Source organism: Dichotomopilus funicola (assembly GCF_033296635.1).
Source record: "Dichotomopilus funicola strain CBS 141.50 unplaced genomic scaffold C8A04scaffold_16, whole genome shotgun sequence".
NCBI classification, from domain to species: Eukaryota; Fungi; Ascomycota; class Sordariomycetes; order Sordariales; family Chaetomiaceae; genus Dichotomopilus; species Dichotomopilus funicola.
In genome coordinates, this window is record NW_026944037.1 from 1 (window position 1) to 68,258 (window position 68,258).

Below are 68,258 nucleotides of genomic sequence, written 5' to 3' on the forward strand. Positions count from 1 at the left end.
TTAGGGTTACAGTCAGTCAGCGGCTGATTGCGAGCCAGTCAGGGTTCTGATACCAAGCAGTAAATTTAGTCCACATGTCCAAGCCAAGTCATTCTGACTTGAACTGAATGAGAAAGAAGGTTGAGAATCACTTCAGTTGAGTTTACCCGCGGCCCGCCAGCCGCCCCCGCTTGACACGATTTGCATTCGTCCGATCGCCACAAACACACGGAGTAACACCCGGGCAGACACCGCTTCCAGCCAGGTCTGTTTCCGCCATGTACCTTCGCTGTTAACTCATACTGTTGTTCACAGATCCGTAGTTATACCACGTCCTCTGTTATACAAAGCTGATGAAGCACGACTTCCAGAATAAATGGACGAAAGGCCAGCCGCATTTCCGCTCCGAAGCAATCCTGCCTCGCATGCTCATGACATCCCGCTTAACCGACTCCCCGTCCCGAGGTCCTCAAGTGATCGAAGCTGTTGGCCAACCAAACGGGCTTCCCGCAACGCTTCTGGCAGTTACACAGCAAAGTGTGGGGGTCCTTGTGAAAGGTATCGGGCTCGGCCAAACTAGTAATTATGCTACGGCTGTATCACGGTCAGAGCCTACCAAACCTCCGAATGGACCGAGCCACTGCATCCATTACCGAATGCGGAGCGACACTGTTGTTCATGTCCTACTCCGGTGGTTACCTCCTAGCTTTGCGTGTCCGGTGTTGGGCGTGTGATCGGATGAGCTCGCCCCCCAATGCATATTCGGGAATACGGATCAAGTAGTTCTCGTCGAAGTATCAACTCGGATTCCCCAAGAGAACCCGGTCCCGTTTGTATCATTCAGTCACTTGTTCTGCGCCCCTTGCTCCACACCTCCCATCTCAATATCGCCCCCCGATGATTCCTTGCTCCCTTCGGTCCGCACGGCTCTCCTTTCCTCCTTCCAACTCTTCCTTTCCGCAAATTTGAACGGGATTCCTCGAGCTTCATGCTCCGCCGCAATGGCGTCAAAGGTTTTGCCTTCAGCAGCTGCAGCTTTCCGAATTTTCCGAGTTCGCGCCAGCCATACGAGGTGGGAGGAGAAGATGCCAATTTCGAGAATGCAGCTGCAATCAACGTATGAGTAGGGCGTTCTAAGATCACGGTGGGTCTGTACGACTGACCAGATAATATAAAGAACACCGCCAAGGACGTCAAATCTGTTTTGGGCAACTATAACACATACATTTGTTAGCACTGCCCGTGTAAGTGGTCAAGAGTTTCGGTTACCAAGGGCCATGAGGGAGAAGAATGCGCCGAGCCAATCCATAGAGAGAAAGACCTGGGGAAACGGTTAGTAGATATTTCGAAGCAGAAAAAGAAACGAATCCCTTCTTGGGCATCTTTACCCAATTTATCCCGATGACTCTTCCCCTTCTCTTCCACAGCTCTCCATATGGCGGGAGTAAGCCGGCGGCGAGTAAAACTGCGGCAATGATTCCGACAACAATCATAGGAGTCTCGCTGCCATCTTCGTATATCGGCTGATACGGTCAGTCCAACTCTCTCATTACATATTGCAGATGACCCGAACCCTTAACGTCAGAATAAGAGCGGCCTCTAGGCCCGCAAAGAGAGCTGCAATTGCGAGAGCTAATCCAGATGCTTTCCATGCTGGCCAACGGCTGTTCCCAAATAAACTTGTTAGAAATGCCAGAAATATGAGAGTAAGACAGCAGTGTCATGCGTACTTATGGTACCGTAGTATTTGTGCCCACGACACTAAGCAGAGGGCCATGAAGACCTGCGGCTGCACCTGGAGAGGAATGTTGAAGTTCTGAGAAATAGCATAAACCCCAAAGGGGAGACCACCTGCGGATGTCTAGTCAACGCCGGCTCATGGTAAGGTTTTGTTAGTGAGGAGCCAAGGACTGACATAATGCCCAAAGAAACATCATCAGGGCAGGGAGGCCTTCAGTCTTTTTTGTCCTCCAGTTCGTCCATATTTGTGGAATGAGCTGGGTCTCATAGTTAGTATCACGAATGTGCTCAAGTAGGAGCTGTGAGACGCACCTGAACACACCAAAATCTGGGATTTGGAACAGAACGGGCACGTTAGAAGCAAAGAGATTGCTGTATCAAACGGAGCGGGTTGGGTTGAGTGAGACCTCACACTGTAAATGTTAGATCATCATTACACGCATCAGCCAAGCTAACGACGGGGGCCGATGGCATGTCCTGGCAATCCTCACAGACTCACCTGTTCCTATCGTCTGTAAAGCGAGTGGTAGTCAGCGATCCGAGGGAAAGAGATGAGAGTGTTGAACTTGATGATTTCTCACTCCTAGGACATTAGCAGCCTGTCAATGGTAACATTAGCGTGCGAACATAGCCATTGGGGTGATAGTGGATGCCGTTCGTTCATACCACCGGGATCTCGGTTTGAGGGGCCATGGAATTGGAAGACCATCTGGAACTAAGGAAGCACTTCACTTAACCTCGTCAATCGTGAGGAATATATTCGGGAAAAGAGTGAGAGGTAAGCAATCCAGTACTCTGCAAAACAAGATGCAGTACGGAAATGATGAAAATCCAAAGAGGCATGTTGGATTCAAGTTAACATACAAGGAACCCGGCTTCTCAAAATACAACTCTCGCCCCCGCACCTACCATTAGTCAAGTCTGGGAGATCAAGCATCCGACAGGGCTTAATTTCTTGAAAGAAAACATTAACCCAGCCGACATCCTCATTTCTACCAACGGCAGACAGGAATATTCCCTTTCACGCAGAATGATAAACTCGCTCGGAGCAACCAAGGTGAGAGACATGATGTTGACTTGAAGCCCCCAACAATGTTGAATTCAGGAGAGAATAACTCCTCGCACGGTGACACTGCTGTCAAAGTGATGGAGCTGGGTCGCTATGGAGGCCATGTCAGTGGGCAACGAATTTTATCAGTGCAGATAAATACAGTGTGTATCCCATAAAAGTTCAATCAGCACTGTATCTGGTTGCACCAAATTTTCTGGCGAATAAAACTTTCGACATCCATTTCATTTTCAGTTGAAGCAACCCTCACACCGAAGAATCTCGATAAAACTGTACCAGACACCGACGCTTGCATTCATCGTATGAGAACAAACAGTTAACTTGAAGCATCACCAAACCCAAAACGTTTCTCATTTTTTGGTCACTTTTCCCACACCCAGGATGGCAGCCATAACCGAAAACAGCAGCAAGAGAAAGCTGCAAGACGACGACGAACCCCGGAAGAAGGCGAAGAAGCAGCGGAAGCAGAAGAAATTGAGGGAGGATGAAGAAGATCTTGATGTTGAAGCCGGCCTGAACAGAGCGTTTGAGCGGATGGACGGTCAGCTTGTTGCGGACCACATCGCGCAGAAGACACGCCGCTTCGGAACCGATTTGAGCCCGGTCGAGCTGACCGATCTATACATATCTGGTAAACCCCCAACTCACCTTCCCCTCGAGTATTTTGACCCAGGCTGTAAGAGTGCTAACCATTGGCTCGAAGCGAACTCAATTCTGGACACCACCTCATGGCAGAAGCCGCGGTCTCTTGAGAACTTGCCAGGGTTCCTAGAGGCGTTTACCACAGAGCCGGCGAAGCTTTCCCAAGCATCGAAGGCGACCGGATCGCCACATACCCTCGTCGTGGCCGGGGCTGGCCTTCGCGCGGCAGAGCTCGTGAGAGCCGTGAGGAAGTTCCAAAAGAAGGACGCCTCCGTGGCGAAGCTGGTGAGTAGAAGATGGGACACTTGTTTCTGAGACACCGCAAGTTACTGACAATGGCTCCCAGTTTGCAAAACATTTCAAGGTCGAAGAACAGGTTTCCTTCCTCAAGAAGAGCCGCACCGGGATCGCTGTTGGCACACCCCAACGGCTGATTGATCTGATTGAGAACGGTACGGGATCACTCTCTTTCCGGCGTTAATACGGAGGGACTTCACACTAACAGTACCCTAGATGCCCTATCTCTTGAAAATTTGAACCGGATCGTTGTAGATGCTTCGCATATCGACCAAAAAAAGCGAGGAATCGTGGACATGAGAGAAACAATGATGCCTCTTGCGAAGCTGTTGTGTAGGGCAGCTTTGAAGACGAGGTATGAAGATGGTGTAGAGAACCATATCGACTTAATGTTTTACTGAGGATCGGGGATGGGGTTACTGGCGTTTGTAATTTATTCCCTTAGATACCACGGACTTTAAAGCGGCTTTTGTGTCTGTAGGTCTGATAACGTTGATTCTGGTGCGTGATGCGACCAGTGAGTAGGGTATTTGCGGCGGTTTGAGACGACGATGCACATACAGTACAACAAGCAGCCACACCAACTCGGCACACAGTTATCGGGAAGCAACACAAGAAGCGAGCAAGTAATTATGCGGAAATGTGTATTCATCTATCTGAATGTAACTGTTGAGCTTGCTTCGTGCGAGTAACAAAACTCCTACGCTACGCATCTCCTGGCCCCACCAAGAGGACGCGACGAGTGCTTAGCACCGATCCCGCTGGTTCAAAATCCTACTGATGACCCGAGTTAGAGATGGTCTCTTAACAAACAGTATAATCAATTGCAAGAGAGCGAGGTCATCGTGGTTGTTCAGAATATGTAAGAAAAACTATCATATGTCCGGAGGATATAGTCGCCCCGGCGAAAGGGGACCACCCAGCCGGTATCAATCGCAAATTACTCTCATCATAACGACGGTGGAAGGGTCGGGGGCGTAATAGAAAAACGGGAGGAGAACTCGACATACCCTTTGCTAATGGATGGCGTAGTTAACCCGCGCGTCGTGAGAAGCGCCCGCCAGTGGAAAACGGCAGCGACTCCGAGACGAACCGGGAACTTACCGGGCCGACACCGCGCTAGAATTGGGCCAGCGAGAAGAACAAGGTTGGATACACGTCCCTGAGATAATATTGTGCCATACGAGGAGCTCTATCGGACTGCGGCGAGGTAACGAATAAGGCTAATGGCGCGTGTTTTGAGAATTGAGATGTTCTGCGGAAGAGGAAAATTTTGGTGTGGACCATTTTATGGTCGTCGAAGTGCTTGATTTCGCTTATCTAATCAGCCGTATGAGTGGGGCTACATCAGCGCTCACAGTGGCCTCAGACGCATCCACATCCAACCCCAAGTCTAGACACGAAGTTACGAGACAACTTAAGTTGACAAAACGATTGTGCTTAGGAAATAACAACATGCTTGATTATATCTCCTACGCCATCAATTGTGCCCCCCCTAAAAAGCCAAAACATGCCACTAGCCGCTCCAATTATCGCTCGCAACCTAATGTGCGAACGGCCGCACCAACATATATTGTGCATCATGCGAGCTGCTGCCCTGTGATCAAACAACGTCTTGAGTTTCCCCGCCATCTCCCCAGATCGCACAAAGCCAGCTATCTGGCCGGGAACGTAACACATTCATTGTTCAAAACTGCCGCCAGCAGAGTCAATCCTCGACAAGATATCGGCTCACCTCAGCCCCGGAAATTCTCCTCCATTTTTCGCAGAACAAGAAAAGCAAGATACCCGCTCCCCGCTCTTGTATCTCTAAGCGATTACAATCATGGCATCGCAACGACCCGAGAGCCCTGAACTCGGGACACTCGAGCGGCCATTTGTGAAATGGTGCGACTGGTGCGACGCCATGCGCCGCTACAAAGAAAACGGTGGAATGACCCGCTACCCACGGCACTCAATTCCGCGCATACGGAAATTTCTCGTAACGAAAATCGCGCAGGACATCGAGTCCCAACATCCGCAGCACCAGCCAGCGCAGCAGCAAGACGACGACGGGAACGGGAACGACTCGGGAGGTGACGCGGGCGACCTCGTGGACGCGTCGTTGCCATGTGTAAGCGTGTGGCACCAGTACACCCGTGACTTGGAAGGGCAGCCCCCTGAGAAGTTTGGTGAAGGCGATAGGACACACGAGTCGCCGTGAATTACATTTCAGATCTATGTGCCGTGGCGCGAGGAGGCGGGCCTGGATGAGCTTGTTAGCGTGGCGGGAGCGCTAGAGGTGAAGACGTTTGATATTCACCATGGTGACGAAACGGCCGCCCGGGACCGGCTGGATGTTTACGGGGTAAGAGAAGAATTCATGGCGGCTATTAGCGGTGGAAGGGCTGGCGGGGCAGGGGAGGATGATGGTACTGCTTTGGATCGAATGGCGAGGCGAGTCGCGGAGGATACCAGATTAATGCGAACGGGGGAGTGGCTCGACTTGCCACCGTCGGAAAGGCGGTATCCCCCTGAAATAAGGGCCGACAAGGCCCGCCTTGCACGCACTGATATGATAACCCGGGCGGTTGCTCATCAACGGGCAAAGATGGCTGCAGCGCGGGCCGCTGGCCGCAAAGAGTTTCAGTGGGGGGACTCCTACCGTAGCAACATGAAATTCTACAGGCAGATGGTAATCGTACTCGGGCAGGTGCCGAAGGATGAAGATGAACAGGCTTGGGAAACGGTGGTGTTTTATTTCGTGTGGTTTGATCTAAGGCCGAATGGGGGGCTTGAAGACGATGATGAGATTCTGGAAGTCACGGTTGACCCGATTATTGGCGTGACGAGCGCTGCAGAAGAGATGCATTATACCCGAGGGATGGATTCTAATATCCCGCTAGAGCTATGCTATCCTTTCCACGGGGATCGTGGTGAGCCTTGGTCCCTTGATGATTAACTCCTTTGGAGTTGAGGGCAAGATCAAGTTGAAGGATATGAAGAAGGTAACGTGATTACCCTGAATATGGTTACCTAGTTCATATGTAGACAAGTAATTATTGAGGCATAGGTATAAAGACATATCTTGAATCTCATTTGTGAGGTGATTACACTGTGTTGCCTGGACTCGAAGTATTCTTCAGCTGAGAAAAGAGGAAGATGAAGGTGATGACTAGTAGCCGTGCCAGGTGCTATCTAAGGCACCTAGCTAATTACATTAACCGATGACATTATCCAGAGAGATATCAGCTGATCGCTGCGGGGAGGCCGATGAAAATGGACTACCCTGCTCCATCCATCAAGAATCTCGTATTGGCCGTTACTCCATACTTCCCATATCCCCAGAAACTCGGGGAAACTGGAGACCGCCCTGAGTGGCAGTGGCCCAGCCAGTTGAGCCAAAGCTGCAATATACCAATTTTGATCGGCATGGCTATTGGAAGGGTTATGCTTGACTTTATAAGAATCTCCTCCCACTCTCAGTCCCCACGCCTTTGCATTTGCTTCGATGGTATCCATATACTTCTCTAGAGAGTAGGCCTACAAGCTGCGCAGAGACGGAGTGCTGAGCTCAAGCTCGTCTGGCCTCATGCCTTCGCAAAGAGTGCACGTCGACATGTTGCCGGAAGACGATTCCGGCTTTGAATGTGCTGGACGGGGCAGGTTCAGTCCATGAGGGCCACGGGTTTGGGTGAATAAATATTCAGTGTACTTCCACTGGGAAAACCCCATGTCTGGAATGCGGGTGGCAGCACCACTTGAGCATACAGCGATGCCCCCGAGTTGGCACCATAGCAGACAGAATAAGAGCCAGAGTCATCCACCGACCCATCCGCGTCGAACTGCACCCAGCCGTCGGCCACGAGGTCGACAACTATCGTACTCAGGAAACAGGAAATTGCTTGATTGTATCTTCTAGGCCATAACTTGTGGCCGTAAAGAAAAAAACGAAAGCATGTCGCCGGCCGCTCCAATTGTCACGCTCCCAAACGCATTGGATATACCAGACCAGCATCAAGAAACCAAACCCCGCCAGACCAACCAAGCAAGACAAATTATCCCCAAACCCGAAACTTGTTTGTCGCTGTCCTGTTTCGCCAATCAAACAAAGGAACCCACTTATGCAATATGTAACCCAAATACGGCGTGAACCGATCGCCTCCCATGTGTTGTCGGAGAAAACCCGCCATAGCCAAGTAAATAGAGACCCGTAAATGCCCAAGAGGTGACGCAGAAATACAAAGATCCTAATAATAAAAAATGTGTAAAAATGAAATATAGTTGAAAAACGATTGTCCAGCTGACAAATGAAATAGAAACGAAAAGAAGAGGAGAAAGCGAGCGCCATTTGGGGGAGCGATGGGGATTCAACGGTTAATCCCTCAAGGTCTTCGCAATTTTGACGAGCAATTTCCCCTCGCAGGGCCGACGGGTCACTGGGTGGAAGAGGTCGAGGCACCGATAGCCTTTCCGGAGGCGGTCCAGCCGGACACAAGCCCAAGCTACGACCCCGCCCCCGAAGTTGCTGGAGCAGTCTTCGACTTTGAATCTATTTTCCATGCGAGCCTGTGTCAGCCACAGTTCCGTCATAACAAGAGGGAGAATGAAGGAGATGAGTTTGGGACTCAGTGTTCGCTTACCTTACGAAACTCAACTCTTCCATGACATTCCGCACGCCCAAGAAGTCGATGCTTGGGGGGTTCTTACCCCAGTCTGGGTGCTCCGTCCGCCCGGGCTCCGTCTCCCCTGAGAAGTCCATGGACTTGTTCGGCTTCTCAATATGCAACTCAATCTTGACCTTGGGTTTGAACTTCCAATCGCTCGAAAGACCGAACCCGTGGCTTTTCTTCCGGTCCTCGGGCAGAGGCAGGAACTGACCCGCCAGGACAGTGATCTGGAGGTCCAGGGTTTTAGTTGCTGTGCTGGCCATAGTGAGCATCTCAGCGGTGTCGACATTGGTCGCGCCGCGTAGGGAGCTGGGTTTGAGAATCCAGCCATTGGTGCCGGCAAACATGGCGTCGTTAAGTAGCATGCCCTCGTCGGATTTCTGCCAGTTCATGGCCACCATCTGTGCGCCCCTGCGCCAATGGAAGCTCGGATCTGGGTTACTGCTGTCTACCCGGATCCCCTTGGGGTAAATTCGCATAAAGAAGTCGCGGTTATGCCGGAGTAGCTTGTCGAGCTTGGACTCGTCTGCGGTTAGCGAGAGGAAGGCGTCTTCGCTCACGCTAAATATATGGCTGGGGGTGCTGCTGTTAAGGGAGGTCTCGTCGACGTAGTGCTCGCTGTGAGTGTATATTGCTAGTTTTCCCAGGGCTTTGCAAATCGGCGGTTTCGCGTTCATAATCGAGTTGCTTCGTCCTCTCTCCACTTCTCCATCTACTCGGTTGCTATCCGGTCGTTTCGTTTTGATGAGGATTTTGTTCAGCAAGTCTTCTAACCGCGGTTGCTGTTTCGTGGGGTCGCAGAAATCGAACCGTTCATCTAGCAGTAAGCCAGCCCATTCCTCCTTCATAATCTCCACCATGACCTCCTGCTGCTCCTTGTCTGCGCCGACCTCGAGGCTAACGATGATGGGAAGAGGGTTGTTCTCGAAGGCGCTTTCACGGACGGTCTGGCACACCTCGCGGAAGCCGACAGTCGAGGTCATGGTGTTGTGGTGGTGTACTACGGGCTCTGCTCTCTGATTTGACCGGGAGGAGTCCCTCGACTTGCTCAGTTGTTCGGTGAGGTCTTTTGGGTCGAGTGTGGTGCCGCTTTCTCGTGGATCTGGCGATGGAAACGCTGCCTGTACGGCGCTCGGGCTGCGGCTGTGGTTCCTGCTCAATCTTGTGCTAACAAATGCGTCGATCGTTTCTCCGGCAAATCGTGGGAGGGAGCCGGACGAAAAATGTCGTTTATGAGCCTGCTTGGGGGACTTGGAGGGCGCTCTAGGAGGAGATCCATTCCACACATCAATTTCAATACAACGACATCCATTGAGCAAAACCTGCAGAATAGTTAGCTAATTGTAGTGTATGGTATGAGGGTTGACAAGGAGTACAGACGGCGCGGTAAGCATCCGTAGAGCTTTTGGACGAAAGCTGGTTGCCTTCGAGGTAGGTATTGTGGCTACTGCTGATGAAGTAGTTGCTGATTGGAAGCGATGTGTCCAGTTCTTCCAGTTCTTTATCTCCTGTCGCTCGCCAGGCCGCCTCGTTTTGGCTCCAAAGCCAAAAGAATTCGTCAAACTTGTATTCCTCGAACTTGATCGCGCTGTTGTCCTTGGGCCCGAGGAAGAGATTTTCGACACCCTGCGCTTCCCGCATAAATGTATCAAGCTCCTCGCGTGAGAGCAAATGCCTCTTCCTCAAGTCGTCGTAGACGTGCCGGACGTGTCTCTTGAAACACTCGTGGAAACTCGCGCTTATGTCGACACCGATGAGGGCCTTGATATTGCAGGCCAGAGCCGCAATGATAACTTCTCTCATAACATGTCTCCCGTGGACGGGCGAGCCGAACCCGACGGTGGTCATCCGACGGAAGAAGCTCGACTTCTCCTTCTTCCGGAACTAACGAGGAGAAAAGTGATGTCAGTCCTATCCAACTAGCCAACCAAAGCCACCTTAAACCCCCAATGAAGAATTAGCAAGTCTAAAAAAAAAACACACATTGAGGCACCCCATTTTAGCGGTTGGGTGCAGTGCTCCCTTGGACAGATGTCGAATTCCTCTCCAGCCGAGCTTGGTGCTGAGACCCCAGCCTTGCGGTTGGCGTCGGGGAAACGTGCCTATGAAGACATTGGGTCTTGGGGGATTGGGTCCCAAATTCGGAAGATTCGATCGATGAAGCTAGATTATGGTAAAATTGACGTGTATTTGGAACGAGTAAGGGTGCGTGAGAGGAGGAAATGGGAAACGGGACAAGACAGAAGAGGTCAACAGGAGGAGAGTTCTCGACGTGGGCGTTCGTTCTCAAATGTTCCTCAGGTGGTAGCAGGCTGGACAGGGATTGTCAGCAAGACCCGAAGACGGGCCAGGAACTAATGTGGGGTCATCTAGTAGCAGAAATCGCTTGTTGGCCAATCAATCTGATGAAGCGATTCTTGGGAGACTCCAAGGCTGTGGTTCCCGTCCAAACTTCAGTTACACCCGGGCGATGAATGACCTGATCGAGCAGACCACAGCCACCGGCGGACAGGCCGCAACCTGAGCGATGTTCGGAAATGCCAATTAACCCTGCGTACAATTGCATCCAAAATCAAAACCAGAGCACACACACACATCGGTCTCAGTTAGGGGAGCCTGGAGAGAACAACATCTCATCTCATTACCCCATGCCGTCTCCATGAGAGAAAAGGACAGAGATGGAGATGGGACGAACTTAGAAGGGATCCCTAAACGACTGCCTGCAAGTCTAGGCCTTCCAGGTTGCGGGCTTGCTTTGTCTGGGCTGTGCATGCACCGAAGTGGGTCCCGCCCAGTTTGAGCCGCCCGAGAGCCCACCACCTCCAACGGCGGGGGTGGACCAGAGCTGCAGTGTCCTCAGCCCTACCGCGTGCTTGCATGGAGTTTCAATGATCTGGCAGGCTGTGCACACCGATGCATTTGCGGACGCGGGTATGATGTTGGCACAGGACCTAGGGTGTCAGGCTGCGTTTGGGCTCGCCCCATGAAAGCTGATGAGCCGCATCTGGCACCGAGACGGAGCAGCCCAAAAGGTGAGGGCGCATTGCTGGCTCCCGTAGGTCCTTTGAGAATGCCCGCTAGGCTCTGTCAAATGGAGGGGCTCAGGGTTCGACACCCCACAAATTCACCAACCCAATCCAGTCGACCACCACTCCGTAACTACCTACTCTGATGCGAAAGGTTACATACCAGCCTTGTCAGCCCACAACGTCGTGACCGAGTATACAGACAGGGCGGAACCCCTCCGTGAACTTGTACAGCCACACCGCCGGCTAAGCCCGCTCTGCCGCTCATACATCTATCCAACGACAACCCTTCAACTAGGTAATCATCTTGTTTCCCCAGACTGTGCAGCCGACAACCGACCGCGCCACTCGTCAGCATTTTACACTACCTTCCCGTCGGCAGGGACTCAATCACACCGGGGCTGTGTGGGGGGGTATGTGATTTCGTCGTGTCATCTCTTGACCTTCCGACCAAAGCCTTGTTCAAGATGCACCCGTGAGATCTTCAAATTCACCAGCCCAATGGTATACCTACATATTGAGGACATCTACGGGCGGACTAGGGGAATGAGGTATCCCTCCGCATCCACTAGTCCTCCCATCGATCTCCACGACCTCATTGCCCGTATTCGCCCCGCCTCGCTCTTACTCGCCGAGGCTCTTACTGTGGACTTGTTGAGCATCCCGCCCGCCCATGAGCCCTCGTTTGAGAGGTGCCAGGTAAACTCGTCTGCATATGTATGTACCCCTCGTCTGGCCACTAGTGCGGTCAACCCGCAGGAGATCACCCTTTCCAACACATCAATCACCATATGAAAACCTATCAAGTCCACCCAGCAGCACTACATCAAGCACCACAATGTCACAGCTCATAAACGCCACATCAAACAACTGATCATATCCCTTCATGTATTTGTACAATCCTTTGCAGTTTTCTAATGATACACAACAACCAAAAACCACCACCCGCCTTCCCCTGGGTATAATTTATTTCTAGCAAATAGCCTGTCCTACCATGGACGTATCGTTGATGCCCTAGCGTGAATGTTCCCTCTCCCACGTAACCCTTGACAAAAGAAAAAAACAGAGAGAAAACAAACCACGGAAGTCCGTGTAAAACTGACATAAAAAAGGTAGAAACGGATATTCAAAAACGTGAATAACGAACAAATCTGGTAATACATCCCCAACCTGAGGCCGCGCTCACTAGCAGCGGTGAAATGCATGTATGTTGAAGAGAAGAACGTGGATACCTAAGAAAAAAGTAGGGGGGTAGAAGGTATAGTGAGCTGACAGATGGCAAGGAAAATGGTCGCGGATAGCGTGCAAGTCTCGAAGGACCTCAATGAGTAAAGGGTCGGAGGTCTGTAGGCAGAAAAGATGCCGCCTCAAGAAGAATTGTAAATACTATGAATGGCTGTGAGAAAATAGATGGTAAGGCAAGAAAATTTTGTCCACAAGCAACCTGCCGGTGTCACATCCGGGCGCCGAGCATCCTCTCATCAACCCCAGATCGGCGCATGCCGGTACGCAGGCGAATTATAGCTATGCAGCACGCGATACGGCGGATTCGGCCCCGACTCGCCTCGCGTCCCACCCATACTGCGGTTACGGTAGTGGCCGCGGGGAACATACACCGGGTGTGGTTGGTAGTACTGGCCCGCTGCGGCATCGGCTTGGCTTCGACTCCAGGTGGCAGCCGGGTTGAGGTACGACCTACCGCCGGCGCTGGAAGACATCTGAGTAGGCGCGGTGTAACCGTTAGACATGGATGGGGGATACCCGGTAGATCGGTACTGGTAACTGTAACCGTCGTAGCTGGCCCGATGTCGCAGAGATTGCTGTCGCTGTTGTTGCTGTTGCGTCGTGCGGAATTGCCACCCCTGAGTGTTGATTGAGTAAAATGCGCCGTCGCTCTGGACTGAGGTAATGGAGTTGCGGCGGCTCCCGCCAGGGCTGAAAGTTTGAGAGTGCCGGTGAGGGAGCGTGTTTGTTTGGGCTTCCCGCGTGGGAGAGTATGGCGGGGATTGGGGACTGTACTTCCGGAAAGATTGAAGCCGCCGAGGATCCATGAAGATCATGCTGTGAGGCCTTGGGTATGAGGGTTCGCTGCCTGCTCCGGGCCGGCTCGAAGCGTAGCTGCCGACACTTTCCATACTGGCTTTGCTCGCAAGTGTTTGCCCAGCTGGATAACTCTGTAGGCTCTCGCGACTGTTTTTGCGGCTGAGACTTGGTGGAATCCGGAGCGATGCCGGCCTTCTCGCTGGGTAGGCTGTTTCCGACGTGTTGCTGTTTCGCTCAGCCGCCAATGCCTTGGCAACTGGGCTGGGGAGCGGAGGGGATGGGAGGTCGGCCGTCGAACTAGGCAAGTTCATGCCGGACGCTCGGTATCCCGCCTGCAGCACGTGTTCACCCAGAGATGTGAGACTCATGGTTCGCCTGCTCGACTTTTCCGGTACTGGGGGAACCTCGGCACTTGTGACACCGAGAACGCTGTGTCTCAAACTGCTTCCAGCTTTCCGCTGCGTCTCCGATGCGGAGCCCAACCGGACAGGAACGGGTTTTCGGGTTATAGGTTTCCTTGGAATAAGATGCGCGGTAGCAGAATTCAGAGGCTGTTTCCAAGCACCAGACCCCCGGATATCAGAGGGGTATAACGTTGGTGTCTGCGTCGGGTTGGCACTTTCAAGCTGAGTTTCGAAGCTCCCCACACTGAAAATTGTTTTAAGGGTGTCTAAACTTGGGCGTGACTTCAAGACTAGCCTTCTCGCTGTTGCAGGAAGCCGGGCGGCTCGGTCTATCAAGCTTTGTTCCGTCTCCTGTACTGCCGGCGCCGATGTCGCTGATTGTGGCGCGAGGACGGGTTGGGTTGTTGACGAATTAGCGGTTGGCCGGCGAGCAGAGCTCAGAAGTCGGTGCAGCCGGCTGGTCTTCGGGGTTCCGCGGCCGGCACTGCGTGGAGATCCCGGTTTCTCAGTCGAAGGGGACTTGACGCTCGCCGGGCTGCGGGGGTCGGAATTGGAAGAAACCGACCCTATTCCGTCGGTCAAAGAAAGGGTGACGAGAGGATGAGGCATATGCGGCATGGTCTTGCTCCTGCCGGCCTCTGGGCCTCCTCGCGGGCTATGAGGTGGAATACTGCTTCCCGGGGTGTTCTTAGCGCTCAACCTAGAGCCTGAGGAATACCGCGCGGCATCCTTTGGGGGGACAGGCGGGGGCAGATCCTCTTCAACACCTGCAGGAGATGAAACCTCTACCCCCGGCAAAGGCTTCCGCTTCTCCAAAGTAACCGGCTCTTTCTGTGTCCTCAGACCGCGGGTCGACGTCTTCTCGGGCACGGCAGGACGGGCGTTCTCGCTGCCTTTAGATTTGCCGCGCAGAGAACGAAGAGATACGTTGGAACTGTAACCAGAATCCGCCTTGGACAGTGCCTTGTACGAAGTCTCAGACCCTGGGCTCGTCGTCGACACAAATCCACTATCTGTTCTTGTTACGCTCGTTGTTGCGTCGGACTCCGGCTGCGCATGTGGTGCTTTGGCGCTTGGGTCCAGGCGGACATCCAAGATCTCGACCGAAGAATACTCCAGTTGCGGTTCGTCGTCAAACAGTCGATCAGCTTCGGCAGCTACTTTGGACGTTGTTTGGAGGACAGGCGACGGGGTCAGACTCTTGTGAACTGGAGAGAGAAGGCCGGGGGATCGCGCCGAATGCGGCGCTTTGATATTGGCGGCACCAGACGCTGGCAGTGGTGTCCCAGCAAAGTAGCCATCTCGAGCAGCGGCCTGACCGGCACCCCATTTCCCGTTCGCATCAGAATTATCGAGTTCTGGCGTGAGTGGGCTAGGGGTACCATTGGTGATGCGGAGGGAACCCAGTTTGAACGCGCCAATGGACAAGTACTTGTCTTCGCATGGAGTTACCGCTCGGAGGGTAGACTCGGGGTCGGCAATCAAGGCGGGCATGGACACGATACCGCTCCGGTACGATTCCACCGACTGCTTCCGGGACAAGCTGGGCGTTGGCGGAAGGCTGTGGCGGACGCTCACGCGCGGCCGAGGCGAGAGCTCACGATTCGTGCTAGCCGAGCGGGTGGCAACACCAGGTGTTCGGATCGTGGACCTTCTTCGAACAGGCATGTAGAGCGATACGTCCGAATCGGTGCGGGCGATTGGCGCGTTAGAGCTGCTTGATATTGGGTTTGAGCTCTTCCATGTGTTTTCTGTGACCGCCGTCGTTCTGTTCTCCGACATGGCTGTGGTCTGGTCATGCGGCTCCTCGTCAAGATTTAGCAGCCGCTTCGCCTCGTAGGAAGTTAAATTGTAGTTCCACGAAGCGCGGGAGTCGGACCGCGTGATTTGGCTGTTGTGTCGACAAATGTTGTCAGCAACGATACCTTCGTCACACATAAATAAGATTTCACACATACGGCTCGCTTTCGACACGGCCATAATACGCAACCGCAGACTCATATGTCATGGAACTCGCTCTGCTCATCCTCTCCACCATCCGCGAACCCGGGCCGTCGCCGAAGCCCGCTAAGGGCGGGGACTGAACAACCCGGGTCGAACGGGAGCGGAACAAGCTCCTTCGTTTCGATCCTTTCTGCGAGCCTGGACCCGATTGAAGGGACGTGAGACTGTCGAGACGTCGGTCGGGGCCAGCGGGGACTTCGACGACCGACAGAGTTGTTGGCGTCGAAGCAACTGTCGAAGATGGAGCGGGCGGGTTCGGTAACTGGGCCTGGGAAAAGCGGCGGGAGCTATTTGAGAAAACACCAGGGCTCAACAGGCCGGCTGTCGCATGATTGCCCGTTCTCGGCTTCGACAGTCGCTGGGATGCCCTCCGGGGCTCCTCGGTAGACTGTGCATTGCCCATGGTGGGCGGGCGACAGTGGGGGGGTGTCGACTATGCGGTTATTGCTCGTCCATGCCGCGAGCCCAGGAATCCCGCGCGTGGTCAGCGGCGAACAACACACGGCTTCATGTATTGAGGGGGGAAGGGGTGCAGCCGTGGAGGATGAGGGTAATAAAGTCAAGACACGCCGTGGGTGTCCGTGTGAGGAGAAGCTGGAACCGTGGAACGGGACGGTCTCGGCGAGTTGCAGGGGGGCCAGGAAAAAAAGGTGGTAATGATGATGGTCGGGGCCCGGGGACATCAATCAAAAAAACAACAAAAGAAAGAAAATGCAGCACATCCCGGGCTTGCAGGGCCCAATTGCTGTTTCTCGATGTTTCACTCGGTCAGGACCTCCACGAACTCATGAGCTGTGCGAAGAGAGAGGAGAACCGATGAGATGAGACGAAGTGAGATCAGAATCCCCTTCCACAACTCCACGACGCAAGGGGGCCGGAAACAAGTCGCTTGTCGATTTCTAAGTCTTGGATGTTACATCAACTGCATGCGTCTTGTCCGTCGAGCAGGGTTGTTCCAGGCAAGCACGGAATGTGCATGTGGGACCCGCTGCAACGCTGCAGGACCCGATCCGGAGGTGGAGCCCACCAGAGGACATCACGTTATCCCGAAGCGACTTAGCGCGGCTGCGAAATGAAAGAGTGGAGTTCTCGATCTCCGATCTATCGATTGTCTGGGATTTTCGCTAACTCTGGCTCGAGAGGGTTACTCGAGTCTGACTTCTTTTCAAAGGCAAACCTCATCGCTTCCGCAAAGGAGCAAAGCTGCCAAATTCGGACGTCAATAAGCACCGGTACTCGTTTAACAACAATGGTACGGCCACAGCGTTTCCTCCGACGCCGTCCCGAATCCTACGGGGCGTTCAATTACGACATCCCGTCCTGGTGATTTCGGCTCCGGCCGGGATTGGGACAAGGCGACACGCAAGGAAGCCCGGCCAAGCTAGCAAAAACAAGACTGGCTTTTCCCACTTTTCGCGCACTTCGGGATTTCCGGTGATGACGGTCGACAACGAACTGGAAGTCGCTTTTGGAAACCGGCTTGGCTGGGCACCGCGGTCCTTCAACATGGCGTAATCCGCCTTCACGCCCGCAAGATGTCTTCGAAACGGTCGAGTTTTTCAGACACCGGGCTAGTGTGCTCAATATGCACTTTGTGATCTTGTCTCAGCTCTACATGCTGTAGTGTAGCCAAACCGCGTGAGCGTACGAACGCTACTCTATAGTGTAGTCGGTTCTCGGCTCGCCGCCATGGGTTTTGGGTATGGATGCGTACACGGAGCAGACACACACCAGACACGGTCACCGGAAGGGCACAATAATCGGACATGCCGAGAGTTCGTGAGGCCCAGGTTGACAATGGACAGACCTGAGGGGCCGTCAAAATCCACCTCTCCCGGCCATCAACCAATTCAAATGGATATGTGACAGGAACCCATCAGCATTCCCTCTCCGATGACCCCGCAAATGCAGCACGGACATTCAAAAATGCAGCTCGACCAGGGTTGGCTCGAAAAAGAGAGTTGATAAACCTCCAATGCGGGGATCAGAAACAACACAATGCTAAAACTCCAATACACGTAAGTGTGCTTCCATTTCCGAAAGACAAGGATTGGGCCACACTTTTTGCAACGGGACCTTTCACACGCTCCGGCAATCGCCATGAGGACTTACCTGGATCTGAACCTACACATGCACATGGGGACCCGTCAGAATCCTCACCGGTTGAGAACGAAGGGAATAACCCTCTCTTGATGGGAACCCAGCGATCCTCTCGGAAGACGAGTTGGTGGTGGGGTCCCAAGGTAAACGTTGCCGTCGAGTGTCAGTACCAGCCAGGCGGCTTGCTCGGATCGGGTATGACCAGCGCCTCACAGACAACAGCACAGAAACATCACAGCCGCCGGGCCGGGCGGATCGACAGGTGCCGGCGGCGACCACTGAAACACAACGGAGAGCGCAACAGGCAACGCTTGTGGTATTTCTGGCATGTTCCTTTACCTAAAGGGGCAAGGGAGTATTTATCTTGACGAGTGATAGGTTCTTTGATTTTGGGGAGTGTCACGAAGACGCTCTCACTCAGACTAACGTTAGTTATGGTCTTGCCATGCATCGACTTGGAGTGATCGCCAAGTTTAAACCTGCATGAATGACATCCACGAAAGCCCCACAGATTCCATCCGTTCATCCTGCGTGCCTGCGAGACAACAGCAGTTCCACCATTTAACATTTCACGCTAGCGTTCATGGAACGTGGCTTGCGTGGGAAGCTCGGCGCCGCCCGGCAAATCCGCAGTCGCTCTCCACACCGGACTAGGGTTCCGGCCAACGAACAACCAGCCCACGATGCCCGCCTCACCTCGGTCAGTGTGTTGACATCATTGGTGTTGATCAACAATCCAGGATCGCAAGGCCGCCAAGACCCACGACTCAAGACCGCGGCGAAAGGCTCTCCATTCTGCTCCTGAAATCAAACTCAACCGTATTCTGGGAGCGGGGTGCTCATCTTACCCTGCTTGATTGGCGGCTTGAGACGCGGCTGCATAAATGACGAAACCGTCAAAAAATGGCGGCAAAATGCCTTTGACATGATGTGAGGCCAACCGGACTCCGAAGCCGCCGCCGCATTTGGTCCGGTCAAATAGGACAGTGTCCCCCCCCCCCCCGGTCTTTAATAGTCCAGTCTTATGGGAAACGGCTGTTACGGTACAAAATGTTACGTTAAACCCGTGCTTGATCCTCGAGGCGTATACCAGCCACAGATATATCCCTCGCATAACGAAGCGAGCAGCTCGCAGCGGGTGGAAATAGTGTGGGTTACGTTTCCACGACCCGGCCCGAAACGATGCGCCAGCGCCTTTCGACACTACCGGTCAACGAACCATTGATTCGACTTAATTTTTGTCTGCTTCGACTTCACTGACAGCTAACCCGCAGTGGCTTCTAAAGAGATAAAAAGGAACCCTCATCTTCCACGCGAATCATTAAAAAGATCGCGCGTCTCGGATGAAACGCTGACCGTTCCTCCCCCGCATCCCCACGGGGTTGCAACAGGTCGAAACAAAGGAGGTCAAATCCTTGAAACTTCTTTTCCTTCGATCCATTCACTCGTTTCCTATCACCCCCTCGCTGAGTTCCCAGCCTCCCCGATACGGAACTCTCCGCGCCTACTGTGGCAGGTAGCAATCAAGTAACATCGGAAGCGGCAGCTCGGCTCCTTGCAAACACAACCCTTGAACTACCGAGTGGTTTCTGTTGAGATGGAAACAAGCTTGGACCGGGGGGTACTTGTTATGTGTCGTTCCCGGCTTCGTTCCGGCGCTTGACATAACTCCCTTGCCTTTCCATTAAGTCGCCGCGTACTCAGTCGTTGTAGAACCGTATGTGGGCTGCTTATGCTTTGTTTGTAGGATGTATAGATCCCTGAGAAAAAAAGCACCATGTTGCAGGGCAACAGGCCAGAAAACCAGATGTCGATGGCGGAGTGGCCGTCCACTTCACTTCTACACTCGCAAACTTAGAGTAATCGAGCTCGAAAGAAATATTCAGATGTGGTCTAGGAGGCTGCGGTAATATACCAGCCTCCCACCCATCTCGCCTCACATCTCCCCCAGACGTAGGTACCGTACATACTCATTCCCCAATAACATACGTACACCCCTCGCCCCCCATCCACACCTCGTGCACCCTGCCAGCATCCACATCAACCCTGTCGCCAACCTCATACGTAGTCCTCACCTTCCGCTGTTCAGCATCGCCGTCTTCCGGGTAGGCGATAGTGAGCTGCCCGCGAAGGATGACGTGGGTGGTGAGGCTGGAATGGGAGTGAGGTGGGTAGTCTTGGGTGAGAATGTAAGTAAGAATGGGAATGAACCTGTGTGGCAGATCTGGAATTGGGGGGTTGGGATAGGTAGATGGGTCTTGGCTTACAGGCGCTGGCGCTGTCGGTCCAGGTGAAGACGTGGGAGAATCCCCAGGATCGGACTTGGGCTTCGACTTCGACTTCGACTTCGACTTCGGTCTTCATTGTCTTTGGGGAGATAGTTGTTGTTTATAAAATAGGACGGGATGTGTGGGTTCTCTGGGGGAGAGAAAGAGCTATTGATGAGTGATACTGTTGGGAAGAGTACAAAAGAATGTAATGGGCGAGATCCGAAAGTTGAGATTATGACGGAACGGGAACCCGGTGCGGGGCATCGGTCCGGCCCGGAACTCGAGCGCCCGAACCGACAAACGTGGAACACAAAGGTACGAAGCATGTTTCGCGTATCGCCACTTCTACAAACAACAGCATCCGAGTTGATATTTTCTCGATGCATTTATGATTCGAAATAAGGCAGTCATCAATATAGTACAGCCAACCCACGTCGAGCCCGTTGGCATGGGATATTTCGAGAAAGAGAAGAGAGGTAATGTACATTGGAAGCTCTAGATGGCTCTATCCCGTCTTGCACCCGTTTTAGTAACCCATATCCTCCGTATTGTACGTCCTTGAACGCCCTCCATAGACCACCAGCCTACTTCATGCAGCGGGCCATACCAGACAACGCCCACCATCATATCATCATCATCGGCCCGGGAAACATCTCCCCCAGCCCAGGAACACCCTCCCTATTTCCCTTCCTCCAAACCCCCCTTCCCACTACCCCCATCACCACCCCCATTCTCCCCCTCCCCGTCTCCGCTTTCTTCCCCCTTCTTCCTCTCCTCAATCCCAAAAGTCCTCGCCACCCACTCCGCCACCTCCCTCTCCGCCTCCTCATCCCTCTCTCCCTCCCCCACCTGCACCACCGTCCTCCTCGCATACCTCCTCAAATCCTCCAAATCCGCAATATCCAACCCCCACGACACCCCGCCCGCCGCCATCACCGCAAACGCCATGGTATTCAGCGTCGCCAGATTCAGCGCCTCAAACGCCACGAGGGGATCCTTCTTGAGCGGGGGGGGCTCTTTCCCCAGGGCGGCGAGACTGTGAAAGGTGGATTGGTGGTTGGGTTCGTAGAATTTGAGGCGGGCTGCAAGTTTGTGTCGGGCGACGGCGCGCCGGGAGATGAGGACGGAGAGGTAGAAGAAGGTGGTGCCGGCGGCGAAGAGGGTGAATTGGCGGAGGGAGCGGCGGGAGAGGTAGTGGTCTCGGAGGTTGAGGGTTTGCGAGGGGGGTGGGGGGTCTTGTTGGGTGCCTCCTGGTGGCCCTGATGATGGTGATGTGGATGTTGGTGTGATCGATGGTGAAGTCGGCCCTCCTATTGGGGTGGATGATGCCTGTGTGGGGGCTGTTGTTGTCTTGGTGTCTCTTGGGTTCACGCCGGCCAGCGAGCCTAACAAATATGAAAGAATTGGCATGGTTGCGGGCGTTTAAGGGGAAAATACGTGCGACCGCATAAGAAATGAAACGATCGTAAGAGCTTCTAAGTCTACTAGAAAAATGGTCGGGGGATGTAAGAGTCTAGAACACAGATTTGAGTTTGTTGTTTTGAGGTTGCTGCAAGAGAAAAAAATACTGACGAGGCTTAATGTGACCACCCATTGTGAAGGACTACCGTTCCAGCGCGGGAGTGTGGGCCTGGCCCCAAGGTGAGGGGTCTTGGCGAGCAGGGATTTATCTCCAGGAACGGCAGTCAACCTCATGCTCACGGACATCGACTCTCCAAAAAGCCACGACAGTTTAGGCCCAAAAGAGATTATTAAGGTTCAGAAGATAGCTTTTTGTAATTATGAAGGAGAGGTATAAGATAGTATGATATCCGGTTGTTGTTTGTGATTCCAGGTTGTGTGGAGTTCAAAAGTCCAAAATATAGGTACGATACCTGTAATTTACAGCACCCAATGCGGCGCTGAGTTGAGAAAGTTACAGGGCCTATCATGTCCCCTGCCCTGAACAGTGAACCACCCACATCAACTTCATGCCACCAACTCAACGACAACCCCGTTCCATTCTCACAAACCACACCAAGACCACCCGCCCTCCAAACCCCAAATATGGCCAAAACCAAACAGTCCAAAGCCCCCGCCCAACCGCCATCAACAGCCCCAGCAGCTCCAGCCACCCCAACGGCGACCCCCTCCTGGCCGGCGTTCAAACCCCCTCTACCCGTGGTAGACCTCACGCTCGAGTCTCTAGTGAAGGACAAAGTGGTCGTTTTCCGATCCTTTTTCCCACGTTCCCTATGCAGGGACTACGTAACTTTTCTCCGGGGCCTGCCCCTCACCACAACCCCCGGCAAGCCCAAGCGCGGCGAGGCCGTGAGGGTGAACGACCGCTTTCAGATCGACGATCCCAAGTTTGCGCACAGGTTATGGACCGAGACGGGGTTGAAGGAGGCGCTTTTGAGTGAAGAGTTTAAGCGGTTGTGGTATGCAGTTCTCATACACACACTTTCTCAGACCAAGCATCGAAACAGAACTGACGAAATAACTCCCAAAAGGAACGGGGAGGTCCTCGGCCTCAACCCCAACATCCGCATCTACCGCTACACTCCCGGCCAGTTCTTTGACGCTCACTGTATGTATCTCCTACCCCCTACCCCGTCACCCCCGACACGGGATCTTAACTTAGCCCTCCTCACCCCTTAGACGACGACTCCAACAACGTCTCCCTCAAACCCGAAACCGGCACCTCCCCCATCCCAGCCCGCACAACCTGGACTCTCCTCCTGTACCTAACCTCTGCCGCCGACGGCTGGTAAGCAGCACCCAACAACGACAACCAACACCAACACCGAAGACCCCAGCAACCAATTCCCACAACCCTAACCCACTCCCTGCTACCTACCCCCCCCCCTCTTGATATCAATATTACCCTCCCCCCCAGTCCACTAACCGACCTCGACAGCACCGGTGGCGAAACAGTCTTCTACCCCCACGACCGACGCACCGCCAAAGAAGAAATTGCCGTCACCCTCGAGACAGGCATGTTATTGCTGCATAAGCATGGGCACGATTGTATGCTGGTAAGTTACAAACAATACATACAATACCTTTTCGACTTGTTGAGTTCGGTACATACCACCCCGTCATCATCCCGCTTACGTCTATGTTGTAGCATGAGGGAAGGGAGGTTACGGGTGGGGAGAAGTGGGTTATTAGGACGGATTTGTGTGTTAAGAGGTAGGGGGGTGTTCTCACGCGAACGGGTGGCTAAGTGGGAAAGGGTTTAGTCAAATCCGAGTTCATGTATGGAGATGAAGCACTTAACGGCCCTTTCTAGATGTTATGGAGTTCGTGTAGCGGAAAAACCATCGATTTGAAGCTAGCTTGGAAACTATCGCACACTTTTATCTAGCCCCTTCTAGGCAACTCTTTGCCGAAGTGAAGCAACCCCAACGGGGATACTGTCCCTCAGCCCCCCCGAAGTCAACAGCCCCCAGACCTCGCCCAGCCAGAGCGCGTCTAGATAAATTACAAAACACGCAACGCTCACATCTCATGCGTACATCACTTCCAACGTATTCCCGCTTCCCGTCCGTAGGGTTAAGCAAACCGCGCGGCCTTCTCCAGCATAGTCTCAGCGGCGATCTCGATGATGTCTTCCTCGTAAACAATCTCCCCATCCGAGTCGGATTCTTCCTTGCTGTCTCCCGCTTTCTGCTCTCCCGTCTGCCCACCATTCCCAAGGATGTCATTGGGAGAGGTAAAGGGGTTGTTAAGCCCGTTCAAATGGCTGTTTTTGTCTTGTCGCGGGGCTCGACCGTCCTTCTCCTCCTGAGGCACTTTCTTAGCGCCATTTAGATGGCTTTCGACACCACCCATCACCTGATTCGTACCACCGTTGCTGCTCAAATCTCCGTTGGGATACGAGTTATCATGTCCCCATAACTCAGCAGCGGTGAGCCTCGCACCGTTGAAGCCCGGGCCCAAGCCCCAGCCTGCAGAGCCATGAGCAGGCATTGGGATGTACTCAATGGACGACGACTCCATGTCTTCGAACGAGAGGAGACTAGTATCAGCGGTGGGGCTACTTCCAGCGGAATTCTGGATGATGGAACCTGGTTTGGACGGTTCGGTCACCTTTTCTTGCACAAGCTTGGGGGACAACACCGCCCCAAAAGGAGAGACTTCCGGGGATGCAATGTGCTTAGGAGACAACACCTCCCCGAAAGGAGGGGATATTGTAGGTGTAATGGGCTTGAAATCAATGAACGGCGTAAAATCCAAATCCAGGAGGTCTGGAAATCCGTCGTCTCCCTTTGGGGTCTCTTGGGGACTCTCCGGCATCGCCTCGGAATCGTTAAGCTCTGGTGGAGTAAGGTCGGGTTCATCGTCCTCGAAGAAGAACTCTTGGTCATCGCCATCGTCCTGATGACGGAACAAATGAAGGACTTCGCCACGGTGGATGAACCGGCCATCGCTCGTCTTGGTGTACTCCATGCCCTCGATGCCGAATTCCCTCTCCGCCTTTGCAATATCCGCTCCGCTGACCTTCGAACCCGCCGAGGGGAGGCTAACCCCCAGATCCTTCAAATCCGGCAACTTCTCTGTGTTCAGGGCAATTTTCCCCAGGTCATCAGGGAACAACCATGGAAAGCTAAGTAGTGGCATGGACCGTGCCGTGATCCGGCGTCGGCCGATGGTGCCGTCGGGGAGCACATGGGGCTGGCGAGCTTCGTGGAGGGCGATGCGCGTTTCCTCCCACGTAACCGTGTACATGGCGGCAACAAACTCCAGCTTGTTGAACCCATGTTCCTCAACCGCTTTCAGGCAGGTACCGCGAAATTGCGCCTTCAGACCCGCCGCCTCACGGCCAACTTTCTCCTGGACCTTATAGTCCGACCCAATACGAGGTTTGGTAAGGACAAATGTAGTCCAAACTTCAAACTCGGTCCGGATCTCGAGCTGACCCATGATCCTGCGAATGGAGATGTCGTATTGCGTTTTAATCTTCCTGGCAGCTTTGAGGAGGGCATTGCTCAGGTGATATCGTTTGAGAATACGGTCGTCGAATCGCAGCTTGTAGTTGTCCCTGTTGTCAAAGACATCCTTGTCGATCATGTCGTAGAGCTTCCCAAGAACGCCCATTGAATGGTATGACATGTTTTTGTGTTTCTCCATGAAATGGGGATATTTCCGGGGGGCAAGCTTCTTGTTCCACTCGGCTGGAATCCCAGTCTTGACGTAGTCAACGGCCGTTGAGTGCAGGTTGGCAAGTTCCAAACCTGTGCAGACAACACGATTAGCCCCGTTCCGCACGAAACAAGTTCTGTTACTTACATTTTGGATGCTTCGCTCCTTCAGGTTCAAAATCGGCCGTGGCAAGATGGGCATGTGCAATCAGCGGCAGCCTATCGTTCTTCATGAACAGGACGAAAAAGAAGGCTAAGCTCTTAGCAATTGACGTTTTCGATTCCGTGAGCGGCTCCGGCGCGCTGTAGTTCATGGGAGGATGGCCCCACTCGCGCGGCAGCAGTTTGGGATCCCATATCACGAAGAAGTCATCTCCGTCAAGATCACCACCTGAGCACATACTTGGAACGTCCCTGTCCCCTTTCAATGGGAAGACCACTACATCCCGAAGATGACGCAGGTGAGGGACGTCGACTGCTTCAACCACTCGAATATCGCCCGGGTGCAGTGATGGGTTCCGTCCGACTATGCAGATGCCGGTGATAACTTTGTATGTACCTCGATCTTCAGGGTCAGGGACTTGGATGAATATCTGAGGCAAACAATTCCTAGGGACGTTCCCTCGGCCCTCGATTGCCCGTGAATGTCCTCTCAATGCCCCGGTCTCATCCGCACAGCCTAGCACAAAGGCTCCCTGCTCGACATGCAGCTTTGCCTTTTCCTTGAGGCCTTTGATGGACCAAGACCTCCACAGCTGAAGTAGCGTTTTGACAAAAGGCTCTTCGGTGTCCATGAACCCGTTCAAGACCATCGTCGCAATTGTCGTAGTCGTCATATTCTCATCCACATGAGTACTGAGTAACTCCACGGCTTTGCTCATGTCCGTCCTGGCAATGTCGTAGTCAGCGATTTGGGCCGCCATCATGTCGGTAAAAACTTCATCAGGGACTCCCAAGCAAGAAAGGATCAGGATTATTTGCCGATTCAAGGTCGGGCAAGTAAACTGAGAACACCGGATGATCTCCAAGCCATTATACACGGCGGAGAACTTCTCCTGGGACGGACGAACGTGAACTTCGAGGCCCTTGGCATCTGGCCAATCCACGAGCACGCCCTTGCAACCCCCCATTCGAAATTGGAACGCTGAAGGAGGTCGGTCGAGTTTCCATGCCTCAGATATGAGGCCCGCCAGGGGAGGGGAAATCTTCCCCACTCCATCTGTGAAACAAAATCCGTCATCGGTTTCGATATCACTGATTTTGACAATCATCGGCGACGAGATGCTGCGCAAAAGGCGAGTTGTGGAAAAGCATTGCCCCAGCCGAGCAGCAAGCTTTGCCACTGATGAAATGTGGTCGAAATTTCCCATCCACTGACGTATCGAGCCGCAAGTTATGAGGCGATCCTCCGGCTCGCAAAAGAAAAAGGCACCGGACTCCCTGATTTGCGAGTTTCCAAAGGCAAGGAACTTCCAGTGCCACTTGCCCATCCTGATACCCTGCGTCATGACCCGGCAAACCCGAGCGTATAACTCATCGTCCCGGTCGGCATCCGAGGCCCTGATTCTTCCATCCATCACCTCATCGATGAACTGCACGCGGATGAAGTAGTCACGAACCCGGTGGTATTGCCGCACTACACGGTTGGTTGTCTCCACGGTGGGAGTGCTGAAAATAATCCGGGTCGGCGTGATCGTCACTTTGCGAATCAGCGCGCAGTAGTCCGGAATATGCAGCGTTGTTGGGCAGTAAGTCAAAGCATCCCGATCTGTCAAAAGCTTCAGAGGGTCGTAAATGGGCTTTCCTTCGTCTGCGGCATACTCGAGAAGTAGTCGGGCCCGGTTGAGGCCCAGCCCATCTGGGGTTGATAGTTCCGCTAGTTTCTCAAGAAACTCGCGGCCTATGGCATACTCGCTGATGATACCACGAGAAACGCAAACCTCTAACTGATACCGAACCTCGTAAGGCAGTGAAACGTTTGTCGCAGTTGAAAGTAGAGCGAGGTGGCTGTCCCACGGAGACTGAGCATTGAGGGTGGTGTAGTCGGGGTCAGCCAGCAGGCCCCAAAGTTCCGGGTCGCGCGCTTCAATACGCTTAACTTTGGTACCAGCCTCTGTGTTGACGTTCCAATCCCTGAGATGTGTCTTGATAGTGGTCCACGCATCCTCACTGGATTTGGTAAACTCCATCCAATAAGTTGTCCAATGACCCAGATCGATGACTTTGGGCTTTTCATCAAGGGACACTGGCTCCGCCAAGGGGCGCTGAGAATCGGGCTTGATTTCGACTGCACGATACCACAACTCCTCTTCATCCCAGACCGACCGGCCGTCCCAGGCATCCTTATTCGAATTCCTTTGTTTCTTCCATACCACAGGGGGGTCAGCAAGGGACAGAACAACAGCTAATGTCCCTTGCCTCGTGGCCGCTTCATAGATGCCCCGGATGATACCAAATTTGATATCGAAGCGGTAGTATTGCTGCTGGTTATTAACGAAGAGTGGGAAGTGAATGAAGAGTTTCATTCTCCGAAAATCCGCAGTTAATTTCATCTCCAAGCTCCCTTTCAGATTGATTAAGTCTTTTTTGGGCATGAAGTTCGTCGGGTTGGTCAAGATGCCGAATGTGAGCTTCTCAGGTTTGAGATCTAGGGAGACGGGGCAAACGTTTCCGGACACTGTAGTCCAAGTAGGTTGCTGGAGAGAGTTCTTGGTGAATTCGACTGCCACCCACGTTACCGATCCATTGATGTAGAGCCTACATTTGCCTTGGTGAAAGAAACTGAGATCTGTTGGCGGTGGCTCGAACCGAATTTTCGCAGCTCTATGAGGGTTTGTTGCGGTGCTGCTAACTTCAACAAAAGCCACATTTCCGAATCTGCTAAAGAACTGTTGGATATCCCAAGGGGTCGCGTTCTCTGGGATCGGTCTGATGACCATAGTGGCACTCTTGCTTGAAGCCCACCCCTGGGGAAATACCGTAGCAGGCTGCATGGCTTGGGGTGAGCGTTGCCTAGATTGGGGTCTAGTTGGGGGCAGAAGGCTTCTCAACACTTGAGCAGTTGGCCTTGGAGATCGCCCGGGTCCTCGGCCTAGAGAGGCTGGCTCATTCTGTCGCCAGTGAGGAGTATCATTCCTTGGAAAGGGTGTAGCAGCTCCACGGCGGTGTTGTGCCTGTACACGCCCGTTCTGTGCGCCCTTCACCAAAAGGTGTTGGAAACTACCGTTTGTGGGGTTTTCCATTGGATCTGAGTGCCTGGTCGAATACGAAAAAACGGAGAGAAAGACCTAAAGACACCACAAGGTTTCTCGATGGGAGTCTTCTGGGGCGAAGTCTTCTTCCTACTTTGAGGGTAGAAAATATTAGCAAGGCGCAAACTCGGGGAAACACCGAGCAGTTCGATGAAGAAAAAAACCAATTTCAAGCTCAGGAAAGGCCAGCACCAGCCAGTAAAGTGCTTCGCTTTGACGGAAGGAGAGAGAATTGGCGGCGAAATACTAATGACAGGAGGGTAAACACATACCTTATTCCCCACAGCAAGATGTTATAGGTCGAAATATCGTTGGGGCGGTGAGGGGATGGAGAGAGGGGGGATGAACTGCTAGAAGCCAGAGCGAAAGATGACGGGCGAGTTGAAAATATAAAACACAGGCAGTGAACGGGCCAGTGACGGACTAATCGCCTCAGCCGAAGGCAATTGGTAGCGGAGGACCGGGCCAACCCGTGAGCCTTGTTGAGAGGTGCCTTCGAGACAGTTCGGCGAATGAGTGATCCCATCCGGCGTTCACTGTAATGTTAAGCAAGCGGGAACAGAAGTTAAAACCATGCCGAGTCGTTGAAAGCCGGGCCAAGTAGAGTCAGGAAGGCTAAAAGGTTCAAGGCACAGTGGTTAGTGCCCACGGAAAACAAAAGAGTATGAGCGAAAATTGCAAAACACAGGATTGGGTACCTCGAGTGCCGACTTGTTTGGCCCAATGCAACCGCAAGCCAAACCGTATGGTATTTAGCTGACTATCGTGAAATGTCCGACGGGACGCTGCATGCATATCTGTCGGATGTTTGCCTGGTTCCAGATGAAATCCGGTCGGGAGACAGCGAGCTGCTGTTCCGTCCCTTGATCGGGTAAAGTTTGTGGATTAGATTTCAGGCTCGGTGCTTTATCTTAGAAACCTCAGGTACCTTAGGCAGAGAACAAAGGCAGGAGGAAAAGCAATTGGAGGGGCAAAAAGGCTCGTTCCTTCCAATATGGGATCTCAACATACCACTGAAAGGATGGCGTTGGGCACGGACCCTATCCTATCCAATGCCCTTCTGCATAATCACTCCTCGAAGTTAACTGACGGGTAACTACCTGTGTAGAAAAGCAGGTGAATCTAAATGAGTGGCGTGTGCTGAACACTGGCTGATCCCGACAACAGGTTCTTGGGACATGTGTTGTGTAGCGGAGGTGCCGAGTCTCTGCGATAAACCTGAGCGCCAGGCTCGATGGTGGGCGGCTCCGGTCTCTTCAGAGATTGTATGAGCAGTTGGTGAATAAAGGGATGTGAGGAGCAAGTATACTATCAATTGAACTCGTTCTGCCCACTTGTTAGTTACTTGCAAGTTATGGCCCACAGCAGGAAAAGGGGCAGGGGCACACCTCTTGTTTTGACTAGCTAGGTAAATATCCAAACACTGCTAGCTAGCCAATTCTGACTTCTGAGAAATGCAGTTACATGAAAGCAGCAAATGCCCGCCCAAAATTGGAGAAATAAATGGAATAGCTCAAATTGGACAGAGCTGTGCGCCTTTTAACCCTCGTAACCTCACTAAAATGCTCAAGTTTGCTTGTTTTTTTTTGGTCAAGCACACCAATGCAATGCAATTCCTTTTGTTTTCCGCTTTTTCCACAACCGTGCTCCGCTCTTCGATGCTACTTTCCAAGATGTGGTTGCCCAATGCTGTGTAGGTGTATCCAAGATGCAGGGGTACTGTTGTGTCGGCCCTTCAGAGCCACCCCCCTTTATTTTACTTCCGGTGTCTATCAAAAATTTTGCCGGGATTCCTAGATGTTTCGTTAGTAGATTGTCAAATTAGATATGAAAGAGGGGACTAACATGATCCAATTGGGATCCAGAGCCGCCTTGATGGCTTTCTGTGAAAAATGTCAGCATAACACCCAGTCCACCGCAGGGCTCAAAACTAACCATAACCCCAAGAGTGTCGTGTCCAACTTCCCAGACAAGGGACTCTTTCTTGCCCCAGCCAATAGAGTGCTCGCCTGTGCAAGTGCCCTCCATATCTAAGGCCCTCTTTACCATATTTTTGACGCAGACTTCGACCTTCTCCCTTTCCTTTGGGTCTTGCCGGTTGTAGATGATGCTCTCATGGAAATTGCCGTCTCCAATATGGCCGAGGATGCTGGCAAAAAGACCGAGATCGTCCATTTCCTTCTTGCTGACTTCGATGATGTCGGCAAGTCTGCTGAATGGCACAGCTACATCCGTGCTCCCTAGAAAAAAAGAAAAACAGTCAGCCCCTATTGTCGGAAATGACATGCCCAGTCGATACTTACAAACTTCCTCACCCTCCTTGCGCAGGGAGAGCATGGACCACAAAGATTCCTTCCGGGCAGACCAAAGAAGCTTCTGCTCCCTCGCGTCCTTCGCAAACTCAAAGTTGCTGCCCTTGTTGGCTTTAGTAATCTTCTGGACCATGTTAATGTTCTCCTTGACGCCCGCCTTTGTACCAGCGAATTTGAAGAACAGGGTGGGCATCTCCTTCCAGACCCTCGGCGCGGTCGCCTTGCCCATGTTGACAACCTTCATCTGGACCTCGTCCATGATCTCCATAGCAGCCACGGGAATACCTTGCTGCATCACCCCAGCGGCGGCGGACGCAGCGTCCCGAATAGAGGGGAAGGTGACAACAGCGACGGAGAATTCCTCCGGGATCACAGCAAGCTTGAGCGTCGCTTCGGTGACGAGACCAAGGGTACCTTCGGAGCCGACGAAGAGACCGTTGAGGTTGTAACCGGCTGAGGACTTCCGCGGGCGCCGTCTCGTCTTGACTACGGTCCCATCGGCCAGGACGACTGTTAGGTTGATGACCCAGTCCTTCATCGTCCCATACTTGACGGCATTGGTACCAGAACAGTTGGTGCCAATCATCCCTCCGATTTTGGCGCTCGGGCCTAGCTAAGGTGTCAGTCACGATCATGCTGCAAGCGAAAAAGAAAAACATTTAGCAAAAGGAGAAGCTTGGCTCGTACCAGGATCAATAGGGAAGAAGAGCCCGCTATTCATCTTGGCGAGCTGTTCGTTCAAGTCCTGCCATCCGATGCTCGGCTGGACCACAACGTCCATATCATTCTTATTGAACTGGACGATCTGGTCCATGTACGCAAAATCTACGCTGATACCGCCAAACGGGGCGGAAAAGTTGCCCTCGAGACTGGAGCCTCCTGAATAGGGGATGATAGGCACACAGTACTTGTGGCAAATCCTTGCGATAGTCGATACTTGCTCCGTTGACCGCGGATACGCAACGGCCACCGGTAGACCCTCCGGGTTGACCGTCGACCACTCGGAGTAGCCATGGGCGTGCAAATCCTCGGGTTCAATGGAAATGATGTCCTCACTGATTTCTTGGCGAATCTCTTCTAGCGCCTAGACAAATCCCAATTATCAGCATCGGGAAGCACATCAACCGAGAAGTTCGGCACGGCAACGTACTTGTTCCATCCCCCGCAAGCTAGCGTACCGGGGCCCTGGGAACTGGCCGTCTAAGAGCACGGCACCGGGGAGGGTCCCATGCCGGGCTTCGGACACAACCCAACCGAGCAAGCCGGCGCCGGCAGCAATGGCAAAAACGCCGGAAAGCGACCACCCGGGAGCAATTCGGGGGCTCGGGCCGGGGCCGGAGCCGGTCGCGGCCCGGCGAACGGGTGTGGTGGTGAAGCGGCGCCGGGCTGCGGGGTTGACGGGGTTGACGGCGAGGGATCGGCAGAGGGGCTTCGCCGCCCTGGTAAATCGGGTCGCAGACATGCAGGTCGGAAGCCGCAGGATGCGCGGCGCGGGCTTTTTTTTTTTTTTTGCTGTGACTTGGTTGGTAAATACCAAGGGGGCGGGCGGTGTCGATATCCGGATTGGCTCCCTTGATTTTTGGTACGACTTGGCAGCGCAAGACTCGGGTACTCGATCACTTTTATATCGGACGAAGTTTTCCGGTGAAGTGGGTGCGATGTGCGACTTCTCGTACCAGCCAGCCTACGGTGGTCAAATCCAAGAGGGGGGGTCTTCGTCAGATACCCACTCTTTCTCTCCGATGCTACTTGGGCGCAAAAATTGAGCTTGGGTTCCTTGATGGTTCCTCGGGTTCAGGATAAAATAGGTAAGGGAAAGTGTGACTTTAACTAACAGGCCAGGCCGGACGATGGGAATGAGAAAGCAAGGATATTAATAACCAACGGTATGGAGAACAGGACGGGTCGCGTGAGGCTTTGAGGTTAGGGGTACGGTAAAACCATAATGGGCGAGAACTGGGGTTTCCTCTGTTTCTTCTGGGTCAACCACCTTGCCGTCCTCGTAAGTGGGAAGGACGCTTTCCGGGCCGGGTGGTTGGAGTCGTCTCTTTTTATTTAAGATGACCTCTGACTTTCCTCATTTGGTCCGGTGTGCAGGTTTGTGGAGCAGAAGCCGACCCAATCAAGCGGTCGGCAGACTAAGCCATGTTCAGCGGACACAAGGCGGTTGAGGCGTTGAAACCGGAACCCAAGAGGGGGTGCTGACAGGTGTGATACAGATCGTGAGCAGAAAGGGGCCAGTGGCGGAAAGAAACAGTTTGGCCAGACCACTGCTATGCGCAAGGGAGCCGACGACAGATGCGTTGCATGGGGGGACTGCATCGACAAAGGCAGAAAACTAATTAGCGCATCAATCAGCTGCAGTGTGAGATTTGCGGAGGGAAGAAAATTCAAGTCAGCTCGCGGCCAAGCAATGCTGTGGCTTACAAAGGTGGAAGCGGTGTTCGTTAACTTCACACCCACGCAAAAAAACCACTCGGCGGGTTGGGCGTGGGGGGCAATATCACCCAGTCAGACGGAACGCGGGACTCAAAATAACCAGCGGTCCGATGCAAGAAAGAAATCCAGGTTCAGGGAAGCAAGGCTTCAGCCCTCAACTCCCTCCAGCTAGCAAGTAACTAGCAATACAGGACGAGCCATGCTTTGAAGAAGACAAACAACCACACGCCGCACCCGCTCCGTCAGTGTAGAAGAACCTCGATGCGGAAGAACCCTTGTGTCTCTCAAAGGATAATGTATCCGGCGAACGGAGTCATGACGTGGATGTCGCATCTCACAACCCCAACTTACCACGAATGGGTTTAAACCACGCGACCATCGTGCAGCCGATATGCGGGGAAGGTCATGGGATGGGAATTGGTTCATCGAGGTTCCTCACGCCTGGGGTTTCCGGAGGAAATATGAACCTGTTAAGTTTTCCAAGGCCACACCGCCTCAGTTCCGCGAAACCCAGTCGGCTACCCCGAGGTCGAGGAATTTGGAGGATGGGAAGCTGAGGAATTGAACCTTGGAGGATGATCAAGGGAAAAAATTCCAGTGACACAGCGCCTTCACCGAAGACACAAGACCCCAATCGGCAAGGAGCGATCGGCGCCAAGACTTCAACCGGGTTCCTCGAATATTGCCCTCCACAAATTTCAACCGCTTGACCCACTGGCCCTGGAACCGTATTTGTATTCGTATGTCTGTACACTCCCTTACCTACATAGTATGTTAGGTACTCTATGGATTACGGTTCGCGCGAACGCTCGACCTGCAGCCCTCAGGAATGCTACTCCCAACCGCTTATGCCGGGGCCAGTTGCTTCGGTGCTTATGCCTTTTACTCACCATTACAACACCTCACGTGGGCGTGTCCCGGGACGGGCAACATGTCAGTTTTCGAATCATACCCCACGGTCCCACCACGTCTCGGCCGCTGCATGCATCTCGACGAAAGCAAGCGATGAAATGCCCAAGTGGATGTTGGCGCCTACCGAAAGCCGGCTGCCATTCCATTACCCTCGATCCGAGGCCCGAGACTATCTCCACCCCACGGTGCCTAACTACTTCCGAGGAGCGATGTACGCGAGATATGCAAGGCACATCAAGCCCTACATGTGGTTTCCATTGATCATCCACCCACTACGCGTTGAGTAATTGAGGTTCCTAAATTCCAACCCCAATTATGTAGTGAAATGGGAAAGGACTCCAATTATCCGGTTGAACCAATCCAACAGGATTCCACGAACAATTCCGAGAGAAAGCAGGCCCATCGCCAACATGTTCGTCGTTCGTCGTGGGTCGTCAGAAGGGCAACATCAAAGTCTAGCAGGGGTCGGAACGGTCCTGGGTTCAAGGTCACACAGCGTTCTGTGAAAGCCTCGTTCCCCGCGTATCCAGTCTCTCGGGATTCGTCCGTGCCACTCAAAAAATCCGGGGTTGGAGACACAAAGGGGGCACCTTGTCCTCCAGATATCGGGTGCCATCTCTCAAGAAGATGAGCCCCGCGAAAATGGATACGACGTAACACATAGGTAAGCCTTAGCCGCACGTTCGTACACCGGTCTGCTAGGCGAGAACTGGGTAATTACGAGTCTCGCCCTAGGTTCCGTCGGCTCTCTTGTTTGGGATCTGAATGTGCAATACCCCAGAGTACACTAGTGGTACGACTACCGGAGGCTGCTGGCTGAGCATCCCCACCAACCCCATACCTTGCCAAGAGGATTTCTAGCTACGACTTCTTCACACACTCAAGCCGACGAGTGTAAATGACGTCTCGCCAACCGCCCCAAACTTCTCCCGGAAGTCGGTCAGCTGCTTATCCCTGTCAATTCATCAAACAAATATTCGTTACACCGTACTTCGATTCGGTAAACCCGGACTCGCTTCACTAACAAAAGGCCGGAAGCGTTCCCAGATGTCACTCCCGGTCACCACCCAAAGAAAAAGTTCGTAATCTGTACGACACTTTTCGGCGAAATACCAGGAGAGCGAGGGGAGAAGGAAGGGCTGAGTCGGCCCGCTGCTTCCCCCCTCTTCCGCGCCTACCGCCGCTCGCGTTCGTTGTTTGCCTCCACCGCCATGATCCAGAGCCTCCATCAAACTTGGAGAAGCCCGATCCAGATCTTCAACAACAACACTGCCCTGTCTTGCCTGTCACCAAACCCCTGCCCTGTCAATCCTCCTTGTGCAGGCGACACTACACGTGTACAGGAGTTATGCTTGGAAGACCAGATTGCGTGGGGGTTCAATACGACGCGCCTCCCTCGGGGAGAAAAAAAAAAGAAGAAGCAAAAGCCGAGACTGACGCAGGAGAAAGCAGATGGCGCAGATGGCGGTGGATTTTCTTTGCTGCTGGTTCGGTCAGGATTTGGGGGCGTGCAGTGCGGGGGTCCCGCAGGGGGTTTGACAGGGGTAATACACAACAACCATCGGAAACGGCGGGGTTGAAGCCAGAAAATGAAAAAAAAAATGTCAGGGGAGTGGACAGAAAAGAGAGAAGAAAAAAGGTGGGATGACGCTGAAGTCCATGGTTAAATCCATGGCACATATAAAAAGAGGCGCTATTGTTGGCGATGGAGGTGAGACCAACAACATCCCAACTCCACAGCTGAAGCTAGGTAGAGGAGACTTTCTCGTATGCCCCAGAGCAACTAAACTCCCAGTCGTGAACTAACATAGTGTTGCCCGGGCCGAACCGGCGATGAATTACACTAGCGGGTATCGTAGATTAAGTTGTTTGACAATCCCACTGTCTCAGATCCGGCGAACAACATCCGACAAATTCCCACGAGGTAACACACTACGAAAAGCTTCATGTTTCGACGTCCTCCAGATACCGGTTGACCTCGGGTCGCTTTAAAACAGAAATGACAATCAAGATGAGGGCACGTGAGAAGAAAGGCTGGAAGATAATGTGACAAGAGTTTTACGGTCTTCACCGCTTGGGTGGGGGTGGCTGGCTCTTAGGGCGGCAGCATGGGAAATGCAGTTCGCCGAGGAGCAAGGCTCCGACGAGACCTGCCCTACATTAGTCCACTACATCGGAACAAGTGATGTGACGCAAGGCACCTCATGTACAGTATCAACAAAACAAGGCCATGGCTCATGCGGAAGAGGGCAGTCCAGTTTACGGGTCGATCCCAGACCCGGGTATACCAGTTAGCAAGAGTGCCTCTTGCAAAGACTAAACTAAAGTGACATCCGGTACTCCATCCAGTATGCTTTTGAAAGATCAGCAACCCATTGCCCCGCCCATTTCCGTTATGTTTGTAGCTAGGCCATTTAGTGGCCAGCCAGGGTGCTGGCGCGCTTGCGGTCACGCTCCTCAGCGATAGTAAGCTTAACACCCTTGCCCTTGGGCAGGGAAACCCACGGCTTCTCGCTGCCGATGACGAAGACGTTGCTCTCACGGGTGGTGAAGGTGTTGTCAATGGCATCCTTCAGGTGGACAATCCCGAAACCACCGTCGTGACGCTCACGGTGGGTGATAACACCGACACGCCCCATGTTACGACCACCGGTGACCATGGCGATGGAGCCAGTGTCGAACTTGATGAAGTCGGTGATCTTGCCGGTCTCAAGGTCAATCTTGACGGTGTCGTTGACCTTGACAAGCGGGTCAGGGTAGCGGATGCTGCCGATTATCGTTAGCATATGGGAAAAGAATTTTGACATACCAACCGAAGAGATCCCCGCTTGGATCGTGTCGCGTCCGCCAAAAAAGAATTTTGGCAAAGCACTCCACGATCCACCAAAGCTTGGTCCAACGGCTGACAGATGTCGGAAGAACTCACGTTCTCGCATCATGCGTAACCAAGAATGGCACACCACCACGGCCGAGCTGAACACGCTTGACCTTGCCCAGCTTGTACTTGGCCTCCTCGTCCTGGATGCGGTGGACGGTGAAGCGGCCCTTGGTGTCGTAGACAAGGCGGAAGTTCTCGCCAGTCTTCTCAATCGTGATGACGTCCATGAAACCGGCGGGGTAGGTGCTGTCGGTGCGGACCTTGCCATCGACCTTGACGAGGCGCTGCATCAGGATGGCCTTCGTCTCGCGGTAGTTGAGCGCATACTTGAGGCGGTTGCGGATGAAGACGATGAGGGGCATGCAGTCGCGGAGCTTGTGTGGACCGGCCGACGGGCGAGGGGCATAGACACCCGACAATTTGTCGAGAAGCCAGTGCGACGGCGCGCTGAGGCGCTTCTGGTGCTTCTTACTGTTGGCTCAAAATTAGCATTTTGAAATCTCGAGATCTCGGTTCTGACGCCGCAGAGCCAGAAAATTGTAGAATTCCGAGCAATCGTCGATGCAAATTCTCAATTGAAAATTGGCAATGCAAATTATATGAATACATTCGGAGTCGGATACTTACGGTCCTCTGCCCATCTTGACTGCTGTTGTCGATGTTTGGTCGATGGAAGTGAAAGGAATGCCGCGAGGGGGAAGGATAAGTAAATCAATCAGAAAATTGGTTTTGTGCCCAAGCCCTAGCGAGTTCGGTGGGGATCCAAAGGCGGTGAATAGGGCAAAATTGCGGAGAAAACATTTTGTGGGGAATGCCTCAGGGTTAAGGTTGCGTTTCCAGGGTTGAGCCGTGCGTGCGATCTCCAAGAGCAGAGGGGCATAGGGATCAGTTGGTGAGTCTTGATTGTTGTGAAAAATTGTTATTGAGCCAAGAATTCCGATTAAACGATCGTTCAATTACCCCATGGTTGCCCGAGAATGAGTTAAACTACCCAGACAGACATTGTCGAAGAAAAAAACAAACTGAAAAGACAGGAAGCGATGACGATATCAGCCCGTACCCGAGTGAGTGAGAAGGTAATTCTCATCCATCGCAGAGATTGCTCCCTTATCTACCCTGTAAATATTTATATCCCTAGCCCAGGAACGCCTATTTTGGCCCCAACTTGCAGTATTAAACTCAAATGTTGTTGAAAGGGATGGAATACCAGCCGCGGCCGGCTGTTTCAGCGGCGGCTAGTAACGAGAAAAAACATAAAACCTCCCAGGAACGCCAGATTAAAAGAACAAAGTACCGAGAGGTAGGTCGGGGGAAATCGAAAGATTGCCTCGTAAATGGAGCCAAAGCCTTGAACCAAAAAGGGACATTCACACCAAGGCAGCGACAGCTCACCTTCCATGCCCGAGACGACGATCGGTACTAGTATGGGAGTCGTCAAGCAACAAATGGCTGATATCCATCTCCGGCGCACTTGTGAGAAGGGACGGTGGGCCATGGGGTTCGCTCATGTCGAATAGCTCAGCAAGGGCGGGCAGAGACTCGGCGGACTCGTAGGCTATGGGGTTGGTCGTCCGCCGCACGAGCATCTCCTCCCTAGAGCCGGACCGGTTTAACGAGGGTTCGAACGGCGGAGGCATAGTTGTGATGCGTGTGCCCTCAGTGGCCATGTTGATGGACGGCTCGAGGAGGTTAGCCTTGCCACGGGGGACTTCTTTGAGCATGTTAGCCTTCTCGATGTTGGCGTATACGTCCGGGTATTTATTCCGGACGCGGTCGCGTAAGTCCGTGGGCTGCCGGCTAGAGAGGTTGTATTTGGGGTCTCGCTGGATCCTCGTCCAAGAGGGGCCATATTGGTGGAGACCGTCCAGAATCTCCTCGTCGTCTTGTTTCGTGAAAGGACGGCGTTTCCGCCTGTGAGACTTTTCAAACGGGCCGTGGATACCGAGTTCAACCAAGTCTTCCATTTTCCTGCGGTGTGCTCGCGGCTTCCTCTTTTTGGGCCCCGCATCGGAATCCTGGCCGGTCGCAGATGGGGAAACGCCGTCGTTGTCCTGACTATCATCGCCAATTGGCTGAAGAATATCCTCCAACTGAAGACCGATTTTATGCTTCACGCCCCCGTCACCAGCCACCACCGGCCCCGGTTCCTCATCCGCGTATTGTTCCTCAGCTGCAGTCAGCCGCAACTCTTTGGGGCAGCATGTCCGGAAACGGTCCTTCAAATCGCCAGCAGTGCGGCAGTTGAAGTGAAAGGCAGGATCCTCTAGGATGGTCGTCCACCGCCCCACCCCATGCCGACTCACCCCCAAAAGAAGATTGTTTGTTTCCTCTTCCGTCCATTTTCTTCGGGGTTTCATGGGGCGCCGCTTCGGTCTGGAAGGTTCATTCGGTTCGATGTCCAACGCAGGAAGCAACACCGGGCGGTCGTCTTGAGCACTTCCAGTATCCTTCCACGGGGCCAAACTAAAGTTCTCATCGTTGTCAAAGGACGTCGAGGTGATGGGAGGGAACACGCCGGCATTGGGAGGAGGCTCGTGGAGGCCGGCGATGATCGGAGGTACTACTTGCTGCGCCGACTTCTGCTTCTTTGGGAGTTTCGGTAGCTGGACAAAATCTTCCTTGGTGGTAAAGGCCCGATGGCGCTTTTTGGTGGAGGTATCATCAGGGCTCCCCGGCGCATCGGTGACAAGGCTCCGCAGCGGGATAGCCGGCGGACCTTGATCGGGTTCGCGGAGCAAAAGCTGGAGGGGTCGGATCGACGCGGTGTGCAGGGCGAACGACTCCTCCGGCCTAGCGTGCGGTTTCCCATGATGGCCGCCATCGTCGAGCGTGGAGAGCGGGGCAATCTGCCCCTGGACCGGAGCAGGCCTCTCAGGCCGGTGGGTGCTGCTGGCGAATTCGGGTCCAAGCGGGGGGAGGGAAATCGGCTGGTTCGCTGCGGCGGCGGATGCGGTCTGTATCGGAGGGAGATCAGGACTCCGGGGTTTGTTGAGGAGGTTTGTGAGCCATGGCTCGATGGTGGCCATCGTGAAGCAATTGACGAAGAGAGGGGGTCATTGGAAATGGCCTGGGTGCTCTGCCCGGACAACAATATTGGTGTGCAGGCGGGGTCCGAGATTCCGGTACTTCACTGCGCAGCGAAGTGACCGGCGTCTGCTTCAATATGATACTGTCGTTCGTTCGTCTGGTTCGAACCGGGCGACAACTTGACGGTTAGAGGCGGCTCCAGGCCCCTTCTTGGGCGACTTCTCCTGGGGCACCGATTGAATAATGATTCAAGGGTTCAAACCGGGGAAGTCCAAAGCGATCTGGACTCGAGGGTCAACAGGGTGTTTGAGCCGAAGTCCCTGGTCACAGGGGTGGGTCATGAGCCTTGTATGATTGGCCGATGCCCCAATGAGTCGGAAAAAGTTGCCCTCATTGGATATTTCCGGTCGCTGGCTCTCACAAAGCAGATTTGGGGAAGCGCGACCAAGCGCGGCTTGAGGCGCCCTCCCCAAATAGCAAGCACGCGACGGCTGGCAACTTCAATCCCATCAAAATCGATACTCCTGCCAACAAAAATTCAACACCAAATACCTACTGTCCATCAACATCTCAATAAATGTTGCTGTTAAACATGCTTCCCCGGTCCGTGCAACACTCCCTATTGAGGCGAGAATTCGGCAGTCAAGTTGAGGGAGATCAACTTACTTCGGACAGCCGGCAACTTTCCGTGAGACATGGATTTGCTCGGATCTTGTCCTTTCCAGCCAAACCGGTATTTCGCCAGAGCAAACCAAATCTGCTTACGGATTACAGTCAATACAATGCACAAGAGGCACGTGTTTCTCTTTTTCAAGCAATACCATTTGCCTAACGTAATATGAGTTCCACCAACAAACTACGACACCAAGAACGATGTCGTCCTAACTGATGGTCATCTACAAATCACCACCAACGAAGGGACGACCTCAGCGAAGGTAATCAACGACAGACAGAACAAAACAAGCACACAAACCAACCTAACCTGACCATGAAACCTAAGCATCCGTCCTTGCTCACCTAAAACCCAAACACCATCAACCCAACAGCAACGAACATACCCGGAACCCCAACCGCCGCGACCGCATTACGTCCCGCCCCAGCTGTCACAGGATGCGCGCCCACAGATCCAGTGCTGCTACCACTAGGAATAGCGGCACTAGTAACGGGGAACCCACCCGCTGGACCAGTCGACACCGCGGAGGAAGGCAATTCCTCAATGACAGAGGTAGTAGGCGCGGGCTTAGGCAACGTCAGCGTAGTGAAGCGGGTGGTCGTGCTGGTGAGGGAGGTAGTGGTAGTCGAGTCCCCTCCTTCACCACCCGCACTACCAGTCGGCTTGGGCGACCCCTCGCTAGCGGTGATGGGGCAGATCGTGGTGCCAATGGCAATGATCTCGGTCGTGACCTGGCCGACCTTGCCCGGGCAGTCTGTGACTGTCGGGGCGCAACTGGTGATGGAGTAGGTCGTGGTCGAGTACACGGTGGAGGTGGTCCAGCCCTCGGGGAGCGACGAAGGCGCGGTTGTCGTCGCCTCCGTCGCGGTCGCGGTCGCTGTGACTGGGCAGACGGTGGTGCCAATGATGATGGTCTCGGTGGTGACGTGGCCGATTTTGCCCGGGCAGTCAGTGACGGTGGCCGCGCAGCTGGTGATGGTGTACGTGGTGGTTGAGTAGATGGTTGACGTGGTCCAGCTGTCGGACGCAGTGATGGTGGCGCCGCTAGACGAGGAGGTCACGGATTCGACGGCAGACTCAGTGGTAGCAGGGGTGGCCGTAGCAGAGGCAGAAGAATCAGTGGTGGTCGCAGATTCGACTGCGGAAGTACTAGTTTGGTCGTCCTCGCAGCTGTCATCATCATCAACCGAGGTGGTAGCAGGCGCACCGCTAGCCGTCGTCGAGGTGACATCGGCCGATGTGGTGGTGGTGGCCTCGATGGTGCTCTCGGCGGAAGTCGCAGGAGCGCCGTCTCGAGTGGAGATGTCCTTATGCGAAGTTAGGCTAGTCGAAGTCTTGGTAGAAGTCGACACCTTGGTGGTGGCCGCCTTGGAGGTTGTCGATGGCTTGGTGGTGGCCGCTTTGGTAGTCGATGCCTTGCTAGTGACAGTCACCTTGGTAGTGACCGCTTTAGAGGTCGACGACGCCTTGGCGGAGGTCGATACCTTAGTGGTAAGAGTCGTCTTCTTAGTGGTCGACAACTTGGTCGTAGTCGATGGCTTAGTAGTGGCTGCTTTAGTGGTCGACGCTTTGCTGGTGACAGTCACCTTGGTAGTGGCCGCCTTTGTGGAGGTCGCCTTGGCCGTAGTCGTGGCCTTGGTGGTCGCCGCTCTGGTGGTCGATGCCTTGCTGGTGACAGTCGTCTTCTTGGTGGTCGTCGACACCTTGGCCGTAGTCGATGGCTTGGTGGTGGCCGCCTTGGTAGTGGTCGCCTTGGTGGTAGTCACCTTGATGGTGGTTGACGCCTTCGCCGTAGTCGAGGCCTTGGTGGTCGATGGCTTGGTGGTAGTCACCTTGGTGGAAATCGATGCTTTCGTGGTGGTCGGCTTCGCGGTGGTTGTCACCTTGGTGGTGGTCGCCTTGGTAGTAGTCGCGGCCTTGGTCGTCGATGGCTTGATGGTTGATGACACCTTGCTGGAGGTCGATACCTTGGTAGTTGATGGCTTGACGGTTGTCGCCTTTGAGGTTGTCGATGCCTTCGTAGAGGTCGACACCTTGGACGTCGACGGCTTGGTAGTGGTCGCCTTTGAGGTTGTCGCGGCCTTAGTGGTAGTCGCCTTGGTAGTCGATGATACCTTGGTGGAAGTCGACACCTTGGAGGTTGTCGACGGCTTGGTGGTGGTCGCCTTGGTCGTAGTCGCGGCCTTAGTGGTCGACGCCTTGCTAGTGGTCGACGCCTTCGTAGAGGTCGACGCCTTCGTGGAGGTCGACGCCTTCGTGGAGGTCGACGCCTTCGTGGAGGTCGACGCCTTGGTAGTGGTGATCAAAGTGCTAGTGACCGAGGTGGTGGTGACAGGAGCCGGCGATCCCATGCCCAAGCAAAGGACTTGGCCAACCCAAAGCCCGCAGCTGCTGTCAAGGGTAGGGTTGTAGCTGATCAATTCGTCCAAGGTGATACCAAAGAAGTTGGCCAGGTCGTAGCAAGTATCTCCGGAGACAACGGTGTAATACTTGGTGCAGACCTTGGCCGTCGAGCTCGGGAGTGACGGCGTCGTGGTGGTCGGGGACGCTCCGCCGGCCAAGCTGTGGACCAGGTCGTAGTAGGGGGTTCCATTGCCGTCGGTCTGCAAGCCGCCGAAATACGCGTCCCAGACCATGACACCACCAAAGGAAGGCTTGTTCTTGTGCTTGTTGATCAAGGTTTTAGCTTGATCCGGCTGCAAGAAGCCCGACTGCGCAGCGTCTGGAGAACCAGGGAGGCCGAGGAAGATTTTAGCGTCCTTGCTGGGGGTGTTTTGGAGGTACGACACCCAGGCATCGAAGTTATTGTTGTCGACGCCGGCGCACATCGGGTTGTTGTAGAACTGTATGAATAGCGCGTCAAACTGGCACGTGTCGATGATGGTCTTCATTTGGAAGTATTCGTCTACCAAGGGGCATTGAGGAGCCGCCGTGATGAGATACTCCCGGGTCGTGTCAAGGTTAACCAGGCCTCGCAGCCTGCGGACCATGGCGACGTAACCGGTCTGGTCCGCTAAACAAGAGAAAGGGGGTGTCAGTGACGGGTTGTTCTCACATCACACGTTATCCAGGGGGCAAAATAGGCTGGCTGGCTGGCTTACCGAACTGGTACTCAATGTCAAAATCGAAACCATCAAAAACAAAGTGCTCCTCCCCCGGTTCGGCGCCATAGTTATCATCGAACGGACGAGGCTTTCCCTCCCAGTTGTCGTTGTAAGGCCCGAATGCTCCCCAAACAAAGTCGGCAAAAGCCTCACCAGCAGGACCGCTCGAGATGGTGTAGTCGGACTTGGGCGGGTTCCATTCACCACCAATAGACAGAAGCACCTTCTTCCCCTTCTTCTGGCAGTACCGGACATCAGCGGCAATCTGACCACACTTGTTCAGGAGTTTCGAGTCGACGCCATTGGGGTCCTGGTACTTGGAAGCCTGGCAATGGACTCCAAAATCGCTGCCGGGATAGCCCAAGCCGGACGGGTCGTTCTCGGGAGAGTTGTTGATGAAGCCGACGGTGACATATTCCATGGACCCATCGCAGTAGCTGCTGAGCCTGTCCTCTGCTCCGCCTGACTGTCCCCAGTACACATTGACCGCGGGAGTTGCCAGGGCCGAGGTGGCCGCGAGGGCCGCGAGGGTGAGGGTCCGGGTGAACATTATGGAGTGGTGATATTAACAATAAGGTGTGGTGTGGTATGTATGTACACGGGGATATCAACAGAAAATGAGTGACTGAACGGCCAAAGAACGGGCTGTTCTGTAGAAATGAGTGACTGGTGGTGTGGTGCTGAACACGCACACAACGAAAGGACGCAAACGAAACGTCTGCTACGGCGAAGGAACGCTGGCCGTGTTGGTGTTGACTTGGACGGAGAAAGAGAAAGGGGAAAGCAGTGAGTGAGGGCACTACGACTTTTCAGAAGACATGCTGCTGACCTACGGGCCGGACCTAACCTCCCTCCCCCCCCCCTTCTCCCCTTCTCTCTCTCACTCTCTCGCTCTCTGCATAGTATCCCCGAAGACCTCCGGCACCGAGGGACAGGGGGTAGCCCGGGAGGGCTTCCAACCGGCTTTCACGATGCTTCTGTCACCTAGTTAATGCTGGGTGGGTGACAACCGTTTGGGCAAGTCTCCGCCAGGCAGCCTGGAAGCGGGGGAGAAGGAGGAGGGGGGGAAGGGGGTCTGGAAGCAAGGAGATGGAAATTATCGCGCAAACGCCCGCGCCTACTTCCCGACCGCTGGCCCGGTAGAGTGTGATGGATGCATGATTATTGATGAATGAGCGGGTCAGTCGGTTGGTTGGTTGGTTGGTTGGATGACTTTCGTCTCCTCTCCAAGTAGCAGGTGAAAGTTGGGCTTCCCCAAGGCTCATTCCTCACCGTGGTAATGCTTTCATCGATCATCGATCAATATTCGGGCGATGAGCTCAGCACATGCTGAAGCCATCTTTCTTCTCGTCTCACGATGGTTTCGATTTTCAGGTTCTGCGCTCACAGATCTTTCGGTAGGTTCGCTGGCTTCCTTTTCCCCTTGCATACGCTCCTTCCTTGAAGTTGGGGAAGGGCCAGGCCGTTCTGCAGGTTCCATGTCGCCACGCACGGAGAAACCAAGCCGCAGAGCCGATGGGTGGGTTTAGCCACTTTTCACGTCCAGAAAAGGAAGTCAGCCCCTGCCAAGCCGATACTTGCTCTTGACACAAGTCCCCCGCGTCTCCCAAGAACCAACTCTTCCGGGCGCCAGTCCTAAATTAGCTTTTTTTCACCGCGTCTATCTTGTGGGAAGGGTGAGCCAGAAAGCGTACTCGGGACGCCGGTGGAGCTGACTCGCGCGCACAAGTTCTCTGCTCCCTCTCATTCGACCATCGGTGTGGTTTTTTTTGGGGAAACCGCTAGATCGCTTATTAACGGGCCTTTTCAGGGAATCCTGCTGCAGAATTGAGCAAGACGCGTCCCTACACAGTAAAATACTTTTGAAGTCGAAAATAAGTTCCGCGCGAAACTAGATAGGACGTTCGAGCTAAATATGTCAACCCCCAGCAGTCGATCCCCAGGTTCGGTGATTTTGGGTTGCGGTTTTGCGCGGGGTTGCTCGATCACTTCCTCTCTTGGCCGTGAGGCTCTGCGCTGATCAGGTCCGGATCAATCGGCAGGGCTACGCTGTGTCTCGGCCCCGCAGGGGTGTCTCCATTCACACGCCCATGGACCCTGGTCCCTGGTCCGGGCATGCCCGAGGGCCAACTTGACAGTTGACACACCCGGACCACGCATCTGTTCTTCAGCTTCTCAACACCGACCGACGTGATCGGGACGATCGAGACCGCGACGCGATACACGTTTTCGCAGCGTCGACCAATCAGCTGGTTTATGTAATTTTGTTGGTTGTCTCGCGATGCCGGTTATATCAACCTCACGACTTCGCTTCCCTTTCCCGTCCTGCACGCCTTGACGGAAACGTCGCGAACCCGGGAACTCGGCCTCAAAATTTCAGCTTCTCCGTCATTGATCCGGGAGAAAAAGGCAAAATCTCCATCTACCTCATTTCATCTCCTCGAGTAAAGGGCATCTCCTGTCCTATGAAAAAAGAATTTCTGAAAATAACCATTCCGAGCGCCGCGCGGCGCGCTGTTAAACCTGTGATTGTGGAGTACGAAGTACAACACCTTAATTCGACCCAACTGAGAACCATGCACATTACAAGAGCACCTGTGGATCAAGTCCTGGTTGAAGTGAAAGGGATCGATGATGGCTTTCTCCTCTCCGCTTAACTAAGGGCGGCGATCGAGAGAGAGCGGCTCATACCTACAAAATAGAGGTTCTGGCTGAAATGTCGGCTCTCCGCGGACACCTCCGGCCCCCTTCCCACCCAGCCACACGTATATTCGACAGACCGATATCTTGACATTTCTACCGCAGACTAGGTTCCCGCCGTGGCAGTTGCCGTCACCCACTCTGCCACACGGAGAAGGCAGAAGACTGTCTTCGGCTTCAAGCATCTGTGGAAGACGCAAGACGATTAAGGACATCGCAAATGAGAAATTCCGAGCTGGACTTTGAAACGGTGGCTTCGGTCCTTTCAGGAAATTGCCGTGCTGACAGACGCTCTGTCGGTGGTGATACCCGGCTCAAATGAACGACACAAAGGCACTGCATTAAGCCGAGCTGGAGCAGACCTTCGCCAAGCGAGGTCGCTTGGGCTTCGGTGTCCCGCTGGTCCATCCTGTTGTCACTGTCCGACGCCGTTAGCTCTCCTTGCTGAGTCCATGATGCCGTAAATCACTCGCTGTTTTCACCTTCTACAGTATTCTCGGCCGTGGAATCCACCGTATGTGAGTCAACGTACATAACGACCCGTCCATGTTAGATGAGGCCCTGGGTACTCTCGGGCTTCCTCTTAATTACAACGCCGACATCAACGCCCGTTCGATGAGTTAGCTGTGAGGCCTTTGAAGAGTGAAGCCTAGATCAAGAAGTTGACCTACCAACTGGTGGGAGGGACGGGCGAATACTAACACTCCTTGCTTCCGACGGAGAGTAGACAATGGTATAGGTTCTCTAGGAGTCGTAGTCTATATTGGAACGCTTGTGTAAAGGGTGAAGTAATGGGTGTGGGACATCCAATGCGCGTCAGGCTTCCGCTTCTCCTGCAAAGACAGAGGCTACGCCGACTCATACTTTATATAGCAGACACCCCTTGGGAGGAATAGGAGCGCGAGGCGGAGGTAGGAAGGGTTCTGGGTGAAGCAGCGCCTGCCTTAGGGTAGACCACTGTGTGACAAATATCTCATAAAGTAAGCTTACTGAGGCCCAGGCCGCTACTTAATGGTACCGTTGACTCAAACATAAAGTGGGAGAGACTTCGTCTACTTTCCGACTATCACTAACATGCTTAGCATGTTTCACGTTCGGTATTTTTGAGATGATACGCTATCCTAGAGTTCCTGTTTTAGTTGAGATGGGTTGAAGCTTGGGTGAATCAATCAAGTTGAGTCTTTATCTGTATTCCTGGTTGTGGTCTCCCGGAAGAAAAACCAAAACACACACCCTTTATATACCTACCTAAAATATCATTGGAACGTATCCCAGTGGATAAAAGACGCAAGGTACGATCTTTTAACTGTTAATCCTTTTAATCATCCTGGAAGATGTTGCTGTTACGGAATATTGGGATGGGTGGTATGTACAAGGCGTCTGGCGGTTGACAATGTGAGCAGCTCTGACTCAACATTTCGGCCAGGTAGGGAATGGCTACGGACGGCTCGACGGCAAGGTTGGTGATAGGGATATCAATCACACCATAGAAGCGTCGTTGACTTAGAATCTGTGTTGAACCTCAAGTGCGCAAGTAGGAGACGTTTTGTTTCAAAGTCCATAGTTTCAATCATTTGTTCTCGGCACACACCAGAGTTTGCCAGGGGTTGGTTTGTTAACCCAACAACTAACAACAAAACATAACTCAATTTCAGTATTGTATAAAGAGACAAGTTAAGTCTCAACTCTCTCCCTCTAGTGCAGTTCCCGAAATAGTATACGATGATGTAATTAACTGTCAAAGTTTTCAGAAATATTTCCTTGCCTCGCTTGTCGACATGTTGTGTATAAATTAGTTCAAGCAAGGTTGTCAAGAATGTTGAGGACACCTGGAACGAGTCGGCCCAGCGAATTGGTAGAGCACGCTTGTTTTCTCGCGGATTGTTTACCAAGTACGACAGAGTTCTCCACCCGCATGATTTTGAACAGAACAACCCGGCTGTTTAGTTACATTGACGTCTTAAAATGCTATTACTAAGGATGAACAGCTGTTCAGAAGTCATGGCAGGCGACACAAATGTAACAATCCGACGAGATTCTCACAGTAACGTTATTGCTGCGCCTCCAAGCATTGGCGAGGACTCGCACGGTCCAATTGCCAACTGGCAAAACCCTACGAAACCATCCAAACCGGTTTTCATCCCAATGGGAGCGGTCGCCGGCCGCTGGGACAATCCTGGATCTTCCTCAGGGACTCGGGGTATCGTCTGAGCCACGATCACTGGGGAAAGCGACTCGGTCGATCATCAACAGCCTTCCTCAACGATGCGAGTAGCCCGAGCAGCCCTGCAGCCCTTGTTGGCGATCTCCGAACGAAACCATGCGCCGCTTCACCTGAAGACCCAAACCTGCCAAACTCACATTGATGACTGTGTCCTGCCTCACCTGCAAAGGTGATCCCCGTGCCCCGAATGTCCCCGGCGGCTATTTTTGGCCAAGACCAGCCGGCACTTGGGGACCGCCCTGCAGAATTGTGAAAAAGCCGTTACAAAAATTTGGTGCCGATGGAGATGAAAGCGCCATCCACAGTAACATCGAGAAGCACGAGTTGCACGATGATGTGAGTCGGAAAGACGGCGGCCGAACTAAATGCACGAAATGCTCCACGATGGCGTCCATGATGTGCAGGTCCGCGACCCGCCGCTGCGCAAAGCATTGGTGGGTGGCGTCGGATGAACCGGTTCGACTCGCCGAGCAAGCACCGCCTCCTGCGTCACGTTTTTTTCATTCTTTTCTTTTGCTTGCCGCAAACAATTCCACAGCGCGGTCGGCCGGCCGCCGGGTATGTGAGATCGACAAAACTGTTGGCATCGGGCAACGGGGACAACCGGCAACGCTGGAAAAATTTCAACTTTGGATGAAACAAAACCCAAAAAATACTGAACAATTTGAGACAATGCTGGAAGCTCGCATAGAAGCACAGGAGGGGACCGAAAGGCGGATGTTCCATTGGTGGTGAAGTTGGCGCTCTGTGGCTCTTCACGACCACGCGACGGCTCCATTCTGCCCTGGCGGCCCCATCCCGGCCAGGACCCCCGGGATACGAGCCCCGAAGTGGTTCCCCTTGCTCCCGCGGTCCCCACCCCCTAACGATCCTTGTCAACCCCCTCCTGTCCGCATTTCTCAGGCCGTTCCACGCAAGCTGCAAACATGAACGGCTTTTCGCCCAAACCCATTCTTTCCCTCAAACACGACTTCAAGAAAACCATTTCACAACGGCCACTCGTTTCCCTCCTGTACTTCCCTGCCTTCGCTCCCTAGTCATTTTCGAGATTTGTGTTTGATATCTCACACTTCTTTTCCGAACACCTCGTTCGCCGTTGGTTTGATCAACCTCCCGCAATTTCAGCGTGAGTTGTTTCGACCCACTCTGGTCACACGGACAAATCTTTCATTTCGCCGTGTTCTGGGCTGCGTGTTTTCGAACTAGTGTAGTCGCCATCCGTCCGAAACTCAGCTCGGGCTGGGCGATCCTCGAAACCAGCGGACGCCTTTGAACAAACTGCTGAAGGGAGAAACTGCCGGCTTTGGTTTCTTTCACGAGAACACTTTCACCACACCCTGTTTCGCATCAAAGCCCACCAAACATGCACTTCAACAAGGCGCTTAGGCTGCTCGTCGTGAGCCTCTCCGCGATGTCCGTCGCGGAGGCCACCTTTGCGGGCGCCGGCGTTGCCGGTAGCGGCGCGAAGGGATTGCAACGGAGACAGCTTCCTGGCAACGTGGGCGGCGCAGACAACGCAGATAACGCAGACAACGCTGGCGGGGCTGCGAATACTGGCGACGCTACCGCCACATCGTCCGATCCGCCGCCGGAGGAGACATCGACACCCCCGCCGGAGCAAACTACGACCTCGGACCCTGAGTCGACCTCGACGACTTCCTCGTCATCATCAAAAGAAGATCCTCCTCCGACCACCACATCGAGCTCTCAGACGTCGACACAAAGCCAGACTTCATCCAAGCCGACATCCACCAGCTCCGAGCAAGAGACCACCCGTTCATCATCGAGTCAGCCACCCAAGACCACATCGAGCTCATCCTCCCACCGAGAGCCCACAACCTACGTCATCACCCACATCGTCACGAGCACCCGTGGTGATGGCTCCCCGGTAACCTACACGAGCGAGACCAAGACGACAGAAACCCCGGGCCTCGCGGATGGCGAAAGCGGGCAGGAATCCGGCATGCCCACGCAAACCCGCAACACGGTTATCGGTGTCGTGGTCGGCGTGGGTGGTGCCATCATCCTGGCCGGTCTGGCGCTGGTGGCCTGGCGCATTTGGGGTCGCAAGAAGCACCAGGAGGAGAACGATGGCCTGATGGACTATGGTAGTCACATCGAGAGCAAGCCCGACACTAGCGGTTCCACGGCTGGCCGCACCCCGTTCCAGAGCACCCTTGAGAGTTATCACGCGCCGACGCAGGTTAACTCAGCGGCCAATTTCTAAACGGGCTGGCTTGGTCTGTCCTGCTCTTTGTTAGCTGGCGGAATGGAAAGGAGGGAAGAAAAAATAAAGACCGGTTGCTCTTCTTTCAGTTACCGGTTCACCCGGTTTGCCTCATTTGTCAACAACTTCGATTTTGATTTCATTCATCTCACTGGGAGCGCCGCACCGGAGTTATTTCTGTTTCTTTTTCTCTCAGATAAACAGAGGAGGGGAGGAGGGTTCCTGCATCCGTCCAGGCGTCATTTCGGCATCTGGAAGAGAGCATAATGGGACCTTGTTCAGCATCGCGTCACCACCACAACCGTGCCGGGCCGATGGAATCTCAACGTCACGTGGGAGGAGGAGGAAGAAGAGGGAGGAAGAAAGCCAGGCTGGTTGGTTTAGGGGAGGGGTATCCGATCATGATTTGATAAGGCTCCCCGAGATCACGAAAGAAAGCGGCAAAGACGAAAAGAAGATGGGTGAAAGCTGCAACCTTTTTATTCCCTTTTACGTTGTTTGTTAGGCGGATGGATGGATGGATGGATGGATGGAGAGACACTTTTCCCTCGACGGGAACCCGGCACGGGCACGCGAACCAGACGATCAAGCCTTTCACCGACATTCCCTCACACCGTTTTTTTTTCTCTTCTTCCATTTTCTTAAGGCATGTTTCGATGGCTTGTTTCATTCACGGCCGAATCTGATTTGGTAGATCCCCTATGATAGCTGCACAAAATACCTTGCGCGCGTTGTGTGTAAGACCTTTTAATATACAACCCCATACATACGCCATACGTTCAAGAAACAGCTCGGTTCCCTTCGCGAACTTCCGTCCGCCGCGAGCCGGAGCGCCGCCGATGGGACCTGCGTTAGTTATGTTATGTGATGCGCGTTATGCGATGTACTATGCACATATTACGAAATCCATGAGCCCTGTGTCTTGAGCTCTGGACTTGTCAACCCGTGTAAATATTTAGGTACCATCTCCCTCCGTTTAGATCCTCAGATTCTCAGAATCTTAGACGGCCCAAATAGATTGGACCATCGCCGTGTCTCTGTGGTCACGTGTGTTGGAGAACGCGGAACACAGACGAACCACCCCTTTTTGGCAACGGTTGAGCACGGCCGTCTCAAGACGGTTTCATCCACGGCTTGAGCGCGGCTGAGTGGTGACTGGCCGTGCTGGCGTCGTTTAGACTTTTGGTGGCCATTGGCGTCGGGATCTAAGAGTCCCGGCGAACGAATGCAAGTTGTTTAAGGATATGTGGTATGTGGGCGAGAATTGATTTTCACAGTTGGAGGTGACAGCTTTCTTGATACACTACTTTTCACAATATATCTACCCGTGGCAGTTTCTTACCTATTCGTCCTCGACGGATGATACGATAAGATACAAATACAGCACGGGCAATAGAGCCTCACGCATCCCTTAATTACTGGGCAGGGCCCCTCCGCGACGATGCAAATCCAATCCTTGTCCCTCCTTGCGGTGTGTCCTGCTCTTGTCATCGCCTCGATAGACAAGAACGGGAGAGTCGGCCGCAGCGAATTCGGCATGAGCATGATCCTACCTCGACAACAGACGACAAACTTACAGGCCTTCTCGGGCGCCCTTGGTGGTGCCGCCGCGCCGGCTATCTTGAGCTCAGGGGACCCGGAGCGACCATTCGAAGTTGATGGTGATACCTTTGTAAGTCCCCCCCAGCTAGCCTAACTCCATGACACCAGATTCTAGCAGCTGGTGTCTTTTTTTGCCCTTTTGTTCTCCCTAGAGGGCCGAAAGAAAGCGTTTGCTAACGAGTGGTGTGCTGAGCACGGTTAGAGAGACTTTGACACTGCTGCGAATCGGGCGTGCGATAACCAGAAGAACAATTGTGCCGATATGGCCAATAACGGGACTGGGGATTTCAAGGTCGGCGATTGTGACCGGCAAACCGGTGAGTTGTGGCAGACCTGTCTAGCAGCAGCAGACCAGCAAGAACCATCAAGGAATGGACGGGACTGACGAACGGCCTGGAACTGTTTGGGGGAAAGCAGAGCAGTGCAAGAGTACAGCATCTTCGGCGAGCGCGAAAGCCTTCTCGGCCCCCATGGTGGTGAGCTCGGATGCGTCCTTCGACTACTTTTGCGACATTTGATGCAAGGTTCCGTCCTTTAGGCCCGGAAACGGACGACAGTTGAAACCGTCGGGAATGCGGCTTCTGTCTGGCTTGTCTGGCCAACAGTGTTGTTTGTGGTGGATTCTAATGCGCACTGGATGGCGCTGGAGGAACCTTGGAATCGCCAATCAAGTCTGCTTGCCAGCAAGACCTTTTTTCACTCGGGCACCAGTCAGGCATCGTGACGGCCGGTGAGATCCACCCGCTCTGAGGCGATGGACAGTGAGTTGGCGGGCTGACAGTGTTGTTGTTTCGTGTTGGTGTTCGTCCGCCTTGGTTGGGCTGTCGTTGCTCGCCTAGGCGCGTCGCGATTTGGTCATTTGAACAGTCGGGTCAGATGTTGTGAAGTTTGCCCTTCGTCATCGACTCGATGAGTGTCTGACATAGAACATATGACGCGGGAAGAGACGAAACATTGTTGGTTGTTGTCGGGAACAGGCGCAAAATGTCCGCTTGGCGATTGAGATGAATGCGTGGAGGGGTTTTTTTTTTATCTTCTCTTTTAACTTTCTTGAGGATGACACTGCCAGCATATTCCTTGACGTGCCTCATGTGCCCGTGCGATGTGAGCTGTTCGTGCAGCAAGCCATTCGTGGCCCCTGCCTCGCCTGCTTCCGTTTCCGCCTTCAGGGGAGCCCCCACAGGGGTTCGAAGCCATGCACGGCTGTCGTGGCTCCTTCCCGTTGTCCAACGTCGTGCTTGGGAACGGCCCAAAGCACACAATACTAACGGTAACTGAAGAGATGCATTTGGTTCCCCCCCCAAGACCAGGCGATAGCCGCCGCTCCTCGGTTCGATTGAGCTTCCCGGTGATGCAATTGTTGCGAGTGACCTTGATCTGGGGGCGAATCTCAATGGTTCGTCCAATTCCCGATCAGTCTAGCAGGTACCTGCCATCCGCCAAATCAGAGGAGATGACCGAATAAAGCATGTGGACCAGACAGGGAAGTGCTTGATTAAACGGAGCTCGTCCGGCCAGAAAAATTACTGCTCGCCGACCCACGAGTCCACGACTCCTCCGCCTCCCCCGTACCGTTTAATTCGGCCATCCTCCCGTCGCGTTTCCCTTTGTGCGTGGCGTCGGCTTCGAGTTCTCCCCAGTTTCCCTACCACCCCCGGCAACAACAGCGGACGCGCTTCAATGTGCCTCAAAGTCGCTAACCGTCGGTTTTATGTCTTCTTGTCGCTCCTTTAATTGTACCAAAAACCGTAACATAGGTCCATTTTAATTTATGCCCCCTCCCTTATTTCGATTCGACCAGCACACCGACTTTGCCGCTCTAGAAAACGCGTCGCGTACCGGTTCGCTCGACAACACCGCCGCCCTCGGCTGTGGACCCAATAACCGGGCTGTGGATTCCGGGGTGACGAGACATTTCCGCTGTATTGTGTGGAGTTTTGGGAGTCAAAGAGATTCAGTGCAGACTCGTCTGCTCTGATCTCGTTCTTGGTGAGCCAGGCTCCCATAGGTGGTTGTGCTACGCCGCCCACAGGTTCAGCGGCGCCCAACCACGGCTAAGCTGACGTGCACTTTTTTTTCAAGATCCGTAAAAACGTCACCCACAACGCCGCCGCCGCAAACACCCCCTCGTGCACCAGCACAAGAAAGACACAAAGGGGCCTGGGACCCATACTCATCACCGGCTGCCTCATCACCTGCGCTCTCCAGCGCATCAACCGCCGACGGCGAGGCGTCCCCCGAACTCCCGCCTCTCCCTGCGCCAAGATTACCCGATCGCGTCCTGGGGCTGTTGAGGACACCGCCAGATAGCCGCCCAGAGTCGGACGACGACGCCGCCACACAATTTGGCGCGAACCAGTGGGGCTCGCCCTATCCGCCACATCTCCGGAACCAGAGTTCGAGCAGCCAGAGCCAGAGCAGCGAAGCGTCTGAAGACTCGCCCATCCATCGCCTGGAGCTTCCGACACCCTTTCTACGGCCGGCGCCACCCCTACAAGACGCTGAACCGGAGTCACGCCTGCCGGATATCAGCGCTGCGGCAGCCGTCCTCGCGAACCGGGCACGGCGTGTTGCCCACGGTATTACGGAAGGTTGGATCCGCCAGCATACCGCCGGCGGCACCGACGAGCAGGAAAAGCGTCACTGGTTCAGCGACGGGGACAGCGAGAACTCTTCACTGAGCGACTCCTTCTCCGGCGGCGAGGAAGCTGCTTGGCTGGGCGACGACAGCGTGCGAACACCCAAGGCAAGCCGGAAGAAGAACGAAGGTCGAAGCCGGCAGACTTCGCGGGGTGCACTAAGCAAGCAGACTAGCATCGAGACGCTCAGACAGTCGCACTTGAGCGAGTCGACCATCACTTCACCTCCCGCCAAGATGGCTTCTTCAGACGACCTCCCGACGCCAGACAGCGTCAAGGAATTTGTCCCCACCACAAAGCAAATTGAGAATCCTGGCACACCGACGACCATTGACCGTAATGGAGCACCAAACGGTATCGCAAAAGGCCCCCATGCTGGGCCTAACACCTCGACACCAGTTCGAATCAAGAGGTCGTCGACCTCGTCAACACCAAGATTCAAGAAGAAGGTGCCTTGGAAGGGCAAGAACATCCTCGTACTTCTCCCTCGAGATGATAACCGTGGCCAGCCGGGTGAAAGCCCCATGCCCCTGTCAGAGGCCAATGTTTCTGGCATGCTTCGGAGTTGGCAGCAGCTAGGTTACGACATCAGTGGTTTTGACCTCTATGAGCCCATAATCGAGCTGGACACAAATGAACAATCACAAAGTAGGGGTGCTTGGCCAGACCCTGAGGATCTAGTGAAGGAACGGAGGCAGGGCGATTGGAAAGTGCTTCTTCCAGATTTGAACGGTATGTGTCGTTGAGCCGGAATATGCAGCTCTTTTTCTAGACACTAACGGTGTTTTGTAGCATGGAAGCGATACGTTGAGGAGCTCAACGAGGCGAAACTCCGGGCGCTTGGTGTCTCGTTCGGAGATGAGGAGCCCCCACTGCCGTCGATTTCTCCTGCGTCAGCAAACAGTAGACAGCCATCGAGCGCAGCGCAATACCCGCCGCTTCCGTTCTCGCCACCGATTCCGACCTCGTCGGCGGGAAGCAATCAGGCGGTTGTTGGGTTCCCCTTCCCTGGCCAGTTCGTAACGTCCGCCTCCCAGAGCCCTGGTATTCCGGCCGGCGCTTCGCCGGGGCCGTTCGGTAAATACAACCCCCGCGCATCGATCTCGGTCTCCTCGCCTCTCGCCTGGTCTCCGCAAATGATGTTGCAGCATGGGCATCGTGGTGGCTCTCCCTCACTCGCTAACCTGGGCGCCATCATGTCCCCGACCTCACCTTTCTCTCCTGACGGGATCCCTGGCCATGTGGCACATCAACGCCACCAATCGCTCCAGTACCCTTCGCTGCCTCACCAATTCCAGCCACCAGTCAGGGCCTCGCCCCGTCTGCAGGAACTGCGCGAGGTTGACGAAGAAACTGCCGCTGTGGAGGTACCACCGACCAAGCCGGAGCAGGGCTTTGTTAGCCACAACCCCAGTGACAGTCTGCAAAGGGAGATCGACGAGGCCGAGTACCATCTGGAGGAGCAAATGCGGTCGCAACTGGACAATGACCAGGACTACAGCCCACACAACGACAATGGCCAGCCGGAGGCCGGTGCTGGAGGTGCTACTGCTGGTGAACGGTTGCCCGAGTTTAACTCCCAATCTCACCGGTTTGCTGGTGATGCGGATGGTCTGGTCTTGCACCATCCCCGGCCGCACAGTCGTGGGCATTCGTTGTCTCAAAAGTACTTTACCGAGGACGATGCCTCCAACAAGAATGGCTTCAAGCCGACGCTGCAGCAGATTGCCCAACCAGCCGAGGAGGACGAAATCGAGACGAACCCGAGCAACCTTGGCACGCCGGTACAGGCTTTGGAGTTTCCCAAGCTTGCCGCCCACCAACGCGCGTTCTCGAACGGCAGCAACCCGTGGCTTGGTAGTGATTCGGGTGGCTCTGCTAAGGGAGGGCACAAGGCCCGTCCGAGCCAGGGCAGCGTGTCGTCCTTCTCGAAACTCAATGTGGAGGCCCCAGAGTTCAAGTTCAACCCTACAAGCACTTTCAACCCTGGCGCGTTTAGCTTTTCGAGCAACACGTTCCAACCATCAGCCTTCAACGCGGGCGTGAACCCTGTCGGCCCGGCCCAGTTGGTCCCTTCGACCGTGACAAGCACTTCCAAAATCAACGCGAACGCGCCGGTCTTCTCACCCGGCCAGAGCGAGTTCAGCTTCTCAGCTTCCGGTCCCAAGTTCCGCCCAGATGCTCCCTCTTTCACGCCTCAGTCGATGCCTACCTCTGTCGCGAGCCCCGTCATGTCGGGTGCGGACACTGGCAGCAACCGAAACAGCATTTTCGGCACTATTGACCTCAGCAGCGCGGACCACGGCAAGTTCGGAAAGAAGTCGACGAAGCCGGCAGCGGTGGTCGTCCCGCCCGTGAATGAGCCGTCACCCGCGCTGAACGGCGCGCAGTACGATGCTGAAGGCCGCCCGCTAGTGGACGAATCCCGCATCAAGAGGGCCCGGGCGAACGTCGGGGATGGCGACGGCGTTCCACTCTTTGCCGACCCCCACGAGGAAGAGACGCTTGTTCTCCCCTCCCACACCGAATCGTCCGTTCAAGACGACGGTATACCTGCGGAGGAAAAGTCGTTTGACGACTCCAATCTGGGTACGGGTGATATGACCATGTCATCGACCATGGTTTCGGAGACCACGGATACCAAGGCCACTGTCAGCCCCTCAGAGCCGTCTGTGGATCACGCCACGCTTACCTGGGCGCCGTTTGAGTTCAACAATAACTCGGAGGCCCAGGCGTTCAATGAAGCGAAGCCGTTTGAGTCCGATGAGCGGTTCAAGCCTGGGCATAAGAAATCCTTGTCTGCTACTGCGAACGCGTTCGTCCCTGGTGCCGCGACGTGGGTCAACACCCACCTCCAGGAAGCCGACGCTACGCCTCCTGTTGCGGATGATCTTGCCGATAAACCGGTTGAGCGGTCAGTCACTCCCGAGGCTGGTTTTGTCGCTGAGCTAGAGGCTCCAGCGCCAATCGAGAAGGGTCTCGAGTCCGCCGCCGAAGAAGACGAAGAGTCGGTGGAATCTGTTGGAACCCCAGTGGAGAGCGAACGTACCCCATCGGCTCCTCCTGTCGCCGAGCTCGCGGCCACCACGCCGTCACCGGTCGCTTCTCCGTCGCCCGCTCATGCAAAGGGCCTTTCTGCTTCGCGATATGCCCAGCAGCCCCCTTTGTCTCCGCCTGTGAAGCGGTCTGGCCTCGCGGCCTCGCGCTTCGCTGCTCCCCCGTCGCCTATGGAGGAGACCGAGCCTGCGCCTGTTGAGCGCGCGGTCTCGCCTTTGTCTGATCACGAGGAGCCTGTCGTCTCGCACGTCGAGCCCGATCACGAGGAGCCTGAACACCTTGTCTCGCATGCCGAGCCGCCGACCGGCAACGTGGCTGTCGATGCAGACGCCGGGCCGTCCATGGCTGATATCGACGAGGTTATGCGCCTTATGAACGAGGATCCGGACATGGGCGTCAACAGGACCTACGATGAGGAGCATGAGGTTCAATGGGGCGAGTCCAGTCCCACTCGGCCGTCCCCGCTGGTCGTTGGAGATAGCTCGCCTACTCGCCTGCTCCCTCCCAGCTACGCCCGTAGTGACGCGCCCAGCCCGAGCCAAGCCGACTACGACCACCAGCCGGCTACGGATCTGGAGGATCCTTTCGTCGACCCCTCCCGCAGCGGGCAGTCTGTTGAAGGCGCTGTTCGCCACCTCAACGTCGGGGAGAGCCTCCCCGCTAGTGACTGGGAAGGCATGTTCAGCGAGTCAGAGCAGACCAAGCTCGAATCGCGCGTGGCTTTCTTCGATGGTCGTGTCAACGAACTGGTCGGCGGGTTGCTTGCTGCCCGTCTCGGCCCTCTTGAGCGCACCCTGGACAGCATCAATCTTTCTTTGTTGAAGAGGACTGCGTCCAACCGCCGGGACCAAGGTGGTAGCGTATCGGCTGAAGTCCGGGAAAGCGACGCGGACGATGAGGACGATGAGGTCACTGCCCCGCCGCGCTCTATGAGCCCTCGCCGGGATCGTAGGCTGGATCAGATCCGGGCCGCCGTGCTTGACGCGTTTGCTACGCAGCGCCGTAACCAGCCGACCGAAGCGCGTTCTCTGGATGCCACACCCGCTGACAGCAGCCCCTTGGTTCTGAAGGCGCTTGAGGAGATGAAGGAGCACTTTGCTCGTCCGGCCGAGCCAGCGTTCGCTGCCAGTGATATTAAGAGTATCGTCGAGGAGGTCGTGGAACACCGGGTGCCGCTTCCGCCGTCGACCACAGACAAGGACAAGCAGCTGGGCGCGCTCCAGGCTCGTGTTGCTGAGCTCGAACAACAACTTCGCGCTGAGCAAACGAAGGTGGAGACTGAATCCGCTACCAGGCGGGCGGCCGAAGACCGGGCTGCGGAAGCGGATCGCGAACTTCACGCTACTGTGGCCAAGTTTGACGCTGAAGTGGTGAACAAGAATGCCCTGATCCAGGTCGTCAACGACATGCAGGATCGGATCCAGGCTGCTGAGGATCATGCTGAAGACCAGGTCGAAGGACGTAGAGCTGCTGAAGACCGGTTGTCTGAGGTCCAGCGCCTCCTTCGGATATCATCTGAAGAGGAGACGCGGCTTAGGGAGCTTGTTGATGACAAGGACCAGAAGATCCACGCCGCCGAGACTGTCCACACCGAACACGTCATGCGCCTCAACGTTCTGGAAGCCAGTCAGGCCAGTGCGAGCCAGCTGCAGAGTGAAGCGCAAAATCGCGTCAACGCTCTCGAGGCCGAGGCCCGTGAAGCGCGCAAGGAGACCGCGCATTGGCGGTCCGAGACGGATCGCATTGTCACCATCATCCAGCGGCGCGACCGGGATCTTGCGCAGGCCCTGGATGAGAACAAGGCCATGCACAAGCTCATCGATACCCTGGGCACCCAGCTGCAGGAGAACGAACGCATGCGCGACACGCTGCGCTCCAAGTTCATCTCGATCCAGGAAGAGATGGGCCAGGCGGCGAAGCAGATCACCGAGGAGAGCTCTCGCCGCGTGAAGAAGGAGCAGGCGTTGCTTGCGCGGCAAGAGGTTCTCGAGGCGAGGTTGCAGGCCGAGGCCAGGACCCGCGAGCGTATCGAGACGGAGCTGGAGCGGCTGGAGATGGGAGAACGCCAGGGTATGCGGGCTGTCTCGGAGTGTAAGAGACTCGAGGGTCTGCTCGCTGAACTGCGCACCGAGAACCACACCTTGCACCAGAACTCGCTTCGCTACCAGGCTGAGTTCCAGGAGGCCCGGGAGTCAGGCGCTCGGGAGGTCCAGCGCACCCGCGACGCGATGCAGGCTGAGGTGGAGGAGGCTAACCACCAGGTCAACGTTGCGCGGGAGGAGCTCGAGGACGAGATGTCGAAGCTCAGGGCTCAGCTTGACCAAGTTAAGTTGGATGCGGACACTGCCAAGGCTCGTCACGAAATGCTTCTTGAAGAGGCGCAGAACTCGAAGCAGGCTGGGCACGAAGAGCTGGTCCGCAAGCACCAAAACGAGGTCGAGGACCTGCAGGCGCGCTACGAACGCCAGCTCAACAACACGACTGAGGATGCCCAGAGGGCCGAGCAGAACCTGCTGGAGCGCCTCAGCATCTCGACGTCCAAGTCCGAGTACCTGCAAGACAAGGTCGCGCATCTGGAAGACAAGCTCGAGATTGCGAAGGAGGCTGCCCGAGCTGCCGCCTTGGCTGCGAAGTCCGTCGTCCCCGGCCCCGAGCCGGCCGCGACGTCGACCCAGCCCAGGCCTGCGGCTTCTGGTGGCGCCTCTCGCTCGCTCGACCTGCCCGAGAAGATCTCGCCGCAAGCTCTGCGGGAGTCCATCATGGTCCTGCAGGAGCAGCTGCAAGAGCGCGAGCACCGGATCGAGGACCTCGAGTCCAAACTGTCTAAGCTGGATCCTGATGCGGAGACCAAGATCTCCAAGCGCGATGACGAAATCATCTGGCTGCGCGAGCTGCTTGCCGTTCGCCATTCAGACCTCCAGGACATTATCGGTGCCCTCGGTCGGGATGACTACGACAAGAACGCCGTCAAGGACGCTGCGATCCGCCTCAAAGCCAATCTCCAGATGGAGGAGCAAGAGCGTGAGCGAGCGATGAACGGCGGGTCGGCTATCAGCCTGCCCAACATCGCGGCCACCATCCAGGCCGCCACGCCCCGCGTCGCCCAGGCCGTCGGACCCTTTGCTGCGGCCTGGGGTAACTGGCGCAAGAACCGAGACCTCAGCAGCGTTCTGTCGTCCCCTGCCCCACGAAACTCTACCCCTTCCAAGGTTAGCCGTACCCCTAGTAGCCTCCTCGGCAACAACAACACCAACAACCCCATGACTCCCCCATCCTCACACATGCGCCAGACTCCAACCGTCGCCGCCGTCCAGGCCAGACAATACCAGCAACAACCACAACAGCTGCAGCAGCAGCAACAACAACCCTCAGCCTTCTCCAACACCGGCCGTCGCTTCACAGCCCAAGACCTCGCCAACCGGCCTCGTCCCCCTCCCTTGTCAGCCTCCCCTTCGCTTTCCGATAAAGCCAGGGGTAAAGCCCCCGCGACAATGGCGACAATGACGGCCGCCGCGATGGCAGCAGCAGCAGAGCAGCAGCCGGAGACACCCCCGCAGAGGCGGCTGGCTGACCCGGTCACGCCACCTATGATGCGCTCGAGCGCGTATGATGATGATGCACAGGCTGCTGAGGAGTTTGATGATACGGGGTTTTTTGAGGATTGAGGGGGTGGTCCTCTGGGCGAATGGGAAGAGAGTCTGAAGGACTAAACTCCACTCACATATATCACTTTTCCTTTGTTACCTTTTCCTTGAGTCGATGGATGGGAAGAAACTGAACTGTGGGAGGAATAACTGTGGAAGGAAGATGGGGACAGAACAGATATGATGGCGATGGCTATGGATGGATGGAGGGTTATTTTGCGTTTCAATTTCCTTGGTTCATTTCCTCGTGTTACTTTTTCCTTCTCATCCTCTAATTTTGCGGTTGATTTTCTTTTCACTTTTCATTTTCCTGTTCGACTTTACTTCAACTTCGTTCTTCTTCAATTACTTACCTCTACTTCTGTTTCTTTTCAGCCCTTGCACACACCCAAAGCAGATTGCGACCCAATGTTGAGAAGAGTCTGTCTGTACTTGAATGATACCCCCTACTTACACCCCCTTTGCCCTACACTGCTTAACATTCGCCTACCTATTTTCCGTTTTACACGCGTTTTGGTTTCGTTTTCTGTCGCCGGATGTTTACCGCACTGCACAGATTGCTATTGCACCTCCACTCCTTCCATTTATACTCCTAGGCTCCCTGCCTTTTTTTTTCTTTTCAGCTTTTCTTTTGTCGGATACTTGTGGATGGAGGCGATGTGGGATAATCATGAGTGAGGAGATACTGCGATTAATGAGACTTGCTTTGCCTACTATCTGTGCTCGGTGCGTCGGAGGCTTGCGTTATGAGACCCATGTGATATGAGTCACCATGGCGATGAAGGGATGGATGGATGGATGGATGGATGGCAATCTTGCGAATGTCAGAGAACGTTTCAGCAGGCTTGTCTTCCCAGCAGACCTGTCCGGCTCGTGCCGAAGATGTTAACACAGCTGGCTCGCAAACACAACCAGTCTCGGGGCCGGATGTGAAACCCTGTGTGTGTGTTGTGTGTGTGCAGTTGCACCCATCAAGTGAAGGTTTTAGAAGATAAGATGTCTTGGTTCTTGTACTCCCTCACCATGGTCCGGGTTGTCTTTTTAATTCCCCGTCGACGAGTCACCGCGACAGCCGACGTCGTACACATTCGGCCCAACTCGACTCTCCGCTGCTCTGGCATTGGGTAATAGTAGTAGGGTCACAGAGACTCTGATCCATGTGATGACAGCTGCATTGTTTAAGGCCTCGGACTCCCGACAGGTCAGCCGGGTTCGAAGATCCCCTCTCTCGACCAACGAATCCTCGATCGCCAGTCCCTCTCTGTCTGTCCTGCTCGGTGAGGAAACACCACCCAGCCCCCCGGCAAGCAGCCCATCAACATCATCCGAGACGTCAAGACGGAAAAAAAGCAAGAGTTTGGCCGATGCCTCGGCTACGATTGCAGGATAAGTGGTAAAAGGTTGGGAAAAGTTGGCTGCTTCTTGTGTCGTGCAAAGCTGGGTGAAGAGCTCGGTTGTCCGGAATGCCTACTGCCGTGACGAGGAAGGGTGCACAGCATGAAGGGGATGCGGAAGCGGGTGGAAGCGGCCGTGGGCCGGGTTGGGGCTCTTCAACATCGCATCTCACACGAATCAAGATAATTAGTTGATGGGCGGACGGACGGGCGTTCGGACTGTGTGACCGGCGTTGATTGCAGATGCCGCTACCCGTTGCAGCACATTCTCTCAGCAGGTTGAGCCGACGGTCCTTGTCGATCTGTGCTTCGGCTCGCCGGTAGCAAAGCATGTCCTACCAAAAGATGTGCAATGCTGCCTCATCTTGTCGAGCTGTACTATGTAAGAAGGCGTTCGCTCTTTGTTGTCTGTCTGTCGCTGGTCCGAAACGGTCGGTCGGCAAACCAACAGAGAAAACAACCTGGAAGCCCCGGGGTTTTATCTTGTGCCCGGCTTGCTCCCGGCCGCACTGACGGCGGCTGATGGCGGCTACCGGGCCCGCTGGCAGCAGATCTCAGATCGGGGGCGGTGGATGCAGGTCCCAAGCGGGTTTTTAAGGTGAGCCCTCTGGCTGCAGCCTAAAGTGTCAAATCTGTGGAGAGCTGTCCTGTTTTGGCAGGTGTTAACAGGAAGGCGGGCGGTGGCTTTTTTGGTCGCCGCTCCCAGGAATGGCTTCAAACCCGCCCGTCCGGTAGCGACGCCATTTCCGTCCACCGCTGGAGGTGTGTGGGCGCCAGACACGTGCGGCCAACATGCGCGGCCAAGCATGTACTTCTGTCTGTACGGAGTACGGCCGCCGGTCCTTTGGACGTTGCAGCTGTCTTGCTGAAGGAGGGAGCATCATTGAAGAGCCCCTCCTGGGCGGCCGGCCTGAAAAGCACGACCCCAATCTTTTCCACCAACAAGCAACCTGGTATTTGCCCAAGGGCAGTCAGTTCCGGATCACTTACACTACGAATAGGGTTACTCATTTCCTAGGGAATTATTCGTCGCTTGCACAAATCGACAGACGCGCATGAAGCAGTCCGAGTCCAGGGCCCATCGTCGCCGAAATAGGGCAGGCTCTCTTGCCTTCTGGGGCTCTGCTGCGGCGACCTGTGCCGAGAACAAAGCGCCTCAATACCCGAAAACATGCAGCCAAATATTGGCTGATTCTCGCTTCTTTTGGTCGTGAAATTACGGTGTTTGCCGGCGTGAGTGTTGCGCGCAAAATATCACTGGGCACTTCGGTTTCGACGGGTGAGAATTGGCCCCCCTGGAACCTTCAAGTGGTGGTTCTGCTCTTCACATCAGGCCGGAGATCTTTCCTTCTTCTGCAACACGGTTCTTGAGGTTAAATGTGATACTGTGTGGATAGGATGATGGACAGGTCCGTGCCTCGAACGGCGCCTGCTTCGGTCCACCAAACGATCCCGCATTGTGGCTTGCTGCGACAAACTGCTTTTGACCATATCGTTTCCACACCCAGGATCCATCGCAACTTCCGTTGCTTTGTCCACTGCCCCTGGAAGGTGCGGCCAGAATTGTGGCCGCCAGGTAGAGAACCTTTTTTTTTTTTTTTTTTACTTCCCAATCGCTACGTGTACCTGATCTTCCGCGCGATTAATCAAATGGCAAGGAATTCACGCATTTCCAAACCAGATTTTGCCCGTGAAGAAACAGCAACGATCGGAGCCCATTCGGTTCCGCTCTGTCAATGATCATCCCGGACGCTGGCCCGGAACCCTTTCGAGCTAGTGTGTCGCTATTTTTGACATCCCAATCCCCTGATCGTCAGCGGCGAGATTGTTGTTCCTGGGAACCAGAACACGCAGAACATCAGCATGCGTTCGCGCGCCAGTTGAGAGGCGCCACTCTCCACGATCTCGCAACGGATCTTAGCGTCTCTGATTACCGTTAACCTTGTTTGACGCCACGCAGCTTCGGCTCCAGGGTCCAGGACAAGCTCTAATATCAATCGCCCAAATCCAGCGCAAGCGAGTAGTGTAGCGTCTGCCCCCAGTGAGGTGGATGAAAGAGGGCGAACGAGCGAGATCGCCGTGTCGACAACCCCCCGCCCGGTTCCGAAACAGCCAAAACCAGAACGACGAAGGTCAGCATTTCCCAAGCAGACTCCCGGATAGTCAGCTCAAGTCGCACAAGTCGACTCAAAAGGGCATTCACGCAGTCAGAGTGCGTGTGACAAGCGGCACGCCATCCTTCTCATTCGAAGGTCCGGGGGTTGCTGGATGTAGCCGATCACACGAACGAAATTGACGGGCAGGCAAGCGAGGCGAGAAGTTGGGGGTAAGAACCAAGAACCCATCTGCAAGGTTCATGGTCGCCCGCGTCAAGAGCGATTTTAGGGATCGAAGGCCAGCGCGGTTGGCCGCCTGCTTCCCCACTCGTCAAAAATTCCCAAATGGAGAAAGGTCTCGTTTTATTTTTTTCTCCAGCAGTCTTTTCAGGTCTTTCTACACGAGGGTTTGGGGCTCTTCCTCCCCATCGATATCGACAACATACTGTGCGGCTCGCTCAATTACTTCGAAAAAAAGGACGCCCGTACAAAAGGGCTTCTTTCTGCATGAGTTACACAGGATCGACCGTCTTCCTCTCTCGCAAACAACAAATTACCACATTTGGTCTGCACCGCAAATGCTTCTTTTTGCACCCGTCGTTCTCGCTTGGCGACTGTCTGTGGAAAAACGAATTCGCCAGACACAGTGCGTTGCAGACGGCCGCATGCCCGTGTCGGTGTCCAAGCTGTCGACCATCCAAGCAACCAGCGTTGGACCAGGGAGAAAGGCCCTGGCTTCCACCGTCCCTTCACCCCCCCCCCCCTTTTGCCCCCTGTAATCAAATCCCGGGCCTCAGCTGAATGCGTGTTCGCGCATGCGGATGGTTTTAGTCGACAACAGCAGAGAGCAACCACCACGAGAGCCAGGTGGCTCCAAGGATGCCGTCGCTGTGCCGCTAGGAAGAAGAGTGCGTATGGCCTACCAAAATCGCCCCCATCGCGACACCGGGTAGGAAGTCCAACACAAACAAGCTTCGTCTCTGAAGAGGGGCAGAGCACATGGACGCCGTAGCGAATCACTCGCTCTGCAGGACGTGATCAAGAAGTAAGCAGATACTTCGTTGCGCCGCGCGCGGGCGTTCATAAACGCCGGTCCCATGGGAAGGCTGCCAGTCGCCGCTGCACGCAGACGGGACGGGAACGTCTCTGCATATCCCGTGCTGAGCGACGGGGGTGATAATACACAATCCTGCCGCGCTGCGCAGGTCGTTCGCTCGCTTGTTTCGTCAACGACCAAAGGAGAAGTCGCAGCTGATCTCTCTTCAGCGATGTGTCTCCTTTCCATGCACCCAACGTTGGGCATCCTCTGATTCTGAAATCTTCGAGGCACCTTCATCAGCCCTTATCGACAAGCCGAATTATCACAGGCTGCAGCCCACGAGACGGTGCCATACGAATAACTACACAGTAACTACAGAGTACACCTCCTCCAGACGTCTCCCAAGATGATCGATGAGAGCAAGTCTTTCGTTCAAGGGTGCACGCCAAGCAAGCGGGGGATAAAGTGACACCCAGCGACCAGGACTCCCAGTTGAGGCTTTTGCCAGGGAACTGGTTCCTGGGTCTCCCGACCATGCAAGCGACCCGCCCGCTCGCATCCACCAAGCCAGAACTCTGTTCTCACGTCTTGTTGCTCAGCCCGTGCGCAGAGTTTCCATGATCCAAAATCGTCCGATTGGCGGTCCCCCAGGTCATGCTGTTGAGGAATTTGCCTGCCAGATGGACGGCCACTTCAAGAAATAACGCGCTCGCGGACGGTTAGACGAGGCAGAGTTCAACCGGTGTGCATCCTAGCCCCTGCCACACATCATCATGCTTTTTTGACAGACGACGTGGAAAACCCCCCAAGCCGCTTTGCCTGGTTGAATACCGGCCGTTCGGTGAGGGCGCATCCATCCCACGTCCGACATTTGCGGTCACATTTTCGTGGGAGAAATGTGAATGACCAGCTTTCTAGAACTTCGGCCACGTTTTGTTAGATAAGCGAATTCGTTAAGGCAACTGGGGACATCCCACGCAAGAAAGCACGCGGTCTTGACCCCGGACAATTAGTGTAGTCAGGCCCCTGAGAAAACGAATTCGAGGCGGCAAGCAGGCGAGTGGCACGGGTGGTCGTCCGCTTGTTCACTACTCCCGTCCACGAGAAAGGGTCCGTTCCCTAGACTTGAATCAAAGTCGTCCGTTTCTACGGGGCCTAGGGGAATGCGCTTTCCTTTTGATATTAGAAAGGCAAAAAACGATGGCATCCACCTCGTGCCACCTTGATCCACGCTCCAAGTTCCCTTTCAGTAGCATGGTTGAGGACTGTCATCGAAACTTGGGCTAGGCCGGATCAAGAGGTCATTGCTTGGGCTGGACCTTTCTGGGACTTGTACGTTTCTGGACAAGCGCGTAGCTATGAACACCCCTCCCCCTCTGTTGACGCCTCTCCTTGCCCGAGAAAAGACGGGACGTTTCCACGCAAGGGACAGCCCTCCCCCGGCCGGCCACTCCCCCCCCCCCTTGTCCGGGGAACTGAGTCCTTTCCCCTCAAAATGGCAACCTCGCGTTCGGAACTTCGATGGCCTCAGTAATCGAAGGCGGAAGGGCACAAAGAAGGAATAGGAAGGAGATGGAGGAGGAGGAGAAGAAGAGGAAAAGAACACCTGCCCCTTCACTCTTGCCTTCTTTTGAAATCCAGGGCAGCCTGGCATTGAGAAAAGTGGAAGCCAGCAGATAACGTGAGGCCAC

The 68,258-nt window shown here is 54.4% G+C and overlaps 14 protein-coding genes across 14 annotated transcripts; 5 read left to right on the top strand and 9 right to left on the bottom strand.

The window, feature by feature from the left end:
• Positions 1-823: 823 nt before the first annotated feature.
• C8A04DRAFT_10661 (uncharacterized protein) lies at positions 824-1,979 on the bottom strand (the record flags this gene model as incomplete). Its single annotated transcript, XM_062776667.1, has 7 exons — positions 824-1,085; positions 1,143-1,191; positions 1,249-1,300; positions 1,368-1,502; positions 1,553-1,643; positions 1,710-1,830; positions 1,895-1,979. Coding segments are annotated over 7 exons (795 nt in total), but the record flags the coding sequence as incomplete, so codon positions are not given.
• Positions 1,980-3,169: 1,190 nt separating this feature from the next.
• Positions 3,170-4,128, top strand: C8A04DRAFT_35802 (U3-containing 90S pre-ribosomal complex subunit-domain containing protein; the record flags this gene model as incomplete). The annotated part of the gene is made up of 4 exons (XM_062783304.1): positions 3,170-3,419; positions 3,492-3,715; positions 3,777-3,882; positions 3,944-4,128. The coding sequence occupies 4 exons, from the start codon at positions 3,170-3,172 to the stop codon at positions 4,126-4,128; spliced, it is 765 nt and encodes a 254-aa protein (XP_062638669.1).
• A 1,424-nt stretch (positions 4,129-5,552) lies between these two features.
• On the top strand, positions 5,553-6,723 carry C8A04DRAFT_26804 (uncharacterized protein; the record flags this gene model as incomplete). Its single annotated transcript, XM_062780052.1, has 3 exons — positions 5,553-5,840; positions 5,943-6,551; positions 6,613-6,723. 3 exons carry the CDS (start codon positions 5,553-5,555, stop codon positions 6,721-6,723), a joined length of 1,008 nt encoding a protein of 335 aa, XP_062638670.1.
• Positions 6,724-8,083: 1,360 nt separating this feature from the next.
• Positions 8,084-10,374, bottom strand: C8A04DRAFT_26805 (PLC-like phosphodiesterase; the record flags this gene model as incomplete). Its single annotated transcript, XM_062780053.1, has 4 exons — positions 8,084-8,258; positions 8,350-9,698; positions 9,757-10,260; positions 10,360-10,374. The coding sequence occupies 4 exons, from the start codon at positions 10,372-10,374 to the stop codon at positions 8,084-8,086; spliced, it is 2,043 nt and encodes a 680-aa protein (XP_062638671.1).
• Positions 10,375-12,883: 2,509 nt separating this feature from the next.
• C8A04DRAFT_10745 (uncharacterized protein) lies at positions 12,884-16,256 on the bottom strand (the record flags this gene model as incomplete). Its single annotated transcript, XM_062776698.1, has 2 exons — positions 12,884-15,740; positions 15,808-16,256. 2 exons carry the CDS (start codon positions 16,254-16,256, stop codon positions 12,884-12,886), a joined length of 3,306 nt encoding a protein of 1,101 aa, XP_062638672.1.
• A 3,667-nt stretch (positions 16,257-19,923) lies between these two features.
• On the bottom strand, positions 19,924-20,317 carry C8A04DRAFT_26807 (uncharacterized protein; the record flags this gene model as incomplete). Its single annotated transcript, XM_062780054.1, has 2 exons — positions 19,924-20,129; positions 20,221-20,317. 2 exons carry the CDS (start codon positions 20,315-20,317, stop codon positions 19,924-19,926), a joined length of 303 nt encoding a protein of 100 aa, XP_062638673.1.
• A 584-nt stretch (positions 20,318-20,901) lies between these two features.
• On the bottom strand, positions 20,902-21,633 carry C8A04DRAFT_26808 (uncharacterized protein; the record flags this gene model as incomplete). Its single annotated transcript, XM_062780055.1, has 1 exon — positions 20,902-21,633. One exon carries the CDS (start codon positions 21,631-21,633, stop codon positions 20,902-20,904), a length of 732 nt encoding a protein of 243 aa, XP_062638674.1.
• Positions 21,634-22,269: 636 nt separating this feature from the next.
• C8A04DRAFT_35805 (putative prolyl 4-hydroxylase 4) lies at positions 22,270-23,401 on the top strand (the record flags this gene model as incomplete). Its single annotated transcript, XM_062783305.1, has 5 exons — positions 22,270-22,643; positions 22,716-22,792; positions 22,864-22,972; positions 23,123-23,240; positions 23,333-23,401. 5 exons carry the CDS (start codon positions 22,270-22,272, stop codon positions 23,399-23,401), a joined length of 747 nt encoding a protein of 248 aa, XP_062638675.1.
• Positions 23,402-23,760: 359 nt separating this feature from the next.
• Positions 23,761-28,591, bottom strand: C8A04DRAFT_35806 (RNA dependent RNA polymerase-domain-containing protein; the record flags this gene model as incomplete). The annotated part of the gene is made up of 2 exons (XM_062783306.1): positions 23,761-25,442; positions 25,498-28,591. The coding sequence occupies 2 exons, from the start codon at positions 28,589-28,591 to the stop codon at positions 23,761-23,763; spliced, it is 4,776 nt and encodes a 1,591-aa protein (XP_062638676.1).
• A 1,765-nt stretch (positions 28,592-30,356) lies between these two features.
• Positions 30,357-32,374, bottom strand: C8A04DRAFT_35807 (FAD-linked oxidase-like protein; the record flags this gene model as incomplete). Its single annotated transcript, XM_062783307.1, has 6 exons — positions 30,357-30,393; positions 30,446-30,483; positions 30,536-30,840; positions 30,904-31,521; positions 31,600-31,996; positions 32,063-32,374. 6 exons carry the CDS (start codon positions 32,372-32,374, stop codon positions 30,357-30,359), a joined length of 1,707 nt encoding a protein of 568 aa, XP_062638677.1.
• Positions 32,375-36,677: 4,303 nt separating this feature from the next.
• On the bottom strand, positions 36,678-40,167 carry C8A04DRAFT_26812 (40S ribosomal protein S4; the record flags this gene model as incomplete). Its single annotated transcript, XM_062780056.1, has 3 exons — positions 36,678-37,029; positions 37,190-37,612; positions 38,534-40,167. The coding sequence occupies 3 exons, from the start codon at positions 40,165-40,167 to the stop codon at positions 36,678-36,680; spliced, it is 2,409 nt and encodes an 802-aa protein (XP_062638678.1).
• A 1,018-nt stretch (positions 40,168-41,185) lies between these two features.
• C8A04DRAFT_10714 (glycoside hydrolase superfamily) lies at positions 41,186-44,495 on the bottom strand (the record flags this gene model as incomplete). Its single annotated transcript, XM_062776689.1, has 4 exons — positions 41,186-42,094; positions 42,287-42,523; positions 42,809-43,854; positions 43,943-44,495. The coding sequence occupies 4 exons, from the start codon at positions 44,493-44,495 to the stop codon at positions 41,186-41,188; spliced, it is 2,745 nt and encodes a 914-aa protein (XP_062638679.1).
• A 5,737-nt stretch (positions 44,496-50,232) lies between these two features.
• On the top strand, positions 50,233-51,096 carry C8A04DRAFT_26814 (uncharacterized protein; the record flags this gene model as incomplete). Its single annotated transcript, XM_062780057.1, has 1 exon — positions 50,233-51,096. One exon carries the CDS (start codon positions 50,233-50,235, stop codon positions 51,094-51,096), a length of 864 nt encoding a protein of 287 aa, XP_062638680.1.
• Positions 51,097-52,537: 1,441 nt separating this feature from the next.
• On the top strand, positions 52,538-62,059 carry C8A04DRAFT_26815 (uncharacterized protein; the record flags this gene model as incomplete). Its single annotated transcript, XM_062780058.1, has 4 exons — positions 52,538-52,768; positions 52,901-53,015; positions 54,837-56,069; positions 56,130-62,059. 4 exons carry the CDS (start codon positions 52,538-52,540, stop codon positions 62,057-62,059), a joined length of 7,509 nt encoding a protein of 2,502 aa, XP_062638681.1.
• Positions 62,060-68,258: the final 6,199 nt, after the last annotated feature.